The 72,089-nt window shown below is 40.9% G+C and overlaps 2 protein-coding genes across 3 annotated transcripts; one reads left to right on the top strand and one right to left on the bottom strand.

Moving 5' to 3' along the window:
* Positions 1-48,614: 48,614 nt before the first annotated feature.
* On the bottom strand, positions 48,615-53,945 carry hykk.2 (hydroxylysine kinase, tandem duplicate 2). The gene is made up of 5 exons (XM_041264592.1): positions 53,860-53,945; positions 52,368-52,678; positions 51,332-51,474; positions 50,689-50,869; positions 48,615-50,382 (listed from the first exon to the last, which is right to left on the bottom strand). The coding sequence occupies exons 2-5, from the start codon at positions 52,669-52,671 to the stop codon at positions 49,928-49,930; spliced, it is 1,083 nt and encodes a 360-aa protein (XP_041120526.1). The 5' UTR covers positions 52,672-52,678; positions 53,860-53,945; the 3' UTR covers positions 48,615-49,927.
* A 12,065-nt stretch (positions 53,946-66,010) lies between these two features.
* Positions 66,011-71,191, top strand: LOC121323579 (neuromedin-U receptor 1-like). 2 transcript variants are annotated; one of them, XM_041264717.1, is made up of 3 exons: positions 66,011-66,268; positions 68,589-69,508; positions 70,233-71,191. In XM_041264717.1, the coding sequence occupies exons 2-3, from the start codon at positions 68,611-68,613 to the stop codon at positions 70,619-70,621; spliced, it is 1,287 nt and encodes a 428-aa protein (XP_041120651.1). In that variant the 5' UTR covers positions 66,011-66,268; positions 68,589-68,610; the 3' UTR covers positions 70,622-71,191. The 2 variants fall into 2 exon arrangements, with proteins under 2 accessions (XP_041120651.1, XP_041120650.1); XM_041264716.1 differs by lacking the exon at positions 66,011-66,268 and adding an exon at positions 68,160-68,242.
* The last annotated feature ends 898 nt before the right edge of the window (positions 71,192-72,089 follow it).

Raw genomic sequence — 72,089 nt, 5'->3', positions numbered from 1 at the left:
GAAGAATGTCCAGAATGTTAAGGTTTCACTAATTAAAGTCTGTGTGTGTTTAGGAATCATGATCTCCCTGAGAATATTCCCAAGCTAACCCTTAGGAATAAATCTACCTCGTGGAGAAACCCTGTAACTCCAGCTACAAATGGAAATATTTTACAGTTTAAAAGAAAAAAGAAAAGAAAATACATAAATAATGTTCTGGTGCAATTAACAGTTTGTAATGGGGAGGAAGCAGCTTCTTTTCCACTCAGTTCTGTGACAATCATACACCCAGAACTCAGGCCACAGAAAAGCAGAAACCCCAAATTAAGTGCATAGCTGAGTCACATCCAGAGCTCCAGGGCTCAGACCAAAATTAGTTTCCCAGACCAAGGACAGATCACCCTGAAATGGGCGGTCGGAATTCCAAGACATGTCCAGTTCAACTGAGACTAGAACACTCAAAAAAGAAAACAAACACAAATCAGTCAATCAATCAAATGATTTTTATATAGCGCCTTGTGTGGCTAAGCCACCACAATCGATAAAGTATGAAGGCCTGTGAAACAAGACTAAACAATAAAAGAATAAAAGTAAAATGAAAACATGCAATACAAAATGTTTTTTAAAGGTAAAATATCAATGAGATATATACTAACTGGATAAATTATATGGCAAATACATAATAGCAAATATAAAAATATTAAACTGTGTAAGAGGTATTGGCACAGGAACATCGTTTATCTATCACAGACTCTCTCTGCTGTTTTCTGTGTGAAGATGTGTAATGTCTGTTAATACCAGAGACACTAACATACAGGTGAGGATAAATCATTCAAGACACAGTGTGGGTGTTGTTCTCTCCGTGGTGAGGCACATGATCCTGTTTCATAAAGACATTCATAGATAACTTTGGAGTTTTAGACCAAATCCCAAATGCACCCAGTTTGGGTTCATTTCCAGATTCAGGCTTCAGCTTCTGACACACCGCCTAGGTTTCTGACTGTCTGCTCACTTCACAGGCTAAGAACAGGGAAAGAAACTCTGAAATAACTTCCACTTTCAGGAGGGTCTCCTTTAACTCCATTCATACAGTGGGCTATGGACCAAGTAGCCAACCAAATCCAACTGACCTTGATCTGAACTTGTGATACATTGTCTCTTTTTACAACAACCATCAATAGACACAGCGTGTGCAAGTCTAATTCCATCCTTTCCAGACTTTCTATTTACAATATACACACACAATTAGTTTTACAGCAAGATATCTCCAGGCCTCCACTTCCTTTGTAAAGAGGACACCATGGTTGCTTCTGTGTTTGAAAGGAGCAAAACATGTTGGTGCTAATGAGTCACATGAAAACTGCAAAGAGATTCTCATGCAGCAACTCTGCAGGTACCGGAGAAAAATGGAAGATGTAACAGCTTATCTCAGTAAATGACAAGTGAGACAGAGAGAGACAAAGCACAAGTAATGAAGTGACCTTTTCCTCGAAGCAATGACTCGGAGACCATCACTGATAGTGGTTGCAGGCCCATGTTTCTTTCTTTCTCACTCCCATTTTCTCTGTGCTATTTAGAGTTAATCTCTAGTAAACTGGAGGACATCAGGGGAACTGGCCTTTTAATGTAAAGGTAATTGTTTGAGAGATTGCAGTGGAGCGGTGATTCTTTCTAAGCCCTCCCCAAAGCCGGTCTCTCCGGAACACGAGGAGAGCCAGCGTTTCTGAGGTGATTGTCTGGACCGCTGAGCATGTGTTACAATCAAATTGGAATGAAAGGACTCAGATTGCCTTGGCTGCACAATACATGCTGTGTTTTTAAAACAGTGCTATTGATGGCTTTGGCAACCCTAAGTCGTCCGGGTCAAAACATATGGCGTGTGCCTTTTTTGAAGTTGTGCCTGTTTAACTGCAGTAAGTTGCAGTGATTTATATATGAAAAAAAATGTTAACTGCAATAGATCAGGTAAATAATAGATAGGTAATGTAGGTTTTCCTGAAGAAAAAAAATATTGTTAAAAGGTATCACAGTGCAAAGTATACAGATAAGATACAGATAAGAGCAATTATAAAGTACAGTAATATCAGTAGAAAATAAGATCGGACTCAAATAAGAGCAAAATAATGAATAAAGTGAGTAATTACAATTAGTAGTGAGTTTGACTAAGAGCAGTTAATGTCTAATAAAAATATTTGCTTATACAAGTAAAGTGAGTAAGAGCACCTAGTAAGTGTGATGACTGGATGAGAATGACTTCAAATAAGAGCAATTGCAAAAAATGTGAATAAGGATACCTATAAGAGTAAAATCAAGTACAAGGTACAGGAAGTACAGTAATCCCTCGCCAACTGCGGGGGTTACGTTCTTGAAAACCCCCGTGGCTGGCAAAAGCGCGGTTGGTAAATACTAGAGCTTATGGGAAATAGGGGGTTCGGTTCTCCATGGCCGTGGTTACACTTATTAAATCCTATCTAAGTTGCATTTTCCTTCACTAAACACAAATGAAAAACACAGTAACATAAAAACAATGCAAATACTATAACATACTGGGTAATGTAACATGTAAAAAGTAATAAAATTATAACATAATAAAAAGTAATGTTTTATTCACCTTGAATCCTTGGAGTTGAAGGCCAGGGTGTTGTTGGCTGGTGACAATTATGCTAAATTAAGACGGAGCAACGAGACTGCATGCACATACTACTATGACTAGTACACGAGACAAAGTGAGAGATGATGCTGGTACTGGTAACAGGAGATGCTGGCGAGATGGGAACGCGCAAGAATACACACGATGGCGCAGAATCGTCATATGTTTCTGTGCAAAACTGCGTATACACAAATCTATATGCTGCGGCTGGCAAATTGGTATACAAAATGAAAACCGCGTATACATGAATTCCGCAGTTGGCGAGGGATTACTGTAGTTATAATTAAGAGCAATTTTAGTTTTTTGCCGTATTAATCAAGGTAGTGGGGATTATAGAAGAGCTAATTATAGTTATTAGATTAGCTGTGATATACAAAAACTAGCTTTCAAGACCTCACTTCTTCTGGTGGAAAATGAATGAAACAATTTCCAGATCAGAAGACTTGTCAGATTTTCAGATTTGAGATTCTTTCACTCCAAAGGTTGGGGAGATAAAAGCTAGTTATAGAGCAGACATGCCAGCACAGGGTAACTGGCATCTGTCTGTCAGAATTGGGTTAGATCACGATTTGACGCTTCCCTGTTATTGGAAACAAGTGTTTTTCTGAAGCTTGTTGCAAGGGCAGCATGCAGGTGAGCCAGCCATACGTGGCCAAGCTGATTGGATTAAGATAGAGGATTCATGGTTAGGTTAATAGAAAACAGCTCGGGCCTCATTGTGAGCAGTTTATCCCGTCAGGTTTGACTGGTGTATCTGTACCTCAGGAAGGCGTGTGGAACAAACGGCTGATTTCAGGGTTTCATGCACATTTAATTGTGCATAAAATACAGTTCTTCCTAGCCTACGGTTGTGTTACAAATTCACTTTAAAAAAGAGTAAAAAGAGAAATACTAGCAAGGATTTAGACTCTCGGGTTACTAAAAAAACATCAACTGTTCATTTTTTCTTTACTTTGTTGTTGTTTTTTTATGGTCCCTTGTTTCCTGTTGAAGTCCTCTCTACTCAGCTCCACAGCTCATCTGTCCTTAGCATTGCAAAATTAGGTGTTAGCCAAGGATTCATTCAACATGTATTGCCTATTTCCAAGCGGGCTGTGCATTTTCAAACCATATCTATACAGATATTTTTTTTTTTTACAAAACCACCATCCAACCCCTGTCAAAGGTCTGTGCTGTTAATAAATAAACAAGTTGGATAAACACATCACCTAACCATTACCAGGTTCCATTTGTAAGAAAAGCCTGAGGCAGGGCTTGTCTGTTGCATTATAAACTAATATATGAATAAATGATGTATCTGATCATGCCTGGTGCTTTATTTGGGAGCATCCGGTTTTTGATTTTTACTTTAATGCTACATTTAAATGGCATTATTATTATTATTATTATTATTATTATTATTATTATTATATTATTATTATTATTATTAATGAGAATATATATTTTGTGTAAGTGTCATAGTCTAAACAACAAATTGAATTGTATTTCTTTTAAGCCTTTCAGGGCCAAGACCAATGTTTGGGCAAATTACAAGACATTGTTTCACCAGAGTGATTGCAATGACATAATACATATTTATTCTCAGGGTCTTTATAAGCAATAATGGACACTACTCTTGATTATTTTCTCAAAACAAATATGTATAAATGAAATAATAGTTATTCATTCAATTATTATCAATAATAAGGAAGAAAATATATACTTGATTGTGGCAAAGTGGCTGGTGATTGTAAACAGGTGTGGAGGTGATGCAGTGGAGGAGTAATCACAGACAATTGTAATCCGGTTTGGAAAACTTTATTGTAATCCGGGTCTGGTAACCAAAAGAAAATGCCCCGGCAATACATAACAATGTGTACTGAGCAGAGCCAAAAACGAACGGGTTTACAGTGCCAAACAATAATCTTTATCCACCCCACAATACTAAAACACGGTGTGTATACTAGTGCTCATGGTGGGTGATAACAAGCAATTTTAGTATCTGTTGTGAGTGGCTGTTCCGGCTTGTGCTGGCCAAAAAGCGACAGCTCCAGAATCATGTTTAGCTGTCTAGTGATTTAACAAACAAGACAATTACTAACAACATGGAAAAACAAGCAAATACTCATGAATTTTCTTTTCACACAAAACAGTTCATGGCCAGTAACTACTGCGCTCTCACAGTCCTTCCAGGTCAATGAACAACCCAAGCAAAGGAAAAGATTAACGATTATCCAACCCCTTTATGCTATCACACATGGCCCCTTGGTAAACGATTGCAGCTGTCTCTATTGCCTGCAGCTTCTACCTTGTTTACCTTTCAGGTCAATACGTTCCTGCAACAGAGTCTCGCCTTCTTCCAGGCTGACCAACTTCCCGACCCTGGAAATGAGCTGTCAGGCCAGCCCATCCAAAGACTTTCCCTTTCGCTACTTCGTGCCCTCACAGATCAGGGGGAAGATTACCAACCAGAACGCATTATATTTCCGTCAATCTGATACATTTAGTTCATGAAATAGTATCTGCTTATAGCCACTTGTTTCTTGATATTTATAAACAGTGTTATTTTAACAGTGTTTCCCCTTTTTTATTCACTCTGAACAAGTGATGTTTTGTTTCTGCTTTTGTCTCTGCCAGGCTGCTGTAAACTCTCTCTGCCCTTCAGACCCTAAATGTCCCTCTCAGGAAGTGAATGTCTGTCCCTCCCCTTCCCTACCCACTGATATGTGTTTCAAGCCTGTACTGCTAAGTACGGTGGCCCTGTAAGTCATCAAAACCAAGTGCTTTTTTATCATGTTTACACGATTGCAGTCCTAGAAGCCCACTTCAGTATAATCATGTTAACACGATCGCAGTCCTTAACTTACACTCTTAGAAGCAAAACAAGCATTTTCAAGTGATGCATCAAAAAACAGTACAAAATGCATTCTTAATGGTTTTGTCTGCCAATTGCTGCAAACCAAAAATACAAGTTTAATATAGAAAAATATGGGATCTGGGCAGTGAGAGTAATTCTTATTAGGTGCTGGAGATTTACTGAACCTATTTTGTTAGCTTAATGAATTTTAAGCATGGGACATTTCGTTGTTATGCTTTTCCGTTTCATACAGTCATTACATGTTTGGATGTGGTGTAGTTTGTTCAGCTGTGCAAAGTGTTTCTCATCCAAAAATGTCTTTCACAATCTGGGCTGGGTTTCATCAATCAAATCCTCGCTCAGTGTGAGCAAATCTCAGCAGTCACTGATAATAATGGTACATATTCACAGTAACAGTACATATTTATAGTGACAGGACATATTCACAGTAACAATACATATTTATAGTGACAGGACATATTCACAGTAACAGTACATATTTATAGTGACAGGACGTATTCACAGTAACAGTACATATTCACTTTATAAAACTCAGTCTTTCATTAACTCGTGAGTCAAAGCTTTGTGAATAGGACCGGTCTAGCAGACACCCTTTCATTTAAAAGTAAAACAAAAAATAGAATCAAAGATTCCTTTTTACCTCCACATCAGGAAGCACAAACCTCCAACCCGGAGCTCAACCAGAAACACTTCAGAATGACGTTTCAGCTGAGCAATCTGGGAACCCCCCCCACCCCACCCCCAGATCTGTTGCTGGTTTGGAAAGTTGCCACATCTATAGGTCCAAGCTTGACTTGTAAAGCTTGAAATTTGGAAAATTTCTTCCTGACATCACATCTCAGCTTAACTAGCTAAGAAACCAAACTTCTTTATGCCAGATAATACTTCGCTCCTAGCCTTTCTGCTGCTGATGCACCAGGGGAACAGAGGACTGATGATTGGAACATCTATTATTCTCCCTCAGGTGCACAAACACCTTTCATTACTCTATAATCAGTTGCTTTGGTGCTCATGGTGACTAGTACTGCACAGTGCACTCCCAGTGAAGTCTACATCCAGTACAGGTTATCATTGGAGTTTCAACAGCTCACAAAGGTATGGAGGAGGGGGAGAGAAAGAAAGCAGAACAATGGAGACATGATCAATGAAGTTTCTTACCTTCTCACGAAACTCAACACTAGTCAAGGTTGAGTAGAACTCCAAGACTGACGAACACAGCTGGGGAACTTGCAGCATTGCTAGACTGAACTCGGGCCTGACAGGAAGAGCCAGATTTCGAAAGTACCACGTTTCAAACCTGCTGAGCGAGAAGCACGCCAATCCCCTGCTGCACACAGCAATGCTGGTGATTAACCCTTGTTTAGATTGGGCATTCTTTTCAAGAAGAAATAAAGCTCGGTTAAATATTAGTGTTTCACTTGATCCACCTCTAACACCTTCACTGAAACATGCAGAATGTTAAAGAAGTGCTTTTATTTGGCAACCCATACCATTTGTTTCCATTTCATTCCTACTTCGGTTTTCAGAAATGCAATATGCTCCGGAGCACTGGCACAGAGACTTCTATAACTCTTCAAGTATGACAAGTGTGGTGAGCAGCGCACTCTGCAGAATTCCTCAGAATCTGGGATTCCAATTGGATTTCAATCAAAGATTCCCAGTAAATTAAAAGGCTCTGCCTCTTTAGGGATTAAGTTCCTTTTTATAACAGATTTGTCAAATATCCGGGCTTTGGTAGGAATGGTCTCACTGGGAGATCATTATCACAGTCTAGGGAAAGAATAAGTGCCTAGTTATATACCCTGGTCCTCTGCAACCCTTACTCTGTGTTTATCTGACTGTGGCATGCTTAGGAAATTATTCCTTGTTCCGTTATGAAAAGTTGTAACATTAGAAGGCATTTGGAAAACATAACATTGTTTTTTCTGGATAAAATATCTACAAACCAGAGTACAGTGCCAAAGGATCCTGACATTGCTCATTGACATCTTAATATTGCTAACAGCTCACAAAGAGGCACATCATCGTTTAGTGATACAAACTTTCAGACTTATTTAAATAGGTTATGTTTGCACATACAAAGCTGGTCACAGTCAAAACGTCCTCTTCCATTATGTATTTATTTTAGTTTCCTATCCACTCATGGGAGAGGTTAAAAAAAGAAAGGAATGGGTCTTTCTTGAGTGTTGTGCTGCAAGGGGAAACACAGGGACATTGATTGCTTTATTTATCAGTCTGCACTTGAAAATTGTAGTTTAAAAACACTTGTTTACAACTTTTTTAATCCGCACTCAGCAGTTTCCCTGTCGATTCCACTTTATACTTCCGTGATCGTGGCATGTCTCAGAAGACCTGAAACTTTTTTTAAATACATAAAAACGAGGGGAATATGCCTCCCCTTCCAGATGCTCGATTCCACTCTTCTATTTTATCTTCAGGAGTTAGTGTCTCTCCAGTTAAAAGTCTCCTCTCCTCCGGGAGGTCCCAGGCCCCTATCCTGCCACAGGACAACACTTGGGCTCAATCCAGCATCCCTTCACACTCCTGCTGTTGCTGGGAATGACATGAAAGCAGAATGCCCTGTCTGATGCAGGGATGTGAAACATCTAACAGCTTGTGTTGAAGGATGTGGTCAGGATATTGGCATCACACCCAAGCTTGATTCTACCTCTTAAAACCTCCCCACACAGTGTCAGTAGAAGCATATTTACCCAAACAAACTACCCTCTAAAATAAATAAATAAATCCATTAATAAAGGCTTAAACATCAACTATGATGGCAAATACAAGTTGTCCTGAGGCTAGTAAAAACTTCCCCTGTCAACCATTATCAGTGAATAACGATGGCTGCATGGTGCATCAACCTGAGCTATTAACCATGCAACCAGGGTCCTGCTATCATTCCTAATGTTAATAAGGAAGTATGTTGTTCTGATCTCAATCAACTGGAGCTGTTCATCCAGGAATCGTTATGTCACTAGAGCACCCAGGTGGATACCTGTTAGGGTTGCTGCATTTATGTTGGGTGCTTGCAGTAATGTTATGATCTGCATACTGTGAGCCCAAAATGTTACTGGCAGCCTAAAGGTGGATGTACACAAACACCTCTATCGCATATCTACTGACTGTATTAACATGCAACTGAAGTTCAATAAATGGGTAATAAAATATCATAAATACTTATTTATTCAACACAAATTAAAGCATCACTGACATCTCATCACCTTAAATAAAATGTTCAATACTGCAGGTCAGGTTCTAAGATGAGATCTTGTGGGTGGGGGTAGTCCTTGCAATGCTGGTCAATACTGCAGGTCAGTGAGTAGATTCTAAGATGAGATCTTGTGGGTGGGGGTAGTCCTGGAAACACCTGTCAATACTGCAGCTCAGTGAGTAGGTTCTAAGATGAGATCTTGTGGGTGGGGGTAGTCCTGGCAATGCTGGTGGTTGAACTGGATTCCCCACAGTTCTTGCCAGACACCTAAAACAATTGATCTATTCAAGAAATTACTCGAATAGTAAGTAGCAGAGTTAAAAAAATATATAGAGTTGCACATCCTTTTCATTTTTAACATCCTGACAACGTTTTACACAAATTTAAAGTGAATTTCAAAGCTCTTTTCAAAATGATCTCTCTAGTGAACTGACAGTGTAAGGATTATTGCCCACATTGTCAAACCGGTAACAAAGCAATAACGATCCATGATGCGGTACGGACATCAAAAGCCAGAGCACTTGTTAATATGTTTGTTTTTTTTAATTGCTCTTCCTGCAGAGATTTAGAGGACAGATCTCAAACCCCAGTGCACTAGAGCAGCCATTTTGAGAAGAGCTTTGAAACAGACTTTGAAGTTCTAAGTGTAAAAAGTTGTCAGAATGTTAACAATGAAAAGAATAATTACATTTACATTATTTGAACAGTTGTAGCAACACATGGGGATGGGTAACATTATATGTTTACTTACTCTTTGAGTATAAATTCAAAGGTTAATCCAACTCCCAGGCCTGTGTCTCTTTTAGGGCAAAGTCTCCATTAGTATGAGATTGAGAAAGGAAAGGCTCTAGCAGGCTCCAGCGGTGTCACCACATCTGCAAGGCTGCAGTGTTGCTCGACACGCTATGGTAATGACAAGGCACACAATGTCCAGGGATGGACAGGGTGTGTTAGTTGAAAATCATCCACACAACAACACAAAACTGCCAAGAAACAGGCAAGCCAGCTTAAAAGATTCTCCTTGTCCTCCCCCTCTGTTTTGAGGTGAAACGCGACTCTCAAAGGCTCTGCATCACAGGCTGACAATGAGAAACACATGTTTGAAGGCATATCATTACAGCTTTATTGGGAGATATCAAAACAAATGAAATTCCAAGCCTCGGCCTGCTATTGTAAGTCTGTGGATTGAGTTTTTAATTCCTGAGCTTGTAAAAGCCAGTGCAGATGACATCACTAGTTAGTCTCAGATTCCTAGCTTTTGTTCCAGATCAGAATGGCAGTATTATTTGCAGTTGGGTTTCTTAATGAATGTTCAATGGGTTCCAGAGGAACACAGTTGGACCAGGTCCAGTCACACCCCCGAATAGAGACACAAAAAGAGCTCCAGCTACAGCAATCTTATGACATGACCCACCATTGCTGGCTGTATCCAAATTATTGTCATCTGTCTAGTGCTAGATTGCCAATGCTGTAGCCTGCAAACTATTGACTATGTTAAATTTCATGAGTCTGCCCAAAAAAGATCAGCTTATTTCGTGAACAAAACAAGTACCCTCTGGGTCCGTACGATATGGAGGAGCTCAATCACCAGTCAAACTGCAGTTCAGTGTCACAGATTTGGTAATGCGATTTTGATAAATAAACACAGCTTCTCTAAATTATAACAGTGCAAGTTTGTCAACAAACAACTCTAAAATGGGAAAAAAAGCAGTTAACATTTCAAAAGCATAATAAAAACAAATTTGGTCACCCTTTTGCCAACCATACACCTTTTAAAATGGACTGTTAATAACTAACTTACTTTCAAATTATTATTATTATTATTATTATTATTATTATTATTATTATTATTATTATTATTATTATTGTACAGGTAACTGTTTCAAACTAATAAAAAAACACTATTGACATTAAAACAAAATTCAAACAAATTCAACTCATTTCACAAACAAAACATATGTGTTTAGGTGTCTATAAAAAAAAAGAAATAATGTTAGTAGGCTATTTAGTAACACAAAAGTGGATTTTCTATTAATATAAACCTGGATTTTCTATTAATATATTGTTTTACTTATTGTGCTATTTTTAATAAATAATACATTCAAAGTCTGTTTCAAAGCTCTTCTCAAAATGGCTGCTCTAGTGCACTGGGGTTTGAGATCTGTCCTCTAAATCTCTGCAGGAAGAGCAATTAAAAAAAACAAACATATTAACAAGTGCTCTGGCTTTTGATGTCCGTACCACATCATGGATCGTTATTGCTTTGAGACCTGTTTGACAATGTGGGCAATAATCCTTACACTGCCATGTGTATCCATGGTGTTAATGTATCTGCAGGGGCTGCTTCCCAAAGAACACTGTCTAGCTGTTCTGCTGGGTCAGGAAATGCAATACCCCTCAGCACTCGATGGCTCCATAAAAGGCAGGTTTGGGTCTTTGACTGCTGTAAACCCCAGACTGTGGACCTCACCTATCAAGGCCAGTATTCTCATTCACTGTCTACTTATCCATTCATGTAAGTTACAGGATCCCAGTAGCAATCTAAGGTGTGCAAAGAGTGTTAATTACATGTCAGTAGGCTGAGACTGTGTGTGTGTTTGTGTATGTGTGCGCGCATGTGCGTGTGTGTGTGGGTGTGTGTGTGTGTGCGTGCAAGTGTGTGTGTGTGTGTGTGTGTGTGTGTGTGTGTGTGTGTGTGTGTGTGTGTGTGTGTGTGTGTGTGTGTGTGTGTCAAGCACTTCCATATAGGAGTCATGCTGTGTTTATTTCTAGAAGCACAACTTAGACCAACGAGCAAAGAAGACCCAAGGCATCCAGCATGACTCAAGCATGAGTACGTATGGGTTTGTAAACGAGCATGTGGAACTGAAACCTCATAGTGATCAACTCTGTTCTGCGCAGGGAGGCTCCTGGTGTACGGGACTGGAGCTGCGACAGCAACACAACTGTTTGTCTTTGATTTTCTGACAGGAAGGTTATAAAGTATTTCTCTGAGGAAGCAAATAATATTTTGAGTGAAACACCAGGACAGTGAAACTGAATGCCTTTCTTTCCCAGGAGGAGAATTACTCTAGCTATGTTGCATTCAACTTTGGGAAATCTTACAGAAATGCATTAGAATGTGGAAATTTCATATCAGCTGGTCATTAATCAGTGCAAAGTTCAACACCCCCTAAAAGAAGGGCTCTGTAAAGCTGCTGAGCTCCAGTCATATCGTGCTGGGTTCATTACAAAGTAAAGCTTTTGTATTCTGGGAGAGATAAGCATCTAGGCATGCTTAGAGTTTTCTATCTCAAACAGTAAGAGAGAATTGATGCCAGGGGAAGCAAGACGGTCCTGGTTGATTGTTAGTTAAACTGAGACCCTTTGTCCATCACAGACCTTAACAGTACCACAGCAATATTATACTTCTACCGAAGAAACTTAGCACGCCCCTCCAACTTCAAACAAACCTCAAACAATGGCCATTTAAAACAAAACCTCCAACAGGCAAATTCCCTTGATTAATAAGGCACTTTTAAATAAGTCCATTACCATGAACCACACTGAACATCTTGAGATTCTGATGTTCTGCCTGAGTGCTGCTGGAGTTCAACACCTTGGAACGGGTACTGCACCAACCCAAGACAGAGCTATTTAGATTTAAGAAGTATATCGTCGAAGATTCTGACGTTTTTCATATGGATGCCTTAAAGATTTATAATACAACATTCTACTGAAAAAAAGGCAGAACATTTCCTACTCAGAATAATTAATTCAGTGTGCTGTATTTGTTTACAATACATTTGTTCAGATTTCTGATTATATTGTGGTCTGTTAATGGTTCTGTTAATATATATATATATCACTCCTACTCATTTTTAACAAAATTCTTTTTAACACTATTCTTTAACAAAAATATCTTTATTTCTTTAAAAACATGGTTGTAAAACAAGCAAACAACATGTTTTGACAATAACGTGTCTTCATAGGTTCACATTGATTGTGAATTGAAAGTTGGCTTTACATTTATACAAGTCATGTTAACAATTAGTTAAATATCTTCAAATTCAATTTCCTCTTGTTTTGACTAAAGGGAACTAGCTCCTCACCTGCTGCTGTGGCCTTGCCAATAGAATAAGGAACACACAAAGTGATACACACACACTGACGCACACACTGACACAAAGTGACACACACACACACAAACACACACACATACACACACACTGACACAAAGTGACACACACACACACTAACACACACAGTGGCATAAATACACTAACACACACGCACACTGACACACACACTGACACACACAGTGACACACATACTGACACACACACACACACACACACACACACACACACACACACACACACACACACACACACACACACACACACTGACACACACACACACACACACACACACACACACACACACACACACACACACACACACACACACACTGACACACACAGAGACACACACAGTGACACACACACTGACACACACACACACTGACACACACACAGACACACACACACACACACACACACACACACACACACACACACACACACACACACACACACAGTGACACACACACACACACACACACACACACACACACACACACACACTGACACACACAGACACACACACACTGACACACACACTGACACACACACACACACACTGACACACACACACACACACACACACACACACACACACACAGTGACACACACACTGACACACACACACACACACACACACACACACACATACACACACACACACACACACACACACACACACACACACACACACACACACACACACACACACACACGGACACACAAACACACACTTCCACTGACCACAGAAAAGCCATGGCCTGCTCTTATGACTTCTTATGTTCTTATGATAGCATTTCATTTATTTATTTTTTATCTAAGTGTCTGAGAGCCAAAGCAAATGGCTGATAATATATGTGCAGGGTCACTGCCAAGGTGAAAGATGGAGGTCTGACAGTCTGCTGAGATCTGGCAGTCTCCCCAAGTCAATACCAGAGACCGCAACAGGGTGCCAGGCAGGTGGGAAGATGTCATATATCGAGACATGTGACAGCAGCCTGGTGAATGCACAAAACTAAAGAATGTGATTCATATTCAGGCAAATCATTTATAATAACAGTAAAGGAATTCCAGAGGCTAATTCTTCCACTCCAGTCTGCCGTAAAGAATATTTAATATTTATTGCATCCTGCTGAATCAACAATGTTTATATTACACTATATTACATTGCAGTATTTAATCGTTCTATGGTTCATTAGTTATTTATTTTGGAAGAATAACAACCCAATCCATTTCATGTTTGTATTATCGTATCTTAAAAACATAAAAAAAACAGTAAAAACTGATTGTAATGTTGTTGGTGGTAATATAAAGCAATGACGGGTAGAGAGTTTGGGGAGGGAAGGATAAACAAAGAGTAAACAGCTATAAATGATTGTTTTGATACTTTCTATTTCTATCTCTGCTACTTTTGATGGTGAATATTCTTTTAGCAACTAGCTACTTATTGAACTATTATTTATTGGACATACGTACATAGATACATACAGCCACAAATACATACACACATACATACATACTGTAACATGGCAGGGAGGGGGTTAATATCCTCCCTACCAAAAACATAATTGTTTAATTGTATTATTAGTTAATTATGACCTGCACGTGGCTATTATTGTAAATTTAGAGCCAGGTGCAGGTATTTAAAGAGAGCAGCCAATCCCTTCAGGGCTGCTGTTGAGTGGAGGGCCTGGTAAATGGTGTTTTCAACCGTTCTAGAAAAAAAGGTAGTGTGTAAAAGCCTTTTTGTGTGTAATTAATTAAATTAAAAGTGTGCGTAAGTGCTGTTCCTTTCAATCCTGTGTGTTGGGTCATGACTTTGAATGGAAAAGAACCCGTGAGAGCCTGTGTGGCAAGTCTCCGGTTCACAATACATACATACATACATACATACATACATACATACATACAACCGGCCACAAATACACACTGCCGTTATGGATTGTGTCCTGTCCTGTGGGTGAGATGAGATGAGGTTTAAAGCTCTATAACCACGTATGCTCGGCTCTTTTGCATTGTGATTTAGATACTTGCTTGTGGTGCGCGGGGTCTCCAGTTCACACCCTGTTACACAGATACACCTACATACAGCCACAAATACATGCGTAGTGTCATTAAATACAGAAAGACCCATTCAGCAGTCTGGATTATGCTGTACAGTTAATGTCTACATATAACACACACCTCATTTTAATTCCAGTTTTAAGAGGGTAGAAGGGGTTGGGGAGGGTAAATCCTCCTGCCTGTCTCATCTCTGTGGAGTCAGCAGCAGGCAATACCCATTCTGTTAGATTAGATATTGCAAGCTGGCATGTTTTTTGTTTTGTGTTTTTATATTGTATTTTTAATTGAGGCCACTTTATATAATTGAAGTTTTATTACCTACCAGCTGGGAGTGTACACTGAAGCATCCTTTTTATCACTGGAGTCTCAAATTCTCTCGCTAAAATAAGCAGCTTCAGCTTCTCTTAAAGAATGGGATTTTAATTTTCTACTCTATAATAATGCCTGGCTCCTTTATACAGAGCTATTACATGCATTAATGAACAACTGAATAAATAAATCAGTGATTGCCTGGCTCTTTTATATTTGATTAGCCGGTGAGTGTTCAGCCCGGTGAAAGGTAGTAAACACACACACACTGACATTCACAGGCTAGTGCCTGAAGCCACACACTGGCCTACAGCACCCAGGCCCAGTCCTTCCCTGTCTGCCCGCAGTGCCCTCTCATCAAGGTCAGGGCCAGGCCAGCTGCTCATTAGCATGATTGGTGAGCTGGGGCTGGAGTTTGCTTTATCACTGGAGCACTTCCGGGAAAACAATTAGGATAACATGTTCTCTTTATTTCTATCTGTCAAAAATGAATGTCTTCAGTTATCAGGAGGACACACTGCAGAATGGACAGCCATTGTTTCTGTCCATTTCCTCTTTCCTATGCATGAGTCTTTTGGATCTGAAAGAAGAAGAAACACAGCACATTTGAATTTATTAGGTGATGAAAACTTTGTTACGGTGGATGGGCTCAGCACACTCTGTTGTTCTGTCTTTGAGAATGGCAGGTGGAGAGGGCTGCAGACCTTGTTTAAATTTGTTGAAAGGCCTTTTCTCTTTACTTCATTTAAGACAATGACTGAATATCAGGCTGCAAAAGAAGCAATCTCTATTATTACGACTGATTGTTCTTTTTTTTGTATAAAGCCCTTCATGGATCTGGGCCTTTGTCTCTGCAGGATCTGATTGTATCTTATACTCCCAGCTGCACTATAAGGTCAGCAAGTGCTGATCTTTGGTCATCCCTCATAGTCACTTAAAATCATGAGGAGGATGAGCTTTTAGTTGTTGCGTGCCCCATCTCTGGAACTCTATTCCAAGTGGTATCAGAGCTGCAGCTACAACTGAATCTTTTAAGTCAGGTTTAAAGACGTATCTGTTTCAAATGCTTACTGTTAGGCTGGGCTGTTAGCCATTTGCTTTGGGGTCTTGTTGCAACGCGCCCTGCGATGCTTCACGTGAAGAGCGCTATATAAGAGCAAAGTGTATTGTATTGTATTTTAAATAGATGCAATTTAAAAGTATGTGCCTTTGATCAGGCATACAGAAACAATTATCAGACAACATTGTTGGGTCTGTGAAAAAATGGGAAACATGGTTATGCAGTGTAAGGTAACGCGCCACTATGTCACTTTACATCTAATTACTATGTGTTTACATAGTAGTTACTTTGTAAATACACGTGTACTTACACAATGTTATTATGCATAGTTACAATGTACTTAATGCGTAATCTTTTTGCACAATATATGTAAGTACACAGTATCAGAAAACAATTAGAGTTAGGGTTATGGTGAGCAAAAAGATTTCTGTATTAAGTACATTGTAACTATGCATAATAGCATTGTAATTATGTGCAGGTACACATGTTTTTATTATGTAACTACTATGTAAATACAAAGTAATTAGAGACAAAAAGTAAAGTGTTACCAGCTTAGCAATAAAGCATTCAATGTGTTTGAAATGTGACTGTGTTTTTGCAGCACTCTGAAATCACAGTGTACTACAGTAGACTGTACGTTACGTTATAAGGCCACATTATTACTGTTTTACCACTTCACTCAGAGTTTCTTCTCCTCCCGATGTTGTGTTGTTAGTATAATTTCTTGAATTTTGTTTAATTTTTTGTAAAGCCTGTATGTACCGCATTGTCTTATCAGCTTTCCAGAATGATAGCATTTTTAATAGAAGGCATCTGAAACAAATCAGATAGCAGACGTTTAGAAGATTTCAAGTGATTCTGTTGTTTTTGTCTTTCTTTCTTGGCAGTGCAATCACGGTAGGTGTTTCCAGGGTCCTGCACTGTATGTGCAAGCCTGGCAGGTTCAGAGGCTATTTTCTCAAGTGTGGTCAATTACCTTGAATCAAATACGCCTCTCTCTGATCTTTCCTTTCTCAGCAGATTAGAGTGCCGCTTGTTTCAAATAAACAATGCCTTAATCATTGTTTACTTTGAGCACAGGAGTGATTACCCTACAAGAAATTAAACATCCCTGATAGGGAAAATAGCAAGAGATATATTGCCAGTGGAATCCCACTCCCTTTGTTGTGGCGTAATTAGACAAGAAGCCAGGAGTCCACCAGTACAGCATGGAGCAAGCCAGGAGCCAGGGGTCCACCAGTACAGCATGGAGCAAGCCAGGAGCCAGGAGTCTAACAGTGCAGTGTAGAGCAAGCCAGGAGCCAGGAGTCTAACAGTGCAGCGTAGAGCAATCCAGGAGCCAGGAGTCCACCAGTGCAGCGTGGAGCAAGCCAGGAGCCAGGAGTCCACCAGTATAGCGTGGAGCAAGCCAGGAGCCAGGAGTCCACCAGTATAGCGTGGAGCAAGCCAGGAGTCCACCAGTACAGTGTGCAGCAAGTTAGGAACAAGGAGTCCACCATTACAGCATGGTGGACTCCAAGACTTTGAAGGGTCTCCAGAGATGTAAAGAACAATTTCATTTTGGGCATGCCTGGACAGATCATGCTGTGAAGGGTCTCCAGAGATGTAAAGGGGGGGGGGGGGGGGGGGGGGGGGATCATGCTGTGTCTTAAGGGGGGGGGGGGGGGGGGGGGTCAGATCAGTGAAGGTCATTCCACAGAGCCTCAATTGGACTGAGATCAAGTGACCAGCCAAAACCAAGGGAGGTAAGTGAAGAGTGGAGCTGGATTCTGTGGACTCCGCCATCTTTGTAGCACCCATCCCGGTCAGGAAAGGTAGTGCAGTGTAGGCAGAACTGACAAAGGGTTAACAATGAGCAGTCTCTCTATTCTCAGCATTACTCCTCACACCCCACTACATCTCAACATCCCCACGCTGCCATGCAGAGCCAGGTGTGGAGATGTTTATTTTTGTTTCTGTTATTTAAAGTGTTTGTCAACGGGCATTCAGCATAGGATGCTGGGCCAACAAAACATCCCCATCTCCTGAGCTGCCTCTTGTGCTTTGCTAGCCTGGGTATCAGTGCTTAGGTGCAACAACAGCTCAAACAGCACAGTGATCCCCATTACAAACACGCAGGGGTTGCACTCAACATTGTGTGACATCCATACTCGAAAAAGTCAGACAAATACATGTTACTTATAAAACACCTAATTAATCACAGTTTCACCATATCATAGCAGCTGTCAATCTCTGCTCTCACTCTCTCCAACAGAACCAAACTGCATAGTCAGTCAAGAAGACTCTAAAGGAGCGCAGTTACCAAGTGACAAGGGAGGTGGGCTTGACAGCTCTTTAAGGGATCATTCCAGGTATCTAATGAAGACTGACGGGGTGTGATAATAAAGGTAACAACGAGGATAATATAAGAAATCCCAACTAGCTTGACTGAAGCAACTGACCCTGAACTCACTTTCTGGAGTCCTGGCGTTAAAAGAAGCAGCCCAGGCTTGAAGATCACAAGAGCATCTTTGGAGCCCTTTCATGGATACATCCTCTTCTTATAGAGTTCAGCTACATAATGAAATCAGCTTTATACAGTATGTGCATACTGCACATTTTCAAATATATTCCTTAACACAAGGAGTCTGTGTTGTAAAGATGAGGTTGGGATAAGTGAGAATGCTGTGCTTGAATTAAGGAAACTATCAGTCCACTTTGCATCTCCGGGGGCCTGTTTAAACCATTTGAAACATGTGACCGCCCTGGCAGCTTATCAAAGGGCTCCTGAAATTGTTTTAGCAGTGCTGGAATTGATTTCTGAAAGGTTATTGTCCACGCAGTTGTACTGCCTTTAATCACAGAGTGAAGCAAAAAACAAGAATGCAAATTTCTGGGATTGCATCAGGAAACCTGATAGGCAGCAGAGCTTCTTAAAAAACACATCACACTTTTCCTCCTAAACATTTGGCACCCATTTTGTGAGCAGGAACATGTCAGCTGTCTTTCTGAATTAGCTGCATAATAACATCAATCTACAGTATCATCAGCAAACCTTAATGCTCACTCTACATTTTTGATTACTTTATATAAAAAAATTGAAACCAAATGCAAACTGAAAGACTGACAGTGTGATTTGAGCTGAGGGACTGGGAGGCTCTGTCAGCTGTTGGCTGGAGCTGAGCTAAGGAACTTGGAATGAGGCTGGGTGGCTGAGTGGTTGGAGCTTAGAGACTGGGAATGAGGCAGGATGGGTCAGTGATTAGAGCTGAAGGACTGGGAGACAGTGTGGTCTGGTGGTTAGCACTGAGGGACAGTGCGTCATTGTGGTTTGGTAGATATTGGTTCATACAGTACTGCATCTGAACCCTAACACCCCATCAAATATACAGAACATTCTTCAGTATTCTTTTCATCTCCTTCAAAAGCTCTCAGGCAGGCTTTGAACTGGAGTATCAACTGTCTGTGTGCATTAGCAGCAGAGAAACATCAACATCTTGTAAAAGTGCTAATTGGCAGCTGTTGGATGGCGGATATGAAGCACTGGCAAATGTCAGACAAGACTAAACAGTTTCAGAAATGGTAAATAGATGAGTCTTGGCAGGGTGGTAGTGTGGCAGCACAAAATAAGGCTCAGTAGAACTTGAGCTCCATCTAGCAACTCTGCTTTTAGAAGGCCTTTAGATGTTTTTGAACGGTAGCAAATCACTTCAATAAGATGATCTATGGACCTGATGCTTGTGAAGTCGATTCCCCAGTTATATAAATCCACATACCTCTCAGATTAACAAGCTCTCGTAGAAACCACAGGACTGCCAGGTTAAACCCTGCTTGTAATACTTACTTCTTCTATCAAAGGAACCATTCTTTCCAGAACCATAACTATTACATGAAAACATAACTGTGTTACATCAATTGACCTCTCTGCAAACAAGCCTGGCTCTTTACATGGACCCTTTCCTTTTGCATTAACTATTCAAGTTTTCAGTGTATGTGGGGGGTAATCTGAAATGATTCCCCAAGCACAGAGAGAGCAAATAATTTATAAAGCAAATAACGCCGCCAGTGACAACGTTATTAAGGTAGTAGCACTATAATGTACTGTACTGTATATGGGTGTCAGCTGAAATTATCCCAATGCAATCCCAGTGCAAGGTGAGTGACAGACAGCTGAGGGAGTGTGCAGCTGCTCCAGCCTCACTGCTCACAGCAGGTGTAACAAAAACCCAGTGGCATGTGAGGGGATTAAACTGGGGGAACATGCATTAAAACCCAACAGAAGTCCAACATGAAAAAAACCAATGTGCTGTTAATTATTAGCACTCCGAGTGGGGCTTACTGTGAGGCTGACCTTGCCACAGCTTTAAGGGTCTGAGTTTCCATTGCAAATTGTCTGTGTCTTACATTTAATATGGTGTGGGCAACACATGTACACAATGGAAAAGAATGTCCCCTGTATGTCTTTAATTACTGTGTATGTACATAGTAGTTGCTTAGTAAATACCCATGTATGTACACATAATTAAATAAATAAAAATAAATAAAACAAATAAAACAGACCAAGCCAAAAACCTGTAACAGTAACTGAGCTTCATCCTGCAACTGAGTTTGTTTTTGTGCTTTTATAATAGCATTGATGTTCTTTCTTAAAAAAAAAATATATCAGGGCAAACTTTTAAAGGTTTTAAGTAGAGTGGACTTTAACTTCATTTTGGAAATAATGCAATTAAGTTAATGTAAACTCAGACCTGCTCTTTCACATTGTGCAAAGCAAAGACTACGCCTGAGGATTTTGCCCTCCCAGAAGGACAGCGGCCTACTGTGTCCCTCTCCCTCTTCGGGGCTGGCTGTGGCTTCTCAGATGAAGACAGGTCTGCGGGGATATTAAATTAACTCTGTGTCAGCTGTGCTTCATTAGGGCGAGCCAGGGGGTCGGGGTGACCCTTCACTCACATACATCATGTTTAAATAAACAATCTGCAAACTTTTTCATCTCCAAAGCTTGGCTCTGTTCTTACACATTTTATTGGAATACCCTGTGCTGAAGGTCTTGGAGCTCCGAGAGGCTCTAGTACTGGTCTTTGTGTTTCTCTTCCCTGCTCTGTTGGTAGTCGCTGCACCCCAAGTCTCTAAGGTCTTACTCTTTAAGTGTTAAGTGCTAGGGCTCACGGCTTGGACCCCCTGTCCACTTTTATCTATTACTTCTTCACATGCACCATCTCAAGCACTGATCCACTGGAGTAAAACTGAATTTCACATGTTCTGGCTTGCGCCTCCTTCTCCGTTTCTCTCATGCGAAATGTGTAATTTTTTATCAAATTGTAATATTGAGAGACAATGGCATTCATCGGCACGCAAGGGGTCAAAGAAAACAATTAGCGATGCAAGATAAAGACACAAGGCTGCTGTTGAGTAGTTTGGTAGGGCTTGAAAAATACCAGTAAATCAAGGTCTGGTTTAAAAAGACTCAAATATATTAGCCCATAGTATAACAGAATTGTGTATGTTATGTTTTTATTTCCAGAGTTAGTCTTGCCAATACTTACCAAAAGTTTTACACCAACATATAGAATTTATATTGGATAACTCAAAGTACGTTGCTTTATGTAATTATACAATGAACTATATAGTTCAATACATACTTATGTATGTATTAAAATATACTGCCATAGGGTTGAATAGTAAAGCATGGTAAAACTATGGTAAATCCATAGTACATGAATGGGGAAAACAAAAATAATCAATGCAAAATGACTCTGAATAGCTGTTTTCTGTTAAAAAGAAAAGAGTTGGCATCAATACCATATGGGGCTAATACTCATGGGAATGAGATGGGAAATGCATTTTATTAATGCTAAAATCTTTCTCTAGGCGTCTTACTTTCTATGATCGCTCCCCTGTAATCTCCTCAATCTCGTCAGAAAAACATTGCTGCCATCTTTTCCCTGTTAAACATTTTGCTCCGAGATGTTTCTTCTTTGAGCGCACTTTGCATTACATCCTTATTATGGCAAGGTGAAAGTGATTACGTTGTGTCAATTTACTGGCTGAAATAAAGCAAAACACATGGAGCAGAATATTTGATTCTGGAGCAAATAAAGCACATGACACAATTGATATAAGTGAACTTAAAAAAGACAAGAAAATAAATATCATTGAATTGAGTATAATATCATGTAAAATACCCAATAATCCTGTCAAAAGCAAATAGTCTTATACAATATGATGCAAAGTCAGAGTTCAATAAGGATCTTTAGATTATAATGTATTTAAATCTCTGATCATGCAATTAAATGGACAAGCACCAAGATTAAACTGCTTGAAGAGCTGAAAAAAGCTCTCAGCATGTCAGAATTTTATTTATATTTATTTAAGTATTTCATTCCATTTTGTGCTTTCAGTGTTTTCATTTCTAGATGTAAAGAGGGATCTATGTCTCTTTTCTCCTGTGACTTCTGGAAGAGTCTAGAGACGAGTACAGTCTCCACTGGCTTATCCAATCTAAGAGTTTCAATCAGCCCGTTTAATAACTGAAACTGCACATTCCTTGATGACACAAACTGCACATTCTTTGATGACACAAACTGCACACTCTTTGATGACACAAACTGCACATTATTTGATGACAGAAAGGTGGTACACCCTACTTCACTCTCATATAGGTCTTCTTTATCTCCGCTCGTTAACTCGAATGATTAAGGAATGGGATACATTATAATATAATGTTCTGCAGGAGCCCAGAGACAAGGCCCTGCTCCTAACAAGCTGTCAGTATTTGTGTAATAAATGGCAGTGTAGGCGGGTGGGGGGTCAGGGTGATAATCACAGATATAACCCTCTGGCTCTCTCCCGCGTAGCGTTAAGAGGAGTCCCTGCACCCTCAGCTCCCCAAAGCCCGGCTCCTGTGCGTACAGCAGGGAGGGCAAAGGGCTAGACATTCAAGTCAATTTTTGACAGATGTTGGGCACTGAGCTCAGCAAAGGGCCTGGTCCTGCTGTGATGGAAGGGAGAAAAAGTCTGGAAAAACACAGCCCATTTGAAAAGATAGTTTCTATTTGCTAACCCACATTTACAATAACTAGTGGTTTAAATAAGGGTGAATAATCATTTAAACAGAAATAACAACAGAGAACACGTATATAGCCATAGTGTATTGAACACGTAAGACACGAAATATTTAGAAAATATGTAAAGTTATCACATATGTTACAATACACAGCAGTTAATATCCAGTCTAACCACACTCTGCTTGCGTTTCTTCCAGTTTTACTGCATTAGCAGCAGAGACAGTGTGTTCCTGTTTTAAACACACATGGCGCTTGGCTTCTGCGAGGGACGGTTAATCCCCAGGCCACTTGGCAGAGTGTCTGCGGTCTTCTCAGCAACCTAAAATAGCATTGAGAAAACCTCTCCACCGCTTTAACAGGGAGGAATACCCAGGGCTTGCTGTCCTCTCCCAGACTCCTCAGACAAAAAACCTCTTGGTATTCCTAGAATGGTACCATCGTCTCCTCTTCAGACACATGCAAATTTAATGAGCATGCAGTAGCACAAGAACAGTGGTAACCCAAATGCTGTTAATATACTGTACAACCAAAACATGTTTTTTTCAATGCCATAACTGGTATGATATTCAAGATGTTACCAGGCTTGGCATTGACCATGGCAGAAATAAAACAGGTCTAAAGGTTCTAATGAGCAAGCAGCATGCCACCCTCACTATTTTGTTTATCTGTCCCAGAGGGGAGGCACGCTGATGGATTAGAAAGCTGGTGTAGCTCCATGCCTTGGCGGGGCTTCCTCTCTGTAGCAGAGTCGTCTAATTACTCATCTGCCGTTACCTTTACAGTCGGGAAACGCTCATCTGTTGGTGATGATTTTATGATGATGAATCGTTTCATTTTTATGCTGTTGTAAAATATGTTTTACTTAATTTTGTGGTGGCCAGCATAATTATTATTTACTTGTGCAGAGTTATTCCCCAGCGTTAAGAGGAGCTGAGGTTTGGTTTCAATATTTATATAAAAAAAAAACAACTGCAGTTGAGAGTGCAGTGAATTGGTTCAAATAGCAGACAGGCAAGTGATGAGGTGGGACTGCAGATCATACTCGAGGTATAGGGTCCTGTTTTGAAAGGAATAAACCCACATTTCACTGCATAGCACCTCGAAGATGCAAACTGATTGCAAGAGTTTTCTGGAACATTTCCTTGGTAGATGTTTGTTGTTAAATTGCTTTAGCAGGGGATGCTGGCTGTGCTGCTCATTGCAGAGTGGCTGCTATTTTGCCTTGTTTTTTGTTTTTTCATTAAGATGCTTTAAACCACGGAAATACCGGCATAATGAGCAAGGTCAAAACATGTCACATACAGTTCTTTAAAAAATACTCAACGCCCTGAATCTGGGCAGGTAAACTGTTCCAGCTGGATGGTGCTTGAGGGTCACTGTTTCCTTATTCTTTGTGTGCTATTGATCCAGATGAATACACTGCTACTGTTCAGATTCACCAGATTCGTCTGACACGCACTGCAGTCAAACAAGACTGAGGGCTGCAAACCTGGGGCTGATCACGATTTGAACTCTGGATCTGGCTGCAGCCATGGCAACACTGAGGATTGTGAACTGCAGGGAAACAGTGCAGCAAGAGAGAGAGAGAGAGAGAGAGAGAGAGAGAGAGAGAGAGAGAGAGAGAGAGAGAGAAGGAAAGCATTGTTAAACGACTGCTTTAACTTTGGCAATCAGGACAGAGAGAGGGAAAGGTTGGAGAAATTGAGAAGTAAACAAAACTCCAGCAAGAACATTTTGTATTTTATCAGCTTACAGCGTGTAGCTGGAACTGTGAACAAATGTAATAAACACTTTCTATTATAGTCCAATGAATCTGTACCGGTTATTGTCAGGAGATCAATTCACTGAGAGCTCTCTTTCATTAGTACTAATAGAGATCTGCCCTAATTTATTGATAGAAGCATAAATGCAGGCTCCATTTCTAAAGGCTCTTTGTATACAACTGTAAGTTTGTAACAGCTAAGTTGCCCTGGATAAGGGTGTCTGTTAAGAAATAATAATAATAATAATAATAATAATAATAATAATAATAATAATAATAATAATAATACACTGCATAATGTCTTTGTAATGTTTCATCTGGGATCAGCAATCAAAATGTTTAATATAAAATCACTTGTGTTCTGTATGACCCTTTGTTGTTGTTTCTACTAAGATTTCTTTGTAAAGCAATACAATAAAAATAAGGCAAACCATACGAAAAGAGGAAATAACAGCTGGTGAGAGTGAGAGTATGAGTGAGGGTGAGGGTGAGGGTGAGGGTGAGGGTGAGGGTGAGAGTGAGAGTGAGTGAGATAATGAGAATAAGAGAGTATGAGTGAGGGTGAGGGTGAGAGTGAGGGTGAGGGTGAGAGAGTGGGTGAGGGTGAGGGTGAGGGTGAGGGTGAGAGTGAGAGAGTGAGTGAGAGAGTAAGATAATTAGAATGAGAGTGAGAGTGAGAGTGAGTGAGAGTGAAAAGGAGAGTGAGAGTTAAAGTCTGAGTGAGGGTGAGAGAGTTAACTTCAGTGGCTTTGAATTGGTTCTTATGACGTGTGTAGGGTGATGGAAACAACAGGGAAACCTTGGAAGGATTGAGTAATTTAGCAGACTAACATAGACAGGGTTTCTTTGGAATTTAATCCAGGACTCCAGAGGTATTCCAGGTTGTGATCGAAACAATCCGTACCGCTTTCTCTTGAGAAGACGAATAGGCTTTCTTTCCTGAGTACAAAAAGACAAATGGTGTAATTGAGATGTCTATCTTGTGTCTGATTCTGTGAAGCAGCTGGGTGTTATAGACACTCAGGTTCGAAGCTGAGCTATTCATCATCATTGAATTGAGACGTCTGATATGTAGGAAGAAGCTAGAATCCATCTAATTTGTATAGGCTGTTTGTTTAAAATTGAGTTTCTTTCATCCAGAAAAAAATCTACGAAAAACAAGTTAGCTCCAAACGCTCCTTTTCTAGGTAGGCAGTATTGTCAACTATCTGTTGACCTAATGATATTTCATCCGAGGAATGTAATTAAAGGCCTCATAGACTCATCCTTCAAATATTTTATGAATTATAAAGATTCTGTTACGGTGTAGAAAATGATCTCTTTAACATCCTGATGGGAAAGATGGGCACAGTACCAAGAATTGCATTGGGTTTCATTATCTAAGAATTAAATCTGTTTAAAAGAGGGGCCGCAGTTAACTTAGATACTGCGAGAAGGGGAGTCGCGTACCACTTAACTTCGTTCTGAGAAGGGTGTTTCCTTTCTAACCGTGGATAGTACCCTGCTGTTCCCCTGAAGAATTTAACTCATATCTGCGTGCACCAAGGTACAGCACGTACACTTAGCTAAAAAATGCATTTAACTTACAGTATATTACAAGACTATTATTATACACTTTTGCTATTGTTTATAATCACTTATAATAGATATAGTCTGTCTGTCTTTCTATGTCTGTCCCACCAATGTATGGGGCTGTTTTGTTTTTGCAATACAATTATTATACACTTTCGCCAGTATCTCCTAAAAGAATCTTGTTCCCATAGAGCTCACCTCACCTTCCCTCACCTCTTAATTGAAACCGGCTGCTGCCGCCAGGAGCTCCGCTCTCGAACAGCCACCCCCTGTCGAGTCTGAAAGGCCATGGGGTTTTGTTTGCAATTTACAAACAATTTCCACTCCCATCCTCCCCATCAAAGGGCCAGCTTCTCCTGTCGTTTTCACAGGCATCCTAATGGACAGTCAAAGTTCCGGCTACCTGGCCTCACTAAACAGTTCCCTCAAGCTCCCAAAGAAAAGCCATTCTTAACACCACTTGTATCCTCAGAAACTTCAGTTCTATTAAGTGCCCATTTGAGATTAGGATTTTATTAAATTAGGAAACGATAATTACGAATTATTCCAAAGGCAATGTGTGGTAACTATTAAGTTTGTCAAGGCTGGATTTTTCTCCGCCCTTTTTTAAGCTTTGTCACATTTTATATCTATTCCACGTACACAGACTAGACTCAACATGTTTATAAAACACACACTTATTGTATGTGCTACAGTAAACTAAAGCCTTTTTCACTGCCCATCCTCATTGTTTTTCCAGGCTTTTATCAGCACTGACTTCCGTGCGAGAAGCATACATCTGAAGGGCTTGCATCCCGTTTCCACATCTGGGACCCTCGCGTAGCTGGCAGCTGAACTGTCCTGGTGGTGAAGTGCATCACCAGTTTCTTTCCTTAAACCGTTACAATCTGCAATCAAAGTACCAATCGGAAATGAATCTTCTTTAATCTCACAGAACTACGTACGTACGTACTAGCGTACAGAGCTCCAGTTCAGCTGGGATTGTGGGTAGATTATCAATTATTAAGACACAGAATAAAGGGAACTCGGTTTCACCCAGAGGATAATAAAAGTGAGGAACAGTTTACAGAGCAATGGCATAACAGCAGCGTACCGGGATCTACGGTGGTACAATTAGATATTGCCTTGTGAGAGTGAAGGACAAGCCTCAAAGGGCCTTGCTGCTCCTTCCCTGCTCAGTATTTCTGTTCTAAATAATAACTGCCAATGAAACTCAACCGAGGTCAGGAGTATTTTTAAAAGAAAACTATTAAGCACATAAATAGGCAAAATTTTTGACACTAGAGGTTGGATGGAATTTTAATAAAAGAGCAAATTGCAAAATTTAGATGCGTATATTTCACCAAAAAAAAACGGGTATTAATTAGGTCAGCCCAAGCATTTCAGAGTTCAACCTGCAAAGGAAGTTTGACTCTCAAAAGCAGTTTGCAAATAGACTCAATTCAGAAATACCCTTCATCTCAGATCACTGTTTGGCAGCACTGAATACAAATATGCCTTGTCTTTAGGCAACTTTTTGTAACCCTTTGTTGACAGGGTATCACTTTACATTAAGTTCACACATAGTTTACAGGGTAACACTTTATATTAAGTTTACACATAGCTGGACAGAGAGAAATCTTGACTTGCAAACAATATTAATCAGCACTGTGTCATACCTCTAATAATAATCTGCTTTAATCTGTCCCTGAGCTGTCTCCAAATGGCTGTGTGGTTTGAAAAATGGATGTTGGTTTGGAGCTGGATGTAATTTTGTTGCAGCACAAAGCTCTCTGCCTTAATTATAATTGAGTCCTTGTTTTCAGTCCACTCTGCTATGCAGTTTCAATTGCAAGAGCATCTATAAAAAGAGCAATTCATGTCTGGGAAAACTCAGCAGGAGCAAGCCACTACAGTGCATGAAATAAATATTTGCTTGTCAATGCCACCACAATGAGTTCTATCCAAGTAAACGACAAATAAATTAAATACACACATAAATATACTGTATATTTTAAAAAGATGCCATGTATACGTTTCTAAGTGTAAGCATGGTACAAGCAAAGCAAAGTGCCCGGCAATACTGCAAAATCATTGCAAACGCAAACAGTAGTTAATGCAATGTCAACGTGAACATATCTGTTATAGATGGGACTTTATTGTCTATATATTCATTATAGAAGACTTTTTGATAGACTGCAGGTGAAAGAAACTGGAAAATAATGTGGTCTTGTAGGTTCTATAGACATTGTCATCACAAATATATTGCAAATGTCATGGACTTTCTTCTGTTATGGTCTTATGATGTTATATTATCAGGAATCTACATTGAATGAACCTTAATCTAATTTGTCTAGCTTTGCCTAGAGATAACAATCAACCTAACACCTTGAATGCACCAGGCACTCAGGAAACAAAAGGCTAATCAAACCTGTCTCCGTGATTAATTAACCCGTCTAGTGAGAGAGAGGTGGTTTAGCATAGGAGTCTGAAAAAGAGAGAAAAATAGCTTAACAGATTTAAGACAAATTTCACATCATATTGATTTAATATCACTATGAGTACAAGATGCAAGCATTTTTATTCTTAAATTGCCTATCAAGTATAGAATAACCCAGGTAATAAATCCCTAAGAGAATTAAACTGTTGCAAAGTCTAACTAAAGTCACAATCAGACATGTTTGGTGTCTAAAGAAATGTAATTTCTTATTGTAAAAATAACAGGAATTCAGAATAAAATCTGAGTTATTTAGCAAAAGTTATGCATGTTTTAAAGTTTCCACTTTCCAGATTATGATAATCAGACAGAGGAAGGGGGAGCAATCAATCAAGATTGCAAGCCCATTCGCTACAATAGCCAATTGAAATTAAAATAATCTCTCTGTTTGAAAAGTATAAAACCCTTGCTTTAGCCCAGCTCCTTTCTGCCCCGAAACCTTTGAAAGCCGCCCCAAACCTGTGACTGCTGCCCCAGACCTCTGCTAGCTGCCCCAGACCTAAGAAGACTCTATGAAACTACAGACTGCACCTGGATCCCTCAGTTCTAAGTATTTATCCATCAAGGTTGGGAGCCCTGACACTCGGAGAAACGCAAGGTAATGGAACGCTGAAAGTGACTACTTTTTAGGCTAGGTAACAATACTCTTAAAATATCTATTCAGGTATTGTGACCCCTTGTGTCAGTATGTACTAGTATTTCTTTGGTGAATTGTTGTTTTAACCTTAGTTCTCATTGTAATGCTTTTAATGTGACATTTAATTGTGTAACTGTTTTGTGTGATTTTCAAACTTATTTTGGTTGCATGCTTAATAAATACCATCTTTCTAAGAAGAGATTCCCAGTATTGAATCATTTGCTCATGTTGAACAAACATGATTTATGAACTTCGAACGGTCTAGAATGTGGTCTATTTTCGGCTTTTTGTAATGTGTAAATCCGCCATCGTTTTCAGAGAGCGATATTAAAAACGGGTGTGTACATTATAATAGGTTAGAATAGTCTTTGGAGGTCCTTTAATTTATTGCTCTTAAGAATATATTAACTGCCTACAATAGTACCCACAGTCTTAATGGAACCGAGGTCCTGACATTGAGCTGGTGGGGATTAGAGAATTTACTTTTATAAGCATGGAAAAAACGCAGGGTAAAGAACAAATGACCATGAAAATTCAGCATGTTAAACTTGTATATGGTACATCCCACCCATATCCTGAGGCCAGGTCCTCTTGCACTACTTACTCATGTATGCTATAATATCATTGTACCTTTGCCCTTGACCAATATAAACTCCTTCCTTATCACGCTCAGCACATTATTATGTGGCTCCCAAGGATGGTGTAATACAGAGAGTGGAGTGCGAGACATTCCTCTGGACCATGTGTCTCCAGACCAGTCCTGGTGAAGGTTATAGAGGTCAGGCTTTGACGTAAAGCTTGCATTAGAAATTAATGCAAGCTTTTATAATAATAATAATAATAATAATAATAATAATAATAATAATAATAATAACTGACAGAGAAGCAGACCCTTGATCTCCGGAGCAGAGGGAATGGATAGAGGAAGGGCATAAGGAGGTCGTTTGGACTCCACACCTTCCTTTGATTCATGACAAGAACAATAGCCACACATCAGTCCTTTCAACACCTTATCAAACACAGGGAGAGTAAAAGGAAAGGTGACACAGGCTCTATGAATGCTCCATTGTCTGAATGTGCCCCCAGTGGCCACTGATGACTGCATGACTTGCCTTACAGGAGCAGAGAGACAACAGACACAGCAGAAAACATGCTATTTTAGGACAGGTGCACAAACTCAGAATAAGTACAGAGTGTTTTGGGTTTTTTCCCCCTCAGATATACTGTAGTGCTCCCTTGCTGTGCCCCCTACCTGCCTGTTACCCGAGTTGCTTGTTTGTCATATTCCAGACGAACACTTAGAACTGCTTCCATCCAATAATAATAAAGGAATTGAAAGCGTGTTAAATAAAAACAACACGATCATGCCATTTCAGTTTCCATGTACCTGCCTGCCATCGCAGCTGAACTGCATTTAAACAGCACTTTCACAGCAATTAGCTGAACGCAGCGTGGGACGGATGCATTTCACTTGTCATGAAACGAAGCTAGTACATTAGCTCTAACACTAGCAATCTGGAGCAGACAGGACACATCTCTAAAGGCTAGTTAAATGTTCCTTGTTTGTAAATAAATTGCCCCAGGGTAATGCCATTAAAAAGACTGGAGCCAGGGAGAGAATGTCCTTACCAAACAACGTATATCTAAAGATGTGTCATTTTGCTGCAATCTGCTATGCCGGCACTTAAACTGTGTTTAAATCTAACAGATGCCAAACAGCCAACTACAGTCCTGTTGCGTGGAAGAGCTGATAAGGAAGCACTACGAGGCGTAATGAAACAAAAATTACTTTATGTTATTATTATCATTATTTTTATTATTTTTTTTTTTTTTTTTAAAGTCTGTAAGTGATGCAGTGGTTGGCTACTAAGTGAAATCTCTGGGTCAGTGGAGCAGAGTAATGGCTCGTGCTCCAGGCTGTTCTAGAACCCTCAAGGCAGTGACTCACCAATGCAGTCCTTCAGCACTGTCACTGTTTGTATGTAAAATAATATGAGACAGGTTCCTGCACTTTTTTCCAGTAATTTTAGTTTACATTTATTTGGCAAGGTAAAATATTGATTATACTGGCAAGCATACTAGTTGTCATGAACTGTATAGCTCAATGCTCTGCCCCGAGTGGTTTCATCGTTAGCCAATGCTTTTTGACGTGTGCTGCCCAATATCACTGTGTTATTCTGGGGGTCAGAAACGTTCTTGCTTCCTACACATTTTGTTTACAGTCCAGCAAAAGTGATGGATGTTGTAAAGTAGTGTTTTTGTACTGACAATAAGACTGTAGTTCCTTTTGCTGCAAGATGACTAAAATCTCTTCAAGATGGAAAGCATTACCAATTCTTAAACTAAAGAACACCTGAATGTTGTTTTTGGTTGTTGTTGGTTTTTCTTGGTTCTACAGCTTAAAGGGGTTAACTGGCCAGCTGCTTTATTGTATCTTGTGTGACTCTCGTATTACACCACAATACAGAAGTACATTGAGCTCCAGGATTTCCTCTGAATTTTAAGGTTTTCAGCAGGATAACATCAGAGCACAAAGCAAAGTTCACAACCAGGAGTACCCTCATCCTGGGGGACAGCAAGATCCGGTCACACACACACACACACACACACACACACACACACACACACACACACACACACACACACACACAGAGTGACTGCAGACTGCAAGTTTAATGATGTGATAATAAACCAAGGGTGATGATAAGTTATATTAAGCAAGTTTCATTGTTCCAGCAACACCCCTGGTCAAGGAGTGTAACCTATCTCTAGACTAGATTTGAACGTGTGTCTGTCTGGGTCTTAGACCACCATGCCATCAGCAGCCCTACCAGCCCTATCAGCACAAATAATACAATTCAATTTTGCCATTATAACAAACACACACATTTTTAAATTTTTAATGGAAGACATCTGCAATAGCACAAGCTATAACCCGTTTCTGCACATTAAAAAATAAATAAGTGATAAACCCTTCTGAAATGAATATCCAATTTGACTAAAGTGGAAAAGAAACCTCGCTGTGATGGGTTTCTTGGGGCCTCCAGGGCAAGTTAACCCTGAACACCCTCATCAGTTAACGGGCCCCTTACGAGCAATAGAGTTTCTACTTTTATTGTGACAAGTGTTTCAGACATAACATCTACAGACTGTGAAAATGCAAGCTTATCATAACAACAATTAGTCTACCAAATTAGAAAATTGACCAAAATGACAAGCCCAAATTGGAAGTCAGGCCTCTGCATGGTTCTTGCATCTCATAACTGTCTGGGAGGGAGGACTGAGAAGGTGAATGGTTTAAAAATGTCAGTTTTACTGCATGGTTTCAGCAGTGTAGAATACAGCTCCATCTCTTTCAGGGCTCTGGTTTGATCAGCATTTGTTGTGGTCCCTGCCCACAGTTTGCAATGGTTTCATCCTATGTGGCAGTGACTGTACCAGTGAGAGGAGTCCATTCAGCCCTCGCTGTCCATCATCCTATGGGGCAGTGACCGTACCATTGAGAGGAGTCCATTCAGACTTCACTGTCCATGCTCACCCTTATCCTAATAGCACATTATATCCAAAACCACATCCAGATGTCTATCGAATTATCTCAATAAAATAAATAAGTTGGCATCCCACTCCTTACTGAGAAGCAAATCTGTCTGCACTCAACTTCCGCATGTGTGCTGGTCTGCGTTTTGAAAAAGTGGCTGGGCGATGACTTTGCTGATCCCTTTTTAGAATTTAAAAACAATCTTCCCCAATCCTTCCCTAATCTCAGCTAAATTGTTTCCGATCCCTCCCCCGATCCTTACATTGCATGTCCATTAGTCCTGGGATTAGTGTGATTGCTGCTCTCTGAAGTCCATCCAAAGGCAGAACTCCCTTTGTTTTGCAGTGGAAACCAACACTGAGCACAGTATTCTAAGTGCGGTCTCACCAGAGCATTACAGCCTCATCATACCCTCCTTCAATTTATACTGCTGTATGGAAGAACAAGGGCAGTGATAACGGATTGATAAATGGTGCCACGTGGTTTTGGGGTAGTACACCACCATTACAGTTCTCTAATGCAGCTCAGAAGAAGGTGGATTGTGTTGCTTTAAGAGAAGAAAGCTCCGTGGCGTGGTGACAGAAAGTACTAGAGGTTCTTTGGAAGCTCTGTAATGCTTTCATTTGTAACCGGGGTTGAATGACGAACATCCCCCACCCCCCCCACCCCCAAGTATAATTCTCGATCTTATAGCTTTCATGATTCAATCACTTAGGCAATTACAAATGCAACATTTTATTATCAACAGTAAGATCCATGCCAATGCAACACTCCTTTCCCAGTGAGCGGCATGCCAACACAACGCTTAATCTCCATTGATCTCCATGCCAATACAGTGCTCCATTTCCCATTGAGAAAGGGCCAACAGATCACCTTGTTCCAGTTAGTACTCATGCCAACAGGTTACAAGTTGGGAAAGCCAGACACAAGGTCAGCTTTCATTACCTCAGGGTAATAATGCATTGCCTATGTTTTCAGTTAGGACAAATGCCTTTCGTCAGTTGCTTGAATTCAGAGAAGTTGGTACAGTACGTCTTTATTTGCAGCCAGTGTAATAGGAACTATGGCAACCGGAGGCCTTGTTGGTAAGGAACCTAAGGTCCATTGCAATAGAACACTGTGTTTCCTCCTATTGCCACAGAGGCTTGTAATTGGACCATTGTGACCATGTTCATCAAGTTTGTTTTTTATTTGTTATGTATTTAAATAGATTATATTAAGTTTGTTACACACAAACCTGACCACTGTATATTTAATCAATTTAAACAGAAGTTTTTTGTTTGCTTTATAATTCATAAACCTTAGTGAACAGGGCTCTATGTTACCACAGTGGATCATGAACAGAAATGTGTTGAATTTGATCACAATTACCTTTTCCTGGAGGCAGAGCGATGTGGTTTTGGCAATGGATGATGATGGTGTCACTGCACAAACTTATCAGATTGTAAATGGAATATGGAAAGAGTTTAGACAAAGCTAAGAAGCAGGAGAGGAGAGAACGCTGTCTAAACTGGAACTTTTTCAAACTCTGTCTGTGTTTATATTCAGTGGGTTTATTGACCGTTTGAGGCATTAACTACTATATATATATATATATATATATATATATATATATTTTTTTTTTTTTTTCAATTGAACATCAAATTATTTTTATTGGACCAATTTGGGTGTCACAAAGTGTCCACAATATCTAATAGACTTTAAGAATCCATCAGTATCAAGAGCTGAGCTCCAGGAAGTGATAAGCAATGTTGAATTGGTAAACAGAGTTCGTTGTTTCATGTGCCATTAGCCTCAAGAAACTGTGGATTATTGTTTTTACCAATTCAATAATTTCAGTTGTTTATGCCACTTAAAACATTTCTAATTGATTCTTGTTCCATAGCAAGATCCATATGATTGTTAATTTGGTAATTGGGTTTGTTTTTCACTCCTTTGTTACGTTCATGTTTGCCTTTCACATTGCGACCATGTTTTCATGAGCTCCTTGGAGTCTGAGTTTACTGTAAGTACAGATATTAGCAAGCACTATGTTGTAGATGTAGAACACTGTAGAAAGTGGCATTAGGAAAATAAAAATGCAAAAAACAAAGGAATGTGAACCGGGAACAGAGAGGAATTTTATTGATCGTTTTAACAAACCTAAAACAGATGCAGACCTAAGTATTATTGCAAGTGATTGGTTTTTGAGAAGCACTTCAGTGGGCTGGAAGCTTGTTTGAACAGTGGTCAAAGCCAGGAAAGAAATGCAACAGCTGAGTTTAAATCTAGTGTCCATGTAACTGATGGAGGTTTATAAAGTGATAATAACATTGCTTTATTTGTTACTTAAGAATGAAAAACTGCATTTCCCAATTAAACTAATGCACCTGTTCATAATTTAACAAGTCAGCAGGTATAAAAGGACAGGTTTCAAAGACAATAGCTATCTACAGGAAGATAAAGAACTGTGTAGAGACCTGCATGTGGTGTATGTTAGCACAAAGTGTAATAAATCTGTGATTTGTGTATTTAAAACCAGCAGCCGGATTAGCGTCTTAAAGGTACAGTCAGGATCCTGTTAAGTTTAGGAAGTGCTCCAAAACATGAGCTAGAGTTTATTTCTGTTTTGTATTGTTTGTTAAAAGAAGCCGTGTTCTCATTGGAAAAGGAACACTGAGGAAAAATAAACATACTGGTATTGTCCTTTTTAAACCCATCGTACTTTATTGTTCAGCATGCTTTATCTGCCAAAGACGTGTTTGAACTGTGTTCAAAGATATACTGAAAATAAATAAGCTTTGTCACAATTTCTAATTATGAAATAAAAGTTTTGCATTGTTAATGTTTAATTCTGTTACCCTACTTTTAGCAAACAATATGAAATGCTATATTGAAATCTCAAGCCCTTTTCTAATTATGTTTGAAATGTGTAATACTAATGAACTAATTATTGAAATGGTCATTGCATAATAAAGTGGTATTCGCTTTTCTGAATTGTTCTTACGTTGTGGTTTTGTTAAGGAATCCACAGTTTTCTGTGGATTCGTAACACCAACTGTGGAGTCGTTAATCAACACTATATCTGCCCTGCATTCCCTTTCTCTCAAAGCCACACATTAGTTAGTACATTCGTAGAATTTATTAATCAAAAGATCAAAGGGTGACGTCACAGAAATGTTTTAACTGCTTTTGAAGTACACAAGATCCATTGAGATAAATCGCTCTGTGTTTGTGGTCTGTGTGGATCTTGTGGCTTGCTGGTGCCAGGTACATTCTGGGAGCTCCTGAGGAATGTCTCAACAGAAATCAATTCCAAGCGCATTTCTGCGAGCTTACAATGAGCTAGAAAGTCCTAACTGAAGTGTGTGTTTCAAAACATCAAGATTCCACTTTGGATTACAACTTTGTTTGCTTGTTCACTGTCAAGCTAACTCAAGAGGGTGATAGAAACTTGACCAAAAGTCCTGCTGACATCAGAGAGAGAGAGAGAGAGAGAGGAGCTCACAGGACGTTTCTGTTTCCAGTGCTGTGGTTAACTGGGCGTTCAAAGCCTTCGGGGTCTCCGATGATCAGTGCTGAGGCTGGGCGTGTGCCTACGTGTTGGGGACTGTACTGCACCAGACTTTCCATTTGTGTTCTTGTACGGCTCGATGAAAGATGAAGAGGTGGCTAAACAGGCTGAACAAAGAGCACTTCCTGGGGTCAGGCAGGGTCTCCCAGCAGATTGCTGTCGAATGATTATCCTGCCGTAAGGGAGGGATGGCGACAGCATCTGAACGAAAGGAGAAGCATCTGTCTGTCGGTCACGGCCCTCCCCAGATGTGGCTCTGTGTTGTTCTTTCCACACAGGGAGGAAAGCCTGGATTTTTAAACCATGGAAAGCTATCGTCTCCCCAGCACTCAAGACTGGAGTAACCCAAGGATCCCTGAAACAGTAGCTGTGTGAGAGCGCATAAATAGGGCTTCCTTGGTCAAAGAGAACAGCCACCCTGCTCTTCGTATGGACAAGTGTGTTTTTATTTGTATTTTATTGTTTTTGAAGATTTGGCTCCACTGCTAAATGGAGCTCGGTGTTAATGCTGGCCTTTCCATATTTACATTATCTCCCACGGTCCACGGCTTCTCACATTGCCAAGGTAATAAACCGCACAAACAAATTGCAATTCGAATTACTACCTTTATTGCACTCCTATCCCGCTTAGCAAGCCTGAGGAATGTGTTTGTACGTAGAAAAATCTCACTGAAACTACAGTCTTTGCAGATACATATGAATATGAATAGCTGTTTTTTTTTTTGTTTTTGTTTTTGTTTTTGTTTTTTTTACTGAATCACTGCATTTTCTGGGATTCTTTTCTGTACAGTAACTGACATGACATCACTTTAACGTCACATCACTTGCCTCAGCCTCAAACGAGTTTTTCCCTGAGATATAAGATTGAAATGAAACCAGGTACTGATCAGCTTGTCTCCAGCCCCTTTTAAAGAGGTCACAGTTTGGAAAGTAAAGCTGACATCTCCAACAGCACAGTGAATGATCCCTGACAGGATTGTGGCTTAGCAGAGTGCTGCAAATTGTGCACTGGGATACCAGAACCTTAGCGACTGAAGAAAAGGGATTTACCTTACCTTTTCATTTTTTGTTTTAATAGAACTAGAGAAAAAATGTTTTTTAAAAATGGTCACATGCATTACATCTGAAATGTCAGTCAGACCTGTCTGGCTGCAGGAGACTTGTGCTACGCTCCAACAAGCAATCAAACTCTGTGTCTTAGTGGAATTTATGCTGTAGTTTCCAAAGCAGTCTTTCTTGATGCTCATAATACTGATGATAAAGATCTTGGCTCTAGCTGCTAGATAGCATAATAGTTAATGTAGGTGTCTCTGGGTTGAGGCTTCATTGATCTGACAACCACAATGGATCACATGCAATGAAAACCAACAGATTATTTTTCTTTTTTATTCAGATAAATTCCCATCAAAATGAATTTCTTGTTTTTTTCAGTATTTTTATTTTTATTTTAAAACCTCTTTTTAACAGAATAGAATCGGTATAAATATTATATCATTGGAAAAAAACGTGTCATGATTGTCATGATGAGTTGTGTTTTTGGAGATCTGTTGTTAAAGTGAAATCTGCAGTCAATCCTATGTTGTAAAGATGAATGCAGATTTCAGGAACACAATTGCAGTGAGCTCAGGTTCCCACTGGAAACTCCCTATGGTGACAAACTGAAACTCTCCAGAACAGTGACTGGGGTCACGGAAGAGTTCACAATGTTCATTAAGATAATGGAAGCTGTCCTTCTGAGACTGAGGACTGTCAACGAGTTTGTTTTGTCTCAGGGAATCTCAGCAGCCTCATGATCGATGCAGCTCCTAAGAGCGGCGCACCTGCTGTCTGAAGCTCATAGGGTGTTAGGGGAATGCTGTGTGAAGCGTACAAGGTGTTAGGGGAATGCTGTGTGCAGCTTGCAGAGTGTTAGGGGAATGCTGTGTGCAGCTCGCAGGGTGTTAGGGGAATGCTGTGTGAAGCGTACAAGGTGTTAGGGAATGCTGTCTGAAGCTCGCAGGGTGTTAGGGGAATGCTGTGTGAAGCATCCAGGGTGTTAGGGGAATGCTGTGTAAAGCGTACAAGGTGTTAGGGGAATGCTGTCTGAAGCTCGCAGGGTGTTAGGGGAATGCTGTCTGAAGCATGCAGAGTGTTAGGGGAATGCTGTCTGAAGCATGCAGGGTGTTAGGGGTATGCTGTGTGAAGCTTGTAGGGTGTTATGGGAATGCTGTCTGAAGCGTGCAGGGTGTTAGGGGAATGCTGTGTGAAGCTTGCAGGATGTTAGGGGAATGCTGTGTGCAGCTCGCAGGGTGTTAGGGGAATGCTGTGTGCAGCTCGCAGGGTGTTAGGGGAATGCTGTGTGAAGCGTACAAGGTGTTAGGGAATGCTGTCTGAAGCTCGCAGGGTGTTAGGGGAATGCTGTGTGAAGCATCCAGGGTGTTAGGGGAATGCTGTGTAAAGCGTACAAGGTGTTAGGGGAATGCTCTCTGAAGCTCGCAGGGTGTTAGGGGAATGCTGTCTGAAGCATGCAGAGTGTTAGGGGAATGCTGTCTGAAGCATGCAGGGTGTTAGGGGAATGCTGTGTGAAGCTTGTAGGGTGTTATGGGAATGCTGTCTGAAGCGTGCAGGGTGTTAGGGGAATGCTGTGTGAAGCTTGCAGGGTGTTAGGGGAATGCTGTGTGCAGCTCGCAGGGTGTTAGGGGAATGCTGTGTGAAGCTCGTAGGGTGATAGGGGAATGCTGTCTGAAGCATGCAGGGTGTTAGAGGAATGCTGTCTGAAGCGTGCAGGGTGTTAGGAGAATGCTGTCTGAAGCGTGCTGGATGTTAGGGGAATGCTGTGTGAAGCTTGCAGGGTGTTAGGGGAATGCTGTGTGAAGCTTGCAGGGTGTTAGGGGAATGCTGTCTGAAGCGGGCAGGGTGTTAGTGGAATGCTGTCTGAAGCGTGCAGGGTGTTACCTTGATCTGACTCAAGCTCCAGAGCGCTCCCCACATTGCTGTCCATTAAAGGTGATGTTAATTGAGCTGGAGACATCTGCAGTACCATTTTAACACCACAGGCTTTTATACTGATTCCATAACATAGCACATCCCGGGCCAAGAGGAAATATGGGATGAAACTGCGGGACTTCAACTTGCTCGAGTAACACTTTCCATGAAGTGTTTCAAATTACTGTGTATTCACTATGTAAATACATGTGTGCTTTGTTGTTGTTTATTGTTGTTTCAGAGGGCAGCTCTGTTTTGCTGTTTTTTTTTTTTTTTTTTTTTTTTTTTTTACAATAGTTGTTCTGGTTTGATTTCATTCAGATTTCATTGGCTCGACCTAATCAGTGATGTCATCTCGACTCCTGGCACACCGGTACCTGGACAGACAGCTGCACTCAGAGATGAGTTCACTGTACTGAGCACATTAAACTCTAAAGAGAACCGCGTGTGGAGACTTTTAAACAGGGCCTTCACGGGACCTTTTGTTTCGAACAGAGGTAGATGGTTGAAAGCAGGTGGTTCGATTGCACAGTGGTGCTGAACCTCATAAAAGACTAGGGAATTGGATTTTAAAACCTAAAGGGATTAAACCTTTATTTTAAGCTTCTTGTGAGTTGAGAATCTAATGTACGCCAAAGGAATAGTACTGTGTATTCCACAAGCCTGTAAATCACCTTTTGCAGATACAAAGTAGCAGGCAGTGTTGGCAAACGAGTGCGTGGAATGTGTATGTGTGTTTGTGGGTGTGTTTGCTAGAAGAGCAGTGTCTGGATCCAGCACCTTTGCACCGGTGCCAGTGACACAGTTCATGTCTTCTCATGTGTTTCCATCACATGATCCCACCAGTGATCCGTGCTGTGTAGCAGATGGCTGTGATGTCATAGAGCGCTGGGGCGATCACAATTGTAATACCGTACCTGATTAAAGGGGAGAGGCTGGAAGCCATCAGAAGCTGGATCTAGACAGTGTGACATGACGTGCTGCATCTGCAGGGAAACAGACCAGCGGTGCTCCGGTGGCAGGCATTAGAACTCTCCGTCTACTACAGCTTAGTATGCAATGAATTCCATTGTCAGTCCTAGGCCTGCCAAAAAGGGGATTCCCGGCACTTTCTCTTTTAAAGAAAACAAAATAGATTCCAATCTCTGTTTATACAGCTCTTGATAGAAACTGATACATTGAGGGATGGAGAGAAAGGGAGAGAGAGGAGAGGGAGAAGGGGTGGGGGAGTGAGAGAGAGAGAAAGAGAGAGAGCAAGAGTAAGGGGGAAGGAGAGGGGGAGGGAGGAAGAGAGTGAGAAGGGGTGGGGACTGATAATTTGGCCTTACTTTACCGTCAGTCCCATTGCCAAACAACTCAATCGTGCTTAGACCCTGGGAAACTGCATATTGCTTTTAACGCAGGGCAGTGATCCCAAAGCCTTGTTATTCTGTAGAGGCAGTATGTAAGCAAGCAAAGACAAGCCAGTCTACCATGATAAACTTTTCTAAGGCTCTACAGAACTTTCTTTCTCTGTGTTTTGCAACATTTTAATGTGCCTCTGCCATAGAGTGATGCAGTAAAGTTAGTTTCCTGTGGGATTATTAATCATTTTATGGTATTCTGCAGTAATCAAGATTACTGAAAACCAAAAATGTGCAGTATGGGGAAAAATTATTTGTTTGGGGACAGCAAAGATTTAAACCAGGGGTGTCAAACTCAGTTCCTGGAGGGCCGCGGTGTCTTCTGGCTTTTGTTCCACCCGAGCTTTCAATTACTTAATTGGTCTAATTATTTGATTAACTGGACACATTTAACACTTCCCTTCAGGCCTTCAAATGTTTCATAGGTAGTGTACCTTGAATCAAGTGCATTTGTAAAACCATCAAATGTAAAAGAGATTGAAAAATATTAAATATGTCAAATTCAACAATAATTAGATCAATTATGTTAATTGAGAGCTTAAGTTGGAATGAAAACCAGAAGGCCCTGCGGCCCTCGAGGACTGGAGTTTGACACCCCTGCTGTAAGCCAGCTCAGTAGCTGGCATGTACTATGGAAAAGGCAAATGCATTTTACTCACTCATGCCAGGCTGCTCAATTTGGACCAGATGAAATAAATTATAATTAAGGGTGCATAGCCTTGGGGGCTTAAAGAAGAGAAGGCCAGAACATTTGAGTGGATTCAATGAAGCCTGCATATTTGTTCTTTATAAGCTTTTGTCTGTAATAAATATATTTCCCCTTTTTAAAATAAATTTACTAGTCATGGTTTCAGAATCTTGGGCAAACCTGGAACAGTAAATAAACAAAGAGCTGGCTTGCTTTGTCAGCCCTTCATCATGAGAACACTCCAGGCCAACACAAGGCTTTTTTGGTGGGTAGCTTTAAGTTTGGTAGCTGTACTGATATCGCCATCCTGTGGCCAAGAAGGTTTCGGCAGCCAACCACCCTCAACTGTAGATCATCACAGGCTAATATTTTTAGAGCACTTACTGTACCTTTCCATGGTTGGCTCTGTGGATCATAAAAACAATTTCAAAGTTTTTCAGGAACAGGGGCTTGATGCCTGCTCCAGGAGAACAAGATACCTAGTTTGAGGCAACTTTGCTGTATCAAACCCCAGGACTCCTCTGGTGCACCATGCATGAGCCTGAAACCAAGCCGCAAAGTGGCTTTGTGTCCCTCAGCCTGAGAAACAATGTAAACTGGAGGAAGTGCAGCAGAGCTCAGACCCTCTCGAAACCCTGGGAGTATTTTGAGCCAAACGGCCTGCTTTCTCAATCCAAAACTGTCCTTGGAGCTGCTGCCTCAAACTTGTGCTATCTGTGTTTTTAAGACATTCTCTTTTGTTAGCAAGCTGAAGTCTTCTTTGAAGAGAGGGTACTCTTGAGAACATCAAGCTTGAGTTACTAAGAGTTGAGAACCACCAACCCAACCCAAAAAGGACACTATTAAAACATATTTAAGGTGTTGTTTTTTACAAAATCTCTACTGTAATGCATGTACAAACGGAACAGATTGCTATTAAAACATTAAGGAAATGCATACCAGTGCCGAACATGCATGCCTCCATCACACCACAAGGTGGCAGCAGTTAACCAGCTGCTGTGAGTCAACAATACAGCTCTCTGTCCCACTGAAGAAGTCTGTCAGCCATGTAAAGCACCCAGGTTTAATGAAGCCCTCAGCCTGACAGATTTATATATTAATGTTCTCCTGAACCGTTACAAACATTTAAATAGATAATGACTTTCATTCCTGCAACAGTGCCATGGCTGTAAAAATGTCTTTGCTAACATAACTTCATATTGGTATATGGTAAAGTATATTAAAAAAAAAAACATGGCAAACAATCTTGAATTATGCTAAAAGCATAGTGGGACCCTGGAAAAAGCATGGGAAAACTGCAAAATTACTGCAGTAAACTTTCATAAGGGTGCTTTAACATCTAAAACTATTAGTGTCCAAAAGCACTGACACAGAAAGCCTTGGTAGTCCCTTTTAAATATGTGGTAGAACAATAAGTGGGAGCTCCAGTAATTGAGACTGTTGTAAATTGGTAACGAAAGGGGTCCTTTAAAAGTTGTCCTTTTATAAGGAGAATCCATATTATTCTATTCAAATATATTTAATAATATTTAGTGATATTTAATGTTGCTGACCCCATTTTTCCACCTGTGTGCAGCAGGTGAATTTGGTTTCTTCAGTTGATTCAATTTAGGAGCGAGCAGTTCTGAGAAATGAGAAAGCATGATTTTGTCTCTGGTGTTGACTATGAAACCAGGATTGTTCCACTAATTGAAATGCTGCCGTGTGATGGGATGAATCTGTTTTAAATGTCAGCACACATATGGATTCATCCACCAGGTTCATGAAAACTAGAGGGACACATATCCAATCAACAATCAAGCAAAACATTGATCGACTAGAAAACGGAAACTGTTCCATTTAATTTCTAATCACTGCAGTATTCTGTTGAATAGTGTGTAATTGAGAGTCAGTGATCAGACTTCCTCTCCATTATGTTTAAGGAGTGTCTGTCAGACGCCTGGCTATCCTCTTCCAATAACCACTTGTTAACACACACTTAAGTTGTCACTGCGTATGAAGCGTTTTGTTGTGAAACACTGATTGTTGCGTAGCTGTTGGGTAGCCCATCGAGAAATCAGAGAATGTAAAAGAAGATACAAAGGCAGATTAAGTGCCAATCAGCAAGAGTGCCCTGTGTTTACATTATTTCAACTCTCATTCGCTCCATATCTCTTCTTTCTAGGGAGAGTGGCAAAAAGAAAGCCATTATTGAAAGAAACTGGCATCAAATTTTGTCTAGAGTTTGCCAGTTTGCATGTGGGAGACTCTGAGACCAAGTGGAAGAAGAGTCTATGGTCTGATGAGACCAAAATAGAGCTTTTTGGCTTCAACGCTAAGCACTATGTTTGGCGCAAGCCTAACACCGCACATCATCCTGAGAACACCATCCCTACCGTGAAGCACGGTGGTGGCAGCATCATGCTATGGGAATGCTTCTCTGCGTCAGGACCTGGAAAGCTTGTGAAGATAGAGGGCAAAATGGATGCAGCAAAGTACAGAGAAACCCTGGAGGAAAACCTGCTGAAGTCTGCAAGAAACCTGGGACTTGGGAGAAGATTCATCTTTCAGCAGGACAATGATCCCAAACATATGGCCAAAGCCACACTGGAGTGGCTTAAAAACAAAAAGGTCAATGTCCTGGAGTGCCCCTGTTAAAGCCTGGACCTCAACTCAATTCAGAATATGTGGAAAGAGTTGAAAATTGCTGTTCACCAAAGGTCCCCATCCAACTTGATGGAGCTTGAGCAATTTTGCAAAGAATGGGCAAAAACTGCAGTGTCCAGATGTGCAAAGCTGGTAGTCTTATCCAAATAGACTCATGGCTGTAATTGCTGCCAAAGGTGCCTCTACCAAATATTGACTCAAGGGGATGAATAGTTATGCAATCAATTATTTTCTGTTTGTATTTGTAATTAATTTAGAACAATTTGTAGATATTTTTTTCACTTTGACATTATGGACTTTTTTGTGTTGTTCAGTGGCAAAAACTCTTAATTAAATCCATTTTGATTCCATGTTGTAACACAATAAAATGTGGCAAAGTAAAAGGGGGGTGAATACTTTTGAGAGCCACTGTATATATTTATACGTTCAGGAAACCTCCCTGCCGGATTCTCCTCAAAATATCTAATTTCTCCGATGGACCGTCTACTACTAATGCAGACCTCTACCCAGCAACCAGACCTGATGCGCCGGCTCTACGGAGATCAAAACGCCCCCACGAGTGAGCGTATGGCGTTGCTCAGTAATAAATTATACCTTTATGTCTGCTACATCCACTTTGCCTCCTTCACACAAGCGCCCTTCCCCAAACTCACTCGCACAGAGTCGCAGGACAGGCTGCAGCAGCCCCTCCTCTCCAGTCATGGTCATCGCCTCCTTTCAGCACAGCAACCAGGAAACACACCCGAACTAATCCTCCTGCTCCACAACAACATTTTTGAGGACATGAAGTCCCTCATTCACCCCATCGCCAAATTGCCTCAATTAATACACAGCTCAACGATATGGATAGAAGCAATATCAGAACTGTTGATTGATCCTGTATTAACTAACACATAAGATGGTCAGCATCTCATCTCTTTAGACATCAGAAGGTTCCCTAGTTCCATCATCTCATATTTAACTAAACCCACCACTCTCCAATCTACTTTCATCTGCAAGAGAATACATGTCATCAGCCCTCTCTCCATCTACCAGGTCCTCCTATGCTACAGTGCACCTGACTCAGAGGAATTTCCAAGAGCCTTCCCCCGTCATCTCCATCCAGACTACCCATATCTACAGACTTCTTTTCCCCATTAATTTCAATTTTGCTCTCAGGATGTTTCAACCCATTTGACGAGCTGGTGATGGAAGCTGTGTGCCTGTCAGCTTTCTTCGGATTTCTAAGTGTAGAATTCATAGTACCGTCACTGTCCAGTTTCCCAGCCATAGGTCTATCTCCCCAGTTGAATACGCCGCACTCATTCAGGATCAGCGCAGCCTCATCAGCAGCAAAAGCCAATGTTAGTCATCACTTTATAAAAACTATGGGTCACTGGTCATCAGCAGCAGTACACTCCTACATTCATTCTCTTCCTACAGACATCTCAGCAGCTCACCAATTGGCAGTGTGCCCAGAGTGAGGGCACCCTTTCCACCAGACAGTTTCCTCCTAACAGGGGGTTTCCTCTCCACCGAGCACAGGGTTGCACATAGCCTGTCTTACTAACCATCTCGTTCTTTGTCCTTGTTTGTCCCGTTCGCCTGTTTTTTCTTGCGCATTCGCACGGTCATTTGTCTGTCTTTCACAGGTGCGGTTCTTGCATGAAGCCGGTGGTCCATCCTTTTGGGGGTTAGTCTCACTGTCCCGGCCTTGAGTCAGCCACAACTACTCATGCCTTCGTTCAAAGGGGGGTCCTCACTGCAGCAAGTCAGAGGGGTCCACCGGCCACACTGTTCTTTCACAGCTTGTGCATTATTTCTCGTCTCACCCAGACTGTATTGTTTCTCTCTCACTGTACCAGTAAGAGCTGTAGTCATCAACAATCCTTAAATACTGAAGTCTAAAAACCAACAAACTCTGCCTATCAGAAACCACTGCGGGCGCACCAGTACCTGGCCTTAGAGGATTCGCCTCACCTCTTTGAGGGCGGCTCCTGGAGACTTTTCTTCCTTCGTTCCAGGCACACTTTCAGAACACCATCCTACACAAAAGAATCTTCAAACAGAGCTGCTGGTGTACAACAATGCTCTGCTAATCACAAGAAAGTGTCCCTATAATTAATTACCCTGTCGTCTTTTAAGGGTGAAGCTGGATAACTAGGTCTTCTCCCCCCCACCAGAGGGCCTAATTGAATGCAGGCTGTTGAGGTTACTAATAATAAGAGCTCCTCTCATTAAACAAAACAAAGGGCTGATCTAATGAATGGAGCACAACCACTGCAATTAATATACTGGATAATTGAATAGAGAACTGCGCAACAGCACATTGGACACGTTTACTGGAGAATAACAGAAGTTGCTTTTGAACTTTCTAGGACTGTAGGATCAATGAATACTCATGATATATATGAAGAAAATTGTTGACCAGACCCATATCTTTAATCTTGTCTATTGGCTCTGGGAACAGCATTATTAAATTCAGGTTTGTCAACAGATAAAGCCTGAACTCAGTTTCTTATGTATCAATTTAGAAATGCTTTCGGAACATACACACATTTCCATTCAAAATCTTAACCTTTCTTTGTTTCAAAAACAACTATTTTGAGTTTGATCATTACTTGTAATTACCCCCCCCCCCATCCATCCATCCATCCCATCCACACTGTCCCTCTCTCCCTGCCTCTATCACAACTCACTCCCCAATTCATTAAAACAACCATCCACACTGTCTCTCTCTCCCTGCCTCTATCACAACTCACTCCAATTCATTAAAACTGATCCACTCTCCTGTTCTCCCTCCCTCTATCATAACTCACTCCAATTAATTAAAACAACCATCCACACTGTCCTTCTCCCCCCTCTATCACAACTCACTCCAATTCATTAAAACCCATCCACAATGTCCCTCTCTCCCTCCCTCTATCACAACTCACTCCAATTCATTAAAACCCATCCACAATGTCCCTCTCTCCCTGCCTCTATCACAACTCACTCCAATTCATTAAAACCCATCCACAATGTCCCTCTCTCCCTGCCTCTATCACAACCCATCCACATTGTCCCTCTCCCTGCCTCTATCACAACTCACTCCCCAATTCATTAAAACAACCCATCCACACTGTCTCTCTCTCCCTATCACAACTCACTCCCCAATTCATTAAAACAACCCATCCACTGTCCCTCTCCCTGCCTCTATCACAACTCACTCCCCAATTCATTAAAACAACCCATCCACACTGTCCCTCTCTCCCTATCACAACTCACTCCCCAATTCATTAAAACAACCCATCCACTGTCCCTCTCCCTGCCTCTATCACAACTCACTCCCCAATTCATTAAAACAACCCATCCACACTGTCCCTCTCTCCCTATCACAACTCACTCCCCAATTCATTAAAACAACCCATCCACACTGTCCCTCTCTCCCTATCACAACTCACTCCCCAATTCATTAAAACAAACATCCATACTGTCCCTCTCTCCCTATCACAAACCACTCCAATTCATTAAAACAACCCATCCACACTTTCCTTCTCCCTCCCTCTATCACAAACCACTCCCCAATTCATTAAAACCGATCCACTGTCCCGTTCTCCCTGCCTCTATCACAAATCACTCCCCAATTCATTAAAACAACCATCCACACTGTCCCTCTCCCTGCCTCTATGACAACTCACTCCCCAATTCATTAAAACAATCCATCCACCGTCCCTCTCCCTGCCTCTATCACAAACCACTCCCCAATTCATTAAAACAACCCATCCACACTGTCCCTCTCTCCCTGACTATCACAAATCACTCCCCAATTCATTAAAACAACCATCTACACTGTCCCTCTCCCTGCCTCTATCACAACTCACTCCAATTCATTAAAACAACCATCCACTGTACCTCTCTCCCTATCACGACTCACTCTCCAATTCATTAAAACCCATCCACTGTCCCGTTCTCCCTACCTCTATCACAAATCACTCCCCAATTCATTAAAACAAACCTAAACCTATATATATATATATATACACACACACAATAAAAAAAAACATCAATAATATAACATTTATTTTTGAAAAAAATCAGTGTTAAATAAATGGGCATTGACAAAATGTTTTTTGGTCACTGCATCTGCTCTAAAACAGAGTTTGTCATTTTTAGATCACATCTAGTGAATTGTATCCAAATATAAGCGAGACGTTTCTTTTGATGCCGATATATATGTTATTAAGAGATGGAAATAAGACTCCTGTTGCATAGCAGTTTCCCCTATTCCAGGTTTTAATAGGAGCATCATTAGCCACAGTGTGTATAGGTAACAAGACACAGGTATGTTATTAAAAATAGTACAACCAGGAGTGGATCCAACTGCTAAGCAATGGGAGTCGTATTTCTAACCCTGCTACTGTTTTTAACCAGTATGCAGTCCCATTCAAATCTCCTTTACAAGGGGGGCCTGGAAGACTGAGGCAACACACAAAGGTAAAGAAAAAAGGCAATATAGCACCCAAAGGGTGAGCCGAATGGGGCTGTATTTCTTAAACAGCAGCAGCTCTGGGATAGTACTCACACCCGATCCTGGCAGGAAGCATATGTTAGCGCTGGTTAATAAAGCTGCTACCAGTTACACAAAGCAGCTTCAGCAGCCGGTCCCACAGGCGAGAGCACCTCTGCTACTCATGAACCCTTTCTATCGTCCTAAAGCAGCATTCACTGCCATCCACTCTTGTGATGGCTCATTACAGAGCTGATGGAGTTGAGAGGGTGTGCATATGTAGAATCATTACAGAGAGCCGCACCTTTGAAAAATGATTACCAGAACTACAGCCGGCTTACTCTTGGCCAGTCTACCTGTAGGGCAGGTGTTCCAGATGAAAGCCTACTGTTGCACTTTAGCTTGAGTGGGACATGCTAAAAGATTTGCATTTTCATGTCACTGGCCCATTCTGCACTTTCTAATTCATTCAATCATTAATTAAACAAACACATGTTTTAAAAAATCGTTCAAGACCAGCCATGGTTAATAAGCTCTCTGCAGACATTCTAGCTTAATTATAAACTGTGGAATTTATGCAAAAGAACATGAGGATTGAAACCTATTTAATTTAATTACCATATGGATGCCAAGGCAGCTTGTCATGAATAAAACAACATTGATCATCCGAAAGCTGGTCCTATCCATCTTTCTTTCTTGTTGTTTATTTAAAAGAATAATGGAAAGAGAGGAGTGCACACACTAACATTTCCTGGTGGAATTAATGCAGCGGGAGGCTTCAACACATTTCAGTGGGAAGCAGGTGTTTTTAGATGCGATAGTCCATGACCGTACAGTTTTTTTTTTTATTTTATTTTTAAATCTACTTAAATCAGGTCTCCATTGCGTGTGGAGGCAGGTTGCTTTCACAGCCCGGTCCTTCACGGACGCTCTCCAGTCTGGTAGGAGCTGGCTGTCCCAAACCAGAGCTGCTCCACCGCCTCCCTGCCCATCTCCCAGAGCCTAAGAAGGTGCTTCCAGCCGGTGCGTGCCGTTATCATCAGGTATTCCTCGTTGGCGGGCTGGAGGGTGACGGAGTGGTGCGCCATCACCAAGGACTGGCAGAAGCGGGAGAGGACCAGCAGGAACAGGGCATCCCTCTCCTCAGGGATCAGAGGGACGACGCTCTCGTAGCCTGCCAGCACGTGCCCCCCCACGCTGAGCGGCTCCTCGCTCTCGATCATCATGTACATGATGCAGATTGCCACCTCGAAAACGTAGCAGCCGTAGCTCATGTCCCCAAAGTCCAAGATCCCCGAGATTCTGTAGCGCTGCGGGCTCCGTGCCTCGGCCTCAATCAGGACATTGTGGTCGTTGAAGTCCCCATGGTTTATACCTGCCGGGGAGAAAGACACATCTTCAGGTTCTATATGGGAGTGTAGTTATGTTTTTAAATAGCAAGAGAAAAGGAACACAAAGCCACAAATTGTTTAAGATGCCTAATTAAAGCACAAAGAGGTAATTTTCACACATGACTGCCTATTGTGTCTAGATCGCTGATTACAAACCACATACTGAAATTCTCACATCCTGAGGTTTTCATGCAGGTAGGTATATAAGGGATATAAATGTTGTAATAAATGTGCACATGACTGTATAATATAATATAACAGGTGCAGCAGACAGGACTCTGCCCCCTCACATTTGCGGAACACTTCCAGTTTGGGCTGGATCTTGTCTCTGAACTGCTGGATGACTTCCTTCACAACCCTGATGGTGGGCTCCTGTCCCAGTGCGTCAAGGTAGCTCTCCAGCAAGGGAATGCTGGACAGGCTCCAGATGAAGTTCTTGCGGTGCAGGCTTTGCAGGCTGGGGTGCTCAAACTGCCGGGGGAGAGACGATAGCAAAACCAAAACAAGAGAAGTCAGGATTTAAACTCCCAGCCCCTTGGCAAGTCCACCCCCCACTGCTGCTGCTGTGCTCGTTCACATTCATCATGGGTGCGACCCCCATCCTTTTTTTATGTATTTACCACTGGTTTTGTTACTCTCTAATAATATCCTGGCCGGTCACACACTCTCAATTCTTGAGCTAGTCATCAAGGTTCAGCATTCAATAAGTCTACAGAAAGAGCCTGCCATGGAATAACTATCCTTTTATAATGAATCTCAGCCAAAGAAATGCAAGCCATGGATCAACCTCATAACCTCTCAATCCCTAGCGGAATTGTAAATGAAGACCCCGTTGCACAGCACTTTGAGGTCTTCACTCACCACTAATCTGTTGTTTGTCCTACATTGCTCCTGAAAAAATATACAGAAACAAATAAATAAATCACTGCATACCCCCTGAAGGACTTTGTCCAGAGTAGCTGCCGATCTCCCTGCTTCATACAGAATCTGTGGAGAGCTTGGGATCTTGGCGATCGGAGTCCCAGGCAGGTACGTCAACACCCTCACCATATACTTAGAATACCCCGATCCACAATCTGGGCAAACACAATTTGTCTTTTTAAGTGATACTCAGCATTGATCTTTAAAAAATATATATTATTCTGTTTCTGTTTAAATGTTTGTTTTGCTCTCACCAGATAAGAAAATCCAAGTTTCTCACAAGGTGCAAGAATTACTAATCATCTAATGAATGTCGGTATCTCTACTGCTCCCGTGTCAGTCTTTTGGGGATCTACCCTAACAAAGGGCTCCTGCAGCCAGGATGATGTGCGATTCTCTCTGCAAGTCTGGAGTATCTGCCAATGCTGGATTTGTTTTTTCACTGGGTAAAAAGTACTGATTTAAGATACAGCTGTACAGGCATGTGCAGTATTATCCACAAGCTGAATCCCTAGTCCAGGAACCTTTGCAATGTTTTCAAGGAAACAAAAATAAATGTTGAATGTTTTACAAAACTGGACACTCTAGATCTGTCTTCTAAATCACTGCCAGAAAAGCAATAAAAAAAAAAAAAAAAAAAAAGTGCTCTGGCTTTTCTGTTCTGTACCACGTCATGGATCAGTAGGTATTGCGCGTTACGTGGGACGCTATATTTAAACAGCTTTGCAGCACATGGGGACGCTGTATTTAAATAGTAAAAACAAACAAATGAAAGCCTGGAACAAATACTCTGAAGAGATGCCCTTCAGTTTCTTATGGTGTTGCTCCATAAGATTATCAGCTGGTCTCACAGACCCTAATTAGCTGATTAAGGTAAGGTAGCCCAAAATTAGTCTTAACCGGGGTCTGTGAAGCCACCTTCAAGTATTAGAAGATATGGATGAGCAGACAGAGAGAGAGAGAGAGAGAGAGAGAGAGAGAGAGAGAGAGAGAGAGAGAGAGAGAAAGAGTCAGTATCCAGCCCCTCTGGTTATATACTTGTCCATACCGATTGACTGCAGGGACATGATGTCCCCGTCGCGGGTGAGCAGCGGTGTGGGGACAGGCAGCCCCTGCTCCTGCAGGTACATCATGCTGCGGGTCTGTGCCTCCAGCAGTTCCGCGTTGCAGCTGTCCTCCGTGTTTGTCACCTTCACAATGAACTCGCCCCGCCCCGGGACCACCGCGTGGAAGTTCTGATCGTCGTAGCTGGGCAGGGGGCTGAGCCTGGACACGGCCAGCCCGAAGACACGCCCCAGCAGCTCGGAGGCCTGCGTCTCGCTCACGTAGGGCTTGGACACTTCAGAAGGCATGGTCACCCTAGGAGACAGGAATCAGTTTCTACTTCCATCTCTTTCTTTCAATCTATAATTGTATTTTTGTTTTTTATCTGAAACACATTTTACCAACACAAGGTTGTTTTGCACAGCTCTATGAAGCAGCTCTGGACGATGTTGTGTAACAGGTGTAGCGACTGAGCAAGCTGCTTATCACTTTTTGCATACTGTGGCTGCAGCTGCTTGTGGACAGCACTGTGCCTTGCCTGGCCATTTCCCTACAGGGACAAGAGTGTGTGACTCATTTAGGCCAAGTGGTGGTGGTATCAATACACAGCACAATATATTTTCACAGTATGTCATGGATGGATAACGTGACTTTAAAAAAATAACACAAAGAATGCTGCAATATTATTTTCAATTCATTTTGAACATCGTCTGTTGTATTGTCAGCCTTTTAAAACAGCAAATTAATTACTATTATATATATATATATATATATATATATATATATATATATATATATATATATACACACACACACACACACACACACACACACACACAGAGATAGATAGATATATAGATAGATACACACACACACACACACACACACACACACACACACAGTGTATAACAATTCACGTAAGTTCTTTCAAATGTTCTCTAGGTTTATCTTTGGAACGCTCTGCTAGCGTTCAAGCAGCATGGACTAAAGTCTAAAGTCCCTGCCCAAGCTTTTGTTTATAATAATGTAAGTGTACACGACTTTTCTTATTACGTAGAGACATGCACTTTCTTGTTTAATGCTTTAATACAGACTGGTTGATTTCACGTTTTTTTTTTTTTTCTGGATCTGCTGTTACTGGTACAACAGAGAGCTAATTTTGCATGAGGAATCGCTTTATCAGGTCCAAACACCACGGGAATTGGTACTACTTTAATAAGAAATCACCTTTCAAGTGTATCCGTTTCGCGGTATTTTATTTTTATTTTTTTATGGAGTAGTGCACTTTTAATAGTACTGTAAAAAAAAAAAAAACGATTGATCTGCAGTCCGAGTCACTTGTTTTTAAGTGAGAATAGACGTAGCGACTAAATACGTTTTACAATTTGATGTATGGTTGGCTGGAGGTCGTAAAAGCAAAGTTTTAACACAGCAATAGTTATAGTCCAACACTTATTATAAAAAAATGTAAATCCCATGTTTAGTTTATAACTTACAGGGCCCAGCTTCCATCCACCAGCAGCGTTGCCAAGTCTCACGAGAACAAAAAGCAGAACTGCGTTTCAAAAAGTGCATAACAAGCAAACCCATTTCAGAGGGAGAGGTGGAGAGGTGGAGAGGGTGTGTTTATACAAAGTCCAGTGTGTGTGTGTGTGTGTGTGTGTGTGTGTGTGTGTGTGTGTGTGTGTGTGTGTGTGTGTGTGTGTGTGGATAGATAGATAGATTGATATAGATATTAGTACTAGTTTTATAGTGGTTATAGTTTTTCTTATTTGAATGGGTGGGGATAGGATGATTCTAAAATTCTAATGATATGCATATACTTTGCACCAGTCAATCACACAACCCGCGACTCAAAAAATGAAAGCGACGTTTTGGCAACTGTGCCCCCCAGCCCCCTTCCAGATTTGAGTGAGTGGATGGGCATGTTCTGACTGTATTCACTTTATTAACTGAAACATGCATAGCAGGTGTTTATTTTTGTTTTCATATGAATTTTATTTTATTTTAACTAATCCTTATAAAAGTTCCCCATAGTAAAAGCAAAGCAAAGTGTAATCAAACATAGCGAAAGCGTGCTAAAGCATAGATAAGAAAAGGGCAGCAAGGCATGGTAAAGAATATTAATAAACATGGCAGGGAAAACTATGGTAAATGCATAATATAACAATGAGCATGGGAAAACTGCTAAAAAAAAAAAAATTAAAAAAATACCCTACCACCTCTGTGTCCCTCCCTATCTCCCTACAGCATGCGCACCATGAGATCAAAGGACGCTGAGCTAGTGAGCTAGTGACACAGCTGAGATATGGAATTCGCATTTACTCATCAAACGGTCACATTATACGTCATATAGGCTACATTGGGACAATCCGTGACACTCACAGATGCTTTACATTAAAAGAGGATACATTGAAATACTCATCACTTCTGGGACATTGTACTTGCCCTGTAAACCAAGGTTTGTGATGATTTACTGTAAGAAATGCTGTAGACTGATTTTTAAGTTGGCTTGTCACTTGTTATATTAGCAAGTTAGAAAGCATGTGGATAAAAAAATAATGAATGAATTCAGCTACTGTATCTACATCGATTAAGTGTACTGAAAAGCAACTTAGTTATGTATCATTTATGATTTATGGTCAAATGAAACAGCAGTTTTGCAGTTGGCTGTGACTGGTTATGCTCTTATAAGCGTTCAACTCAGTTTACAATGTTTGTTATTACAGTATTGTACATAGAAACAACACAGTGGAAAATTACCCGGACCACCAGTATAGACATAGTTTGTTTTTTTTTCGGAACAACAGGCTTTATTAGGTTGTTGTGGAACTAGACCCACTGCTTAACCTCTTGTACACAGATGGCATGAAATACGTCACTTTTTAATCATAGGGGTAAAAAACAGCAAGCAATCAGACTAACAGTGATAGTAGTAATACAGTGATCTGCTGTTCCAGATGATCGAGATACCTCTCCTCCTGCTGTCTCAAAGGGGTTTCAAAGTGACCCTGCTATTCCAGATGATCAGGGATACCTCTCCTCCTGCTGTCTCAAAGGGGTTTCAAAGTGACCCTGCTATTCCAGATGATCAGGGATACCTCTCCTCCTGTTGTCTCAAAGGGGTTTCAAAGTGACCCTGCTATTCCAGATGATCAGGGATACCTCTCCTCCTGTTGTCTCAAAGGGGTTTCAAAGTGATCCTGCTGTTACAGATGATTGGGGACACCTGTCCTCCTGCAATCTCAAAGGGGTTTCAAAGTGATACTGCTGTTACAGATGATCAGGGATACTTCTCCTCCTGCAATCTCAAAGGGTTTTCAAAGTGATACTGCTGTTACAGATGATCAGGGATACTTCTTCTCCTGCAATCTCAAAGGGGTTTCAAAGTGATCCTACTGTTCCAGATGATTGAGATACCCCCTCCTGCCTTCTCAAAGTGGTTTCAAAGTGATCCTCTTATTCCAGATGATTGGTGACACCTCTCTTCCTGCTGTCTCAAAGGGGTTTCAAAGTGACCCTGCTGTTCCAGATAATCGAGATACCTCTCCTCCTGCTGTCTCAAAGGGGTTTCAAAGTGTTCCTGCTGTTCCAGGTGATTGGGACACCTCTCTCCTGCTGTCTCAAAGGGGTTTCAAAGTGACCCTGCTGTTCCAGATAATCGAGATACCTCTCCTCCTGCTGTCTCAAAGGGGTTTCAAAGTGATCCTACTGTTCCAGGTGATCAGGACACCTCTCTCCTGCTGTCTCAAAGGGGTTTCAAAGTGATCCTGCTGTTCCAGATGATCAGGGACACCTCTCCTCCGGCTGTCTCCAAGGGGTTTCAAAGTGATCCTGCTGTTCCAGATGATCAGGGTCACCTCTCCTCCGGCTGTCTCAAAGGGGTTTCAAAGCATCAGTGGATCATGTACATTAGGCTCTTCCTTCCTGTAAGCTGTTGTCATAACAGCTCATCACCGTGATGCAAAGAAACCACAGCCCTCAAGGGCTGGAACGTTTATTTGAAGATGCATTTCCATGGAGATTTCTGTGGCCACCGCTCGTGTCTTTGTATCCTGTCTGCTTGTATTTCTACAGTGACGTACATTAAGCTTCAATATGTTTGTCTGCAGGCAGACTAATGTGACAGACGCTGCCTATTTTAATGAATTGGCACCTCAGCCCATCAAATTGAAAGGAAAGGCAAGGGCTGGACGTGAACCGTGAAGGTCAAAGACAAACATCATACAGCTCAACTAAAGAGCAAGCTCTGCAGTCAAGAGGTAAGTACGGGTCAGTATTATTAATTCATGATATTTTTTCCTTTAGCTAAGTCAGTTATTTGAGGTATCTCACACTGTCAGCAAAAGGCTGAGTGTTCTCGTTGTAATCGATAATTCAAAACGGTCTGTCATGTGTAGTCAGTGAGTGCAAGTGGATCACTTCCCTCCCTTCTCGGTCAGGATTAAGCTCCCTTCTGCTATTTACCTATTTCTTCTGAGTGGAATCCAACAGGAAACCATCAATACACAAACAAGCCAGAGTGAAAGCAGCGTCTTTATGAATTAAAAAATCAATTCCGCCAAGGCTCTTCCTGACTTGTTGTTTTGTTTTTGTTTTTCTTTGCTATCAATTTTATTTCAGGCCACGCTGTGATTTCTGGTGGTCAGTCCATCAGCACAGGCTGAAACAGTCTGTTTGTTTGTTTGACCAAGCTGACAAAACAGGTTACATTTAACTATGGCTTCAGTAGGGAGAGTTTCACAACCTCTCGATTACCCATTCAGTCAGTGTCACCTCACACTAGAGGGAGATATGGAGCGCCATTGTGACAAAACTGTCTGGCCGCTTGTTTGTCAATTTGTTTGTCAAATCATTTGTTAATCATGAATTTGCCAATTTGTTTGTCAATTTATTTGTCAATTTGTGAATTGGTCAATCTGTCCAGCAATTCGTCCATAAATTTGTCAATTCATACAATAATTCGTAAACATATTTGTTAATTCACCAAATTGACAAACAAATTGACAAACTAACGGCTTGATAGTTTTAGCAAAAATGGCTCTCCATAGGGTGAAGCCCACAAATGCACTGATGAAAATGTGCTGGTACAGTGACAACAGCTTTATTTCATCTACTCTCTGATAAAAGTTTAAAAAAAGTAACTGATTCTCAAAGTTGGTAATCAACAACAGGTGACCGATAAAGGAAACTAAAGATATTTATCAACAGCTGTCAATTTCCTTGAGCTGTGAATCCGTGAGCAGTAATGGCATTATTTATTTATCTATCAATCTATCTGAATGTATAACTGAAGAGCAGAAAACTCTGTTACACACGTGAAAAATGTTGAAGCTGAGCTAAGATGAGATAGGATGGAGCACTTTGATCTCTATACAGGCATAAATGGCAGTCGTGCAAGTCTAAGAGTTAATACAAGGAGAGTGTGAATGCTACTGCTGTTTAGAAGATATGATTTGAACTCCTGGAAGCAGCATGGAACTAATGACAATTTAGTGCCACAATCTGACGCTGCATGGGAAAGTGGTAGATTATGTTAAGGACAAGTTAAAACCTTGATAAACAGTCTAGCCTGCTGTACCAGATCACAACGCTCTGCTGTGCAGTTTAATGCAGGGGAACGGGCAGACAACAGGGAACTGCTGCAAGTATCCGTAGAAGTAAAGTGCAAAACACTGAAATAAAAGAGCTGTCCTATAGACACACAGACACACAGACAGACAGACAGACCCACAGTCACACAGACATACAGACACACAGACAGACAAACAGACACACAGATGCACATACAGACACATAGACACACAGATAGACACACAGACACACACGCAGACACACACAGACACACACGCAGACTCAGACAGACACACAGACGCACAGACACACATACAGACACATAGACACACAGACAGACACACAGACACAGACACACAGTGTTACTGTTTTCTTACCTCTTATTAGAACAAGCAACATCACCCGCTGAATAATGTTTTCCATATTCTTAACGAAAAACTGACAAAAATTGAAAAAATATGACATTAAGAAATCTAACATGAAATACTGTACTACTATTATGATTTCCGGTAGACTTTTTCATTTTCCATGGATCGGGAAAATGATTAGGAATCACCAGTACCCAACCCACTCCCAAAACTGTATTAGAAGAATCTGATCACAATCTGCAAAAAATAATGCAAACAATATCCCAATCCTCCCAGCTCTGCGTGACTCATTTGCATTTGAACAGAAAAGTGAATGCAGTTCTGCAAAGCAATTAATTGTCAGTGCAGCAGAGAAGTGAACTTTCTGTCCATTGTCTCTCTTCACACTTCTAGCTATTCTCTGGAGAATACAGGCTGATCATTAGCAGAGTGCAGATACACTGTGCTTTTATGTTGACATTGCAGATACCACTCCAAACAAAATGATAAGGAAAAAAAAATGAATATGGATTTTTCAGTCAGTCTACAGCTATGGTCAGAAGTTTTGCATCACTCCACAGAATTAAGTAATTTTGCTTCATAAAGTCGATTGAAACCTTCTGAATAATACATTAACATACAGTATATAATTACATACCGCTTTGTCGTTTTCCACATACTTAACGAAGAACTGACAAAATTGAAAAATGTGACATTTCTACATCTAACATGAAATACTGTACAACTATTATGGCTTCTGGTAGACTTTTGAGATATCATTTTATAGTTTCTTTGATTATACAATGTTAAATATAAGATCTAAATTATGCTCAAATAGTTCTTTTTTTAAAATAATAATTATAATACAGTGGTTTGATGAGGCTTTTTTTTTTTACAACTTTTAAAATCTACAGATTACTTATTTTTGTATTAATTATGTATGGAATATGTTCTTGACAGATAAACACAGTCATTCCTTTGAATTGTATTTAGAAAGGATAATCCCTGCAATGGGAGTCCTTTGCCTGTTGAGGTTACGCAGAAAGATGAAGAATAATATTCATGAAAAATAGAACACTTCACTAGCAAGAGATTTGAGCAATCAGTCATGTTCATAATTGAAGATTGCATTGAGATATTTAATGTCCATTGCCAAGGAGAAACACAGGGCAGGCAGTGGGGCTAATTAAAATATAATATAATAACATATTGAATATAACGTTTTGGGGGTTTTATTGCAAATAACAGTGAATATATCCATAAATAATATGTGTTCTATACAGGTTGCAAATTCTAAACAATGTGTGCTGTATACTTGAGCATGGCATTCTATGCAGTGAATTCTAAACGATGTGTGCTGTATACTTGAGCGTGGCATTCTATGTAGTATCCTACTGTGTTTTTGATATTGTAACAAATAGGAGGAGCCTATGATACACAAAGTGCAGTCTGGGCAGCTCAGTCATGCTTCTTATACTCAGGATGTGTGCTACATTCAAGTTGCATGTTATTTACATGAACTTACCTATCATGTGTTTCAACTGCTTAAGTCAGGTAAAACAATAAGAATATAAAATACTTTGTATGTTTTGTGAATGGCCCCCAAAAACAGGTGATCGTTCTCCTATCATTTGGTTTATAATTATAGTGCTGCTATGTTATTATCAGCTTTTTAAAAAAAAAAAAGTACCAAATAACAAAGACTGTGATAACAGTGTGCAATTAATTAATGCTAGCACTGCACAACATTGCAAATCCCATCAATCACTGTTACTGTTTGTAATTTAGTATGATATAGGGGTAACGGTACTATAATTCAAATAAATCCTCGGTTCATTTGGCTGGCCATTAATGTCACATGAAGGGAAGCAGAATTTTGAGACGGAGGGACAGTATTTCAACTTTGGATCCTATCACATATCAAACCATTAAATAAACTAATTGTAATTTGAGGACTGCTTAAAGTAGCAGATAAGGAGTTGAACAATCCATTGTGTCTCAAAAAACCACTCCGCTGAGCCAATGGATTCGTATCTCTCCACTTTACCACCTAAAAACAATATTGTTGTCATTGTTCTTCAGCAAATCCATTTGATAAAGAGCTGCTAATGCTGCTGCTGCTGCCCAGTCTGCAGAACAAAGACATACCCAAGCTGCTCCTTCTTCTGCGACAGTGCAGAGTCTTCACAATGCAATTGCACTGTTCTTTTCCCCCATAGTGCCTCTTTTTCAATCCATCAGCCTTTTCCATGTTGTGCCTTAGGTGCCCCATATTGTGCCATTCTCAATTACTGCACCTCTGAAAATGGGCAGGAAAGCATACACTATGATTTCCAACAGCTCTGAAAATGGGCAGGAAAGCGTACACTATGATTTCCAACAGCTCTGAAAATGGGCAGGAAAGAGTACAGAATAATTTCCAAATAAGCCCTTGTATTAGTCCTCGAGCGCCACCTCAATCCCAGACTACTCAATAGGCAAGCATTTTAAGATTTAACATTAAAGGACCCCTCACCATGGTTTTCAGATAGCCGATATATCCTAATACACACACACACACACACACACACACACCCTTTAATCTGCGTTCTTTGTTTTCAAACTTAAATGCTAGTGAAGAACTAAAAGATTATCAGCGCAATAATTTAAAGAGGGGCAAGTAATAATGCTAATAACACTGATAAGAAAATAGATTGTAAAGCATGTATAAAACCCTCCTTTAAAGGCACTGTGCCTCTGCCTGCTGTATGAATGTAATGGTTCATGGGAAGGGCAAACCACATGTCATTTACATACAGGATAAGCTACAAGTAAACAGAGGCTTGCTAACAGGTGGAAAATATATCCTGTTACTAAACATGACCGCTTCTTTCTTAATGATAGGTGATGTGATCTGTCTGAAGCGGCACAACGTGTAAAGTAGACTTGTATCTCAGTGCATCACTCAGGGTTCAGGTACAGTCAAAGCATGAATATGCAATGCTCCAATGCATTCCGCCTCGGTGCCTTGGAAAAACAACTCGTTCAATTTAATACACTGAGTGCAGACCAAACCAATGTGTTTTTTTGGTTGTTGTTTTATTTCATAATCTTTTTTTATTAAGGTTTTACAGGATACAGAATGCTGAGTAGTATTCAATAATGCATATTAATCACATTTTCTGGGAGAACGATATTCCATACAGCCTTGGCCATGTTTAACTATGCAGTAGATCTGTTATACTGTTTAAATGTTTGAATTCTGTCTAGGGGTTATCTGTCTTTGCAATATTCTGCAGAACTGAGTCTTTTGTTAAGGCTAATAAAAAAAAAATGCAAAAAAATAGTTAGCAACTTAAAAACTAAATTAAACTTCCCAAATCAATAAATGACCTGACTTTGTCTTCTTTGAAAATAGGGCCCCAAATCTGTGTGCAAACCCCCCCTCCCCATTCTGTATGGTTTGACATTTATGTTCCACCTCTGCACATCTACGATAAGAAAGAAAGAAAGAAAGAAAGAGCATTGCTCTCAGATTAAGTTTGAAGTCCATCCACTGTCTTTAATCTCTGTCTCTACTGTCTCCAGAGACAACATCATTGTTTGAACTGTTTGTCTAGGGTGGGGGAAAAATAAAAGAATAAATTCATTCAAGTGCTCTGAAGAATGAAGGAGCAGCACAGAAACTGGACTTCCTGTCAGTCAAGACCTTGTTCACAGTTTCTATTCTCCAAGACTGACCTGGTCATCATCAGTCAAGCATATACTGAACACGTTTAAGGGTTAGAGAAACAGAAGAAATTCCTTAAGCGCAAATTCACTAAAAGGAAATGTAGAAAAAACAATATGAACATTTTGATTTTGGCAGGACCTTGAAAAGGCTGCCCCTCAGGGGTTATTGTCAATACTCGCTAGCTGACCTCACCAAGTTAAATCTCCAAGAGTGAAAAAGCAAATCCTGTTCTCTGCAGATCATTGTACTCAGCACTGCTTTTACTGAGCCAGACAAACACAACTTGAAATTGAAATACAAAATGAAAGGATCTCTTTAAGGCAGGGGTGTCAAACTCAGTTCCTGGAGGGCCGCAGTGTCTTTTGGCTTTCATTCCATTCAACCTCTCAGTTACTTAACTGGTCAATGATTTGATTAACTGGACACATTTAACACTTCTCTTCAGGCCTCAAAATGTTTCACAGGTAGTGTACATTGAATCGAGTGCATTTTTAAAACCATCAAATGTAAAAGAGATTTAAAAATATAAAAAATGTCAAATTCAACAATAATTAGATCAATTATGTTAATTGAGAGCTTAAGTCGAAATGAAAACCAGAAGGCCCTGCGGCCCTCGAGGACTGGAGTTTGACAGCCCTGCTTGAAGGGGATGAGAGGTTCATTCAAGTGTTTAATGTCCCAATTAGCAGAGAATGTGTTTATTTAAAGTCTGGTACAGCACAAGGCGCTCTGTGTATTTCTTCATTTACAAACCTAACAGAATAAAGTGCAATTAACGTCGGCATGGCAACATGTTTCTAAGCTCCTCAATGTGAAAATATCTCCTACATGTGTCAGCTCTGGTTCTTGTGGAACAGATAATCACAACTGTGTCCAGGACAATTCTAATAAAGAAAGATAGCTTTCACTGCCATACAAGGCAGTCTGGTCTAAAGCAAAAATATGTGTCAATATGCATCAATCAATCCGTGCATGGATCGTGTTACAGAAATGGTCTAATTAGCTTTCTCTTGCACGCCAAGGCATTTAACAATCCTTTCAGTACAGATAGCCACAAAACTCCCTCTCTTTTGTTATACTGCAGAGCCATTTTTAATAAAACCACCGCTTATTTAACCATCAAGCTCCTCTGCTCAGCGATGCGATTGGAAACTGAAGAGTGCGCTGCTGTCACTGGCTGCAGTATCTGATGGGAGGTTGAAGGTCCCTCTGGGATTCTCGTGTAATAAAAGGGTCTGAACCCTGTAATCTAAATGGGGTGGTGCATATTAGATAAGAGATTAGTGAGAGGCAGGGAAACTGGCATGGGGGGTGCAATTTGTCGAGCAGCTGTAATCTCAGAGAAATTGTTAGGCACAGATTATGCAGCCTTTCAGAAATCCAAGACCGATGGCTCCATTATAGGTATTTTGTTATTTACTTAGAGCGGTCAGTCTGAAGGCACCCTGAGAATATGTCTAAATCAGCTAACTGACTGTTCAGTGGCTCTGCAGAATAGACTTGTTCTTGGTAAACTCTGCTGTTTCTGAGCACATATTGGTCACCCCCTCAGTTTGACAATCCATGTATGTGTTGTTAGAAAAGTGTTTGATGATTGCTAACAAGGAACAACGCTTACTCTAAAGCTTAACATTGTGTTAAAATGTGTTGCAATTACAGTACGCCTTAGTTACAAGTGTTGCCACTTCTGGGGTAACCCATCAACAGCAATAAAAACAAACTATTATAAACAGAATGATTGTTTTTCAATTTATATGTGTCTCGGGCTGCTGCTTCTCGAAAGAACAACAGAGACTTGAATCTGACAAGTGGCGCAGTTCACACATGAGCTGGATAGTTTGGGAGCCGGTATCTCTGCTGAGAAGTTATTTGTGAGTTTCTTAAAATTCTTCTATTGATTTCAGATTGCTTTGTTCTTGTGACCAAATGTAATTTGCTAGTTATTTACAGCTGCCTGAATCCTTGTAATCCTAACCATCACACAACACTGCCCGTTACATCTGGGTTAAATGAGAATCATAGAGCAGCCATAACAATAACTTAGGCCCTTGTTAAATTCCATTTAAATACAAGAATCAATAAAGATTTTTAGTTGTGACATTGTGGTTGTATCCACACTTACTGCTCAGTGAAACTAATTCCAGACTTGATCATTGCAGTTAAATTGCAATGCCAGTAACTGTCTTACCAACAAGTAAAAAAACACGATTCCATCAGGTATCCTGTGTCTGCACAAAGATACAGCTAGATTGCAAGTTAACAAACAGGTGGGGACCGTGATATTAACCAGTCACAGAGCTGTAGCTCCCAGAGAGTAAATCATTATATACGTGTGGCTGTCAAGAGTCTCCTGTATTTCAAACCCTAGCTGTAACAGTCCATTACTGTAAACAGACAGGGCTTCAGATTTTCGACTGCAGCTTCAGAATCTGCAAATTGCCTGTGGCGTGGTCCGCATGGTACCCCCATTATAAAAACATTGTGCCACTGATTCACACGGGAGATACTGATCTTTCATTGTGCCATGAACTCACACAGGAGACACTGATCTTTCATTGTGCCTCGGATTCACAAAGGAGACACTGATCTTTCATTGTGCCTCGGATTCACAAAGGAGACACTGATCTTTCATTGTGCCTCGGATTCACAAAGGAGACACTGATCTTTCATTGTGCCTCGGATTCACAAAGGAGACACTGATCTTTCATTGTGCCTCGGATTCACAAAGGAGACACTGATCTTTCAACTGCATCTGTAACAGCGATGCAAAGTTTATTAACAGCACAGTGGTGCACTGAATATGTCTTTTAATCTCTCATGCAAAATCACTTCAAAAACCAACAAACAAACACTCTGAGTTCATTACAAAGATTTCAAAGTATCCTACTGCTACATTGTTATTTTTCACTAGTAAAATTATCCTGTTTCGATTTGTTTTCAAAATCCTTGCTAAACTCCAGCCCAGAAGCCCTAGGGTGCATGTAGCAGTGCAAGGGAATGCTGGATTGTAATTATTAGGAATAATAAGAGTATTATTAGCTGCCACATACATACCCTGCCCTGTGGAACTACTTCAATAAAGTCATAGAACCCCTCTCAGTGAGGGATCGCTTACTGTTAGTTAAATGCAGATTTGTGAAAACGACAATCACGAGAATGGCTTGGGTAGTTGTTCATACTGCAGAATAATTAATTAAGCTTCGGAAGTGTGAAATATACTCCCATCTGTACAGAAAATCTAAATCAAGCTTATTCTCTGACACGCTTTTAATGAAGCAGGGATATGATTACACTAATCAGGGATATGATGAAGCAGGGATATAATTACACTAGTCTCGCTCAAACAAACTTGAAAATTTGTGTTCATTTCTTTTGCACACACACACACACACATATATATATATATATATATATTGCAGTTTATATGCTTTGTCATGCTTTGTCACTAGCACTTCACTGTGCTTTACTGCACTTTTACATTCTGCAATGTTAAACTACTGTCCCCTTCCTGGAACATTCAAAGACAGTCTAACAAGCTAGCGCTTTCGATTTCTGCTTTAAAGCAAATGGGTGTTAGAAAAGTGTGCTACCATGCAGCTGACCCCACTTTTGGGTTGACTCCTACGAAAGGGATGATATTAATCTAAACGCAGCATCAGGTATCTGTCCACATTTAGCCTGGTAAGAGTCCCAGTGAGTCTTTGATTTGCGATTAAAATGAGAGGAAATAAACAGTCCTTTTGTCATGTTGTTCCATTCACAGGGATGCTTCTAGTGTTAGTACCTTGAAGCACAGTGTACAGTACCTGCGTATCTCTGTGATGTACTCTTAATGAGTAAGCATGTGTACTGCATGTATGAATGTGTGTGTGTGTGTGTGTAATGAAGTGAATGAGTGAGTTTCTAGCTCAGCCTCCAGTGGGAGGGTTCTCAGTGTAAATAGGTTGAACTTACTCCTCAGACCAGCCTGAGATCCCAAACAGACGGGCAAGCAGGGAGGGAGGACTGATCAGGAGCAGAGCACCATCATCATCAGAGAGAGAGGGGGACACAAAGAGACAGACAAACAGAGAGAGAGCCACTTCAGAGCAGCTTCAGCCCTCAGCAAGAGTGCATGAAACACTTACACTTCAGAGCCAGAGTGACAGAGGACCTCTGGAAAAGGCAGAGGGTTCGACAGGGAGATGAGTCTGGATTTCTCCAATTTGTCTGCTAGCTATCAGACGGCGCTTGATCTTGAAGACACTCTGATGTTTAAACAGCTGTCTGAAAGTAAGTGGAAGGGCTTTGTTTTGGGTTTTATATGCATTGCACACATTCTTCGGAAAGTCTTAGTGTGTTGGGTTTTTAATGTGCTCAAGTCTTCTTTTTATAGTTTTATAATGTGAAAGACTCTTAATGATTGTTGGCTGACGATCTTGATCCAGTACCAAAACCATTGATGCATTCAAAGCCAGTTTGATTCTATCTCCACAAGTCTGAACTGGGAATTTGAATTGCTGATGTTTTATACAGATACTCGTTGTTTTGCTGCGTTGCTTTTGTAATTGTGATTTGCTTGGCAATGTGTTCTTGTGGAATGTGACACTTTCACATCTTGTTACAAAGTGTTCCTGGGAGCTATATATATATATATATATATATATATATATATATATATATATATATATATATATATATATATATATATATATATACTTATCTGCTGCAAAGTAAAATCAAATTGTTTTCAAATAGTAAAATGATTTGGTATTTTTTCATGCAATTGTAAGACTTCAGCTTATAGACTGCAGCTTCTGGAAATATACTTTCCACTCTGTTATGTATCTAGAAATAAAAATGGTTTCATTAATCTCAATGCTATCAGGTCTTCACCGATTTACTACCTGTGTGATTAACACTTTGAAAAAACTTTCAGCTCACTGATGTCACACAGATTAGCCAATTACATCAACTACAGTAAACGCTCATGTTTAAAAATAATTATTATTCTCAGCTGAGCTTTTAGAGTCTGACTGTTAGTTCTCCACATAATGAATTACCATCCAACTACATAAAGAAAATAACAATAATATTGTAATTGCAAAGAGCGTTGTTTGTTTTTCTAATAAAGGCATTAGAAATGGGACATTTAGAGGCTGATTGACCTGATTGACCCTAGCAATCAAGCTCTTCTCAGCTCAAGACACTCACTTGGGGTAAAAACTCACAAGGAATTCACTTACACGAGTGAAAACACAGTGGGGTCTATTCCACTGATTTAAGAATTATTTAAATGCAACCATCTAATGTGGATTTGATTTTACAATCAACAGTGTGTGTGTGTGCTAGTGTCTTTAGTGTTTGTTTGTCTTCAAATGTAGGTAAATGTCAGGTTTGGTTCTTGTTTCATATGTAAACTGTGGCAGTATTGAGCCTCTGTCCAGAGCAATTGAATTGTCCCATTTCTCTCATTAAGAGATATCTCGTGATAAGTACTGGATGTATTTGTGTTCTGTGTCTGGCTGCATATCTGTCTGTGGTGAGCCTAGCATTGCCTTTCCTTCATTCAGAGGACTGTTTGCTTCCCTGGATTTCTTTTCTCTCATTCACTCTTTTTTGTGATGGTCCACTATCATAACTGCAAATTTATTTTTGAAAGAGAATATATCAGAAGGACAAGGAAAATCTGAATGACCTCCGAACTATCTTTCTGTCAGCCTATCCGGCTAACTGTGCCCCCTGTGATCTGTGCTCCAAACCAGGCCTAACCTCCTGACGCATCGCTAGCCTGCGGCCACTCTGGTTAAACTGTGCAAACAACCCTTTCTGGGTTTTGGGGACTCCAAAGATAATCAAACTGTTCCCAAGCAGAATTAGTGTGGGCAGCACATGCTGTATTGAAAGACAGCTTGAGGGAGGGAAAGAAATGTGAACAAACAGTAGGGAGTTTAGACTGCATCCTCACTGCATTTACAAGGGGGAAGCTGTTGCCTCATTAAATGCTACTTTAGCAATACCATGAGAAGCACGCAGTGGTCTTTCCTGCCAGGTATACAGTAATAATAATAATAATAATAATAATATAATATCTTTATTTTTTTATAGCACCTTTCATATTGGACCACCATCACAAAGCTCTTTTATAGAGATAGGCTCAGGGTCACACAGTGAGTCAGTCAGTGACAGAGGTGGGATTTGAACCGGTGACCTTGGACCAAAGGCCTGGACTTTAACCACTGGACCAAACTCTTCACTGACAGTAGGGTAGGTTGAATGGTAGAATGTTAACAAGGGCTGCATTGAAGTGGGGTACATTTGGGTTATTTTATTTTATTGTTTTTTCAGTTATGATGCATCAATGAAATTGCCCCAGTAAGTTGTCCTTAACTTAATGCAGCCTACTGGTCTTGACATTTTTTATAACTTGATTTTCTTTTTTTTAGTTGGATGGTTAAGAAAACCATTCCTAAATTTAGTTAGTGACTTTGCCATTTATGGTCCGGTACATAGATGATTCAAAAAATGTTTTCTTTTGTGCCAGAATCTACAGCCCAGTTCTTCTGTAGTTTAACTAATGTAATGTAATTGTTTGTATTTGTGTCTTGCCCAGGTCTCTGGTGTTTTTGAGGACCATGGCAAATCTAAATCTCAATTGCTCCAGCCAGGAGTATCCACAGCCCCTAGAGGACTCTCCCAATCTATACAACGGCAGCTCCTTGAACCACACCTTGAACCAGACCTGGAACCTGGAGGACTTCTGCTTGAGCAATGAGGACCTGCTTATTAAATACCTGGGGCCCCGACGCTCCAGCGTGTTCCTGCCAGTCTGCATCACCTACCTCACGATCTTTGTGGTGGGAGTGTGTGGGAACGCCCTCATCTGCATCGTGATCGCCCAGCACAAGGTGATGAGGACGCCCACCAACTACTACCTCTTCAGCCTGGCCATCTCCGACCTGCTGGTCCTTCTCCTGGGCATGCCTTTGGAGCTGTACGAGATGTGGAGCAACTACCCTTTCCTCTTCGGCAAAGGGGGCTGCTACTTCAAAACGTTCCTTTTCGAGATGGTGTGCTTCGCCTCCATCTTGAATGTGACGGCCCTGAGCGTGGAGAGGTACATCGCCGTGGTCCACCCGCTGAAGGCCAAGTACGTGGTGACCAGAACCCACGCCAAGAGGGTCATCTTCACGGTGTGGTTGATCTCCATGCTCTGCGCCATCCCCAACACCAGCTTGCATGGGATCTTCTACCTGCTGACGGGCAGAGGCAAAGTGGTGAAGGAGTCAGCTATCTGCACCCTGGTGAAGCCACGTTGGATCTACAATCTCATCATCCAGATCACTACCCTGCTCTTCTTCTTCCTGCCCATGGTGACCATCAGCGTGCTCTACCTCCTCATCGGGCTGCAGCTGAAGAGGGAGAAGATGCTTCAGGTGCTGGAGGCCAAGTCTGGCCTGGGCAGAGACAGCTACCAGAGCAGCCGTGCCCAGCAGCAGAAGTTGAGGAGGAGACAGGTCACCAAGATGCTCTGTGAGTTTTTCCCTTTCCTTTTATCTGTCCCACAAGAGTGTTTCAGACAAGGTGCTTCCAGTGCAGCCAGGGAAGGACTCACTGAAAATCAGTTAAGGATTTGCAGGTGTGAATGTCATGCTGTGTTACAAGCCCAAACGTCTTATTGAAATATAGACTCTTACAGTTCATCTGTGAGACTCTCTGCCGTGTTGAAATGAGCAGTCAATAACTAGTGTTGTTGTCTTTAATTGTCTATTAATTCGGCTATTTATGGCAACCCAAATGCAGTGATTCATAAAGGTAATACCGTGTAACATTTTTTTTTTTTTTTTTTTTTTTCCTGGGTAGTAAGGGTTATTTCCTAATTGCTTATGCCTCCAAAGTATAGAAAATGGCTATTGTTCCCCTCAAACTTTGCTTTTGTGACCAGGACAGTGATATTTCAAAATATCACTATTTCCAATGGGAAAACGGGCAAATGTGTGTCTTTTCGTTCACATAAAGTCAGAAAAAAACAACATATGAATCCAAATTAACATGTATTTATACTAAAGTAATACAAAAATGACTACAAAAGATTTAGAAGTGAGTAGTTTTTTGAGATTTACGATTATACTGTATTTACTGACATGATGGATCAATAGATGATTACAATTTAACCAATTTAGGATGACAGGCTGCATGACTTTTATAATCCCCATGTGTTCCCCTTGTCTTAACGATCCTTGCCTGTGTTTTGCAGTCGTGCTGGTGGTGGTGTTCGGGATATGCTGGGCTCCCTTCCATACTGATCGGCTCATGTGGAGCTTCATCGAGCACTGGACAGGCGACAAGCACCTCCTCTTCCAGTACATCCACATCCTCTCTGGGGTCTTCTTCTACCTCAGCTCGGCCGTCAACCCCATTCTCTACAACCTCATGTCAACACGCTTCCGGGAGATGTTCAAGGATGTCATGTGCCAAGGGCCACACCAGCCAAATGGCAGGAAGTACTCCCTTAGCGTTACCCGGGTAACCACACGCAGCATCGTGTGCGAGCCTCCCCCCGGCAACGGGTCGGCACTCCCTGACGTGGAGGATTACGAGCTCTACCTTGAGTGCAACAACGAAAACGAGACGTCCTTTGCTTAGCGCCGGGGCTTTAACCTCCATCAGTTCCATCACTTTTTGAAAACAACGAGCAGCGTGGAAGTGTCACTGATGATCTCACGTAGCACGAGACACATCTCATTCTAGTCCAGAATCAACAAGCATGTCAAGTGACAGCCAAGGCTGTGTATTCAAAATTAGTGAAACGTGAAAAAGTAAGATCACTACAACTACTTCCACTGTATGCACATGTAAAAATCTAATTTCGACATTGATACAAATAGACAGACAGATGTGCTAGTCGGTGGTCAATAGCCTATGCTAGAGCATGCCCATACCAAAAAACAAGTGAAGAAAACTAAGCTTGGCATGAAGATGTGCAGACAAGGGGCTCCAAACACCCACCAGACTCTCTTAATAAATTATTCTAAATAATGTCCTTTGTAAAGCACAGGGGCAGCCTTTATGAAGGTGGAATGAAAGTTACATCATGTCCAATTCAATATGGGTCACCTGCTTGAGTTCAGCTGGACAGTGCATGTTTTTGGAAGAGTTCTGTAAGTATGTTTCACTGTGACATGCACACTGTCTGTGAAGTGATCTTTGTCCTGCTTCGTTCATGTACCGGCCCCTCGGGCTGGAGCTGTTTGCTTGTAAATAAAGTCTTATTTGCTTGTTTGCATTTCCAGTGTCAGATCTGTACAGAAAATTATAATATGGTGCATCTGTTTCAGTTTTAAAAAATATAGAATTTTGAGATACGTAGCAGTGAGGTCAGTGTCTCTACTTACTTTGTATTAACATAGTAGTTACTTAGTAAATCCGTGTGTACTTGCACATAATTACATGAAACAGTAGGTATGGCTGTGGTGTGTGTGCTGTTGTTTCTTACTCTTTGAGGTTGCAGCCTGCTTGGCTGTGCTGTATAGCAGCTCAGAGCTATCCTGGACCTGTTCTAGTTAGAGAGCTGCATCAAACCCCCTCCGGCACTTTCTAATGCATTGGTTTCTCTTTTCTTCTTGTTTTCACTGTTATTTTATTTAAGCCCTGTACTGAAGCAGTGTCTGGGGCAGCTATAACTTTACACACACCAAGACAGGAAGCTTTGCAGGGATTGAAATTCAATTACCAGTCAATTGAGCACAGCCTTTCTGTTGGATCAGTGTGTGTATGCGAAGGGATTTCACTCAGGTGTGGGAACCAACAAAGCTTTTTTGTAAAACCGAGAGTACAACTGAGCGATAAACATCCCCACATGCTGCTACAACTGAGTGTTACACACCCCCACGTGCTGCTACAACTGTTTAAATACAGTGTTACACACCCCCATGTGCTGCTACAACTGAGCGTTACACCCCCACGTGCTGCTACAACTGAGCGATACACATCCCACGTGCTGCTACAACTGAGCGATACACACCCCCATGTGCTGCTACAACTGTTTAAATACAGTGTTACACATCCCCACGTGCTGCTATAACTGAGTGATACACACCCCCACGTGCTGCTA

The sequence above is a fragment of the Polyodon spathula genome, chromosome 11, assembly GCF_017654505.1.
Source record: "Polyodon spathula isolate WHYD16114869_AA chromosome 11, ASM1765450v1, whole genome shotgun sequence".
Taxonomy (NCBI): Eukaryota; Metazoa; Chordata; class Actinopteri; order Acipenseriformes; family Polyodontidae; genus Polyodon; species Polyodon spathula.
This window is presented reverse-complemented; position numbering and strand designations above follow the sequence as displayed.

Excerpts from the sequence above, each read along its gene's own strand:
- hykk.2 (XM_041264592.1), bottom strand. The coding sequence starts at position 52,671 with ATGCCTTCTGAAGTGTCCAAGCCCTACGTGAGCGAGACGCAGGCCTCC. Across the intron at positions 51,475-52,367 it reads CATGTCCCTGCAGTCAATCG|ATTGTGGATCGGGGTATTCT; the intron begins GTATGGACAAGT and ends GTGTTTGCCCAG. Across the intron at positions 50,870-51,331 it reads TGGACAAAGTCCTTCAGGGG|TTTGAGCACCCCAGCCTGCA; the intron begins GTATGCAGTGAT and ends CTCCCCCGGCAG.
- LOC121323579 (XM_041264717.1), top strand. The coding sequence starts at position 68,611 with ATGGCAAATCTAAATCTCAATTGCTCCAGCCAGGAGTATCCACAGCCC. Across the intron at positions 69,509-70,232 it reads ACAGGTCACCAAGATGCTCT|TCGTGCTGGTGGTGGTGTTC; the intron begins GTGAGTTTTTCC and ends TGTGTTTTGCAG.